Genomic DNA, 62,688 nt, shown 5'->3' on the forward strand with positions numbered 1-62,688 from the left:
TCGATCACTGTAAAAGAAAGTATTATGAACTAAAATTATGTTTTTTTAACCCTTAACTGCTGACGTGCGGTCTCACAGGCCACGCGGCGCTAATGAAACGTAATTTCACCCCCTTCCCCGTGCATCTCGAATTTCTTCGTCTAAGTAGCTTCAAGTGCAGTTGTTTAGTTATTATTTTGATTATTAGTTCTAACATGGAGAGGGAAAATAGTGGCAGTTGGAGTCAATGCGGTAAGTAGATCAATATAAAGTTTTATAGCGGACTCTCAGACCGCACGTTACCAGTTACGTTGCCGTTTTGATATTTTTACTGTATTATATCTTTTGGATTTTTAAAGTACTTTTATACAATGAAAAATTCAACGTTGACTGTTTGGACAGATAAATAAATTACTAAGTACGAGTGAACAAACACTCTCAACTATCAACCACGTTTACAAACATAGAGAGACAAATTAAGAGTGGCTGGAAACGAAGATTCTAGTGGTTCTGATGCCGAATATTTAGAAGAAAACTATATTCCAAAGCAAAGTGATCACCTCTCACAAACTGAGAAAAGCCAAAGACCAAAAACCATATCAAGAACAAAACCGGGAAAATCAAGTTTTAAGAACGAAAATGGTCCATGTTGAATTTTTATCAAAAGTTGGATATAAGCATAGAATTATAATATACCAGAAGGCGCGTAGAACTAAGTTTTTATACATCGTCCTATGTCTCAAAGTCCCCCCCCCCTACCCGACATCCCGCCTGCGCGCATGCGTGAAGTGGCCCCGTAATGTTGCCAGACCATAAACAATACAGACACGTATTATATATGTTTGTGTTACGTTATCTTATATTTTACAACAAAAAATATTTTTCTGACTGGACTGTGAAAAAAACAGGTACTTTTTTTAGGCAAACGTATAAAAAGTAACTGAAAAATCGTTTGGCAATAAAGTAAATTAATACCATTTAACATTTCACTAAGGCGTATTAATAGAAAGCCGGGTAAAAAATTTGACTACCCTGGCAATAGTTTAGTCGGATTCAGTTAATGCGCGTATGGGGTATATAGACTATTCTAATTCTATAGATATAAGCATAAAAATCATAAAAGTACGAGAGCGGTCTGTCAGGCCTCTTGTCACCAATAGCGTTACACAAAAACCACGTCACCAGTTAAAGGTTAAAAAGAAATAATCCACAGAGCATTAAAATTTTACAAATATTATGTACATATATGATATAAATAAAGAATGAAGAATGTAAATGGGATCTACAATTGCAACAGTCCATGCGCTCAGTAGCTGCAAGACTTGTTATAATCTAACTCCTATTTATAAAAATGAATGTTTTTATTTTAATGTCATTAAAAAACTTTACTTCACTGTCAAATTAAAACAAAACGTAAATAGAGGCTAGATTACTAACCATTCATGCACTCTGTCGTTGCAAGACGTGCTATAACCTAGATCGTATGTGTTCAAATTGAAATATATCATAATTGGAAAGGAGTAATTTAGAATCCCAATCGTCCGTGCGCTCTGTAGCTGCAAGACGTGAAGGAGTACTTAATTACCGTACAGCGCCCAGCTGTACGAGTGTAAAAAAAGGTCATTCACGAAAGTTTTCTATTACACCAATCATTATAGATAATTTGTCTACATTTTTTTGTTACGTGTTACCTCCAAAACTTTTAATTACTAAATATTTTTTTAGCTTTAAAAATACTTCTGAAAAATTGATTAATATTGTTTAATAAATTTCAAATTCTTTTTCAAATCTTTTGATTAAAATCATTAATACTAATTATTTTTGAACAAAATTATGAAGAATTCAGAGACACGGCGTTTATTGAATAGGGGGTGGAATAGTAAAGGACTTATGGCCACGCTAGGGATTAGAGAGAAGGGGTGTAAAAATTTTCCGAAATAAAGTAGGTACTGCGAAAGAAGAAGAATTTAAATTTATTGGACAGCCTGTCATGATTAATTGCTGGCATTACGAAGGAAAGCAATAACTGTCAATTAAAAGATTTGATTTGTAAACGGGGTAGTACCCCAGATTTTTAAAAGACTAAGAAAATATTATCTAAGCATAAAACCCTTGCGAAAATCGTGTTTGGCTGATACAAAATAGCTAGGCTAAATAGTAAATATTTTTTTATTATAAATATTTTATAATAATATTCGGCCCTTTTGGATAGCGCTTTCTTTGTGAAAATTCACGTAAACGGCGCTTTCCAATTCTATCCTCAAATTTATATACATACTAAATAAGCTAACACTACACAATGTTAAACATTCTGATTTTAAGTTTGAGGGTATGATTAAATAAAGTAGGTTTCTTGTTCCCAATCATGATAAAAATTAAAAACAGAGAAAACCAATTTATAGCACGTTCTGCAGCTACAGAGCGTATGGACGGTTGGAATTCTAGACCATATTCAATTTAAGTATGAAATAATTTTGAAATTTATGACATTAACTAGATTGTCAAACGTCTTGCAGCAACAAAGCGTGCGGACAAAAATAATTGCAGCCAATTAAAAATATTTTTTTTTTTAAAAATAAATTGAGCAGAATAGTAAGTTTGTCACGTGTTTATTTGTTTATTTTGTTTAATTTCTTAAGTTATTTTATATTACAATAACTATATAAACTAATGTTGACCTCGTAGTGTAATGGTCAGCGCGTTTGCCTACCATTCAAGGGGTCTAGAACCCGAGATCGAACCCGATTCCCGACATGGTTGATATGAAATATTTATTAAAAACGGTGTTTTCACACTAGAATATTTCATAGTCCCTGGACAGGTACCTGAAGCGTAAGACTAGTCATCATACCTTCATGTAACAAAAATGATCTAGATACGCTGAGATTGGTGTACCAATGCAGTACGCTGTGCACCAAAGGAAATAATGAATAAATGAATGATATCAATTAATATTTACACTTATTCTACTTTGGTGACATATTTCATTTAAAATTCATTTCATTTTATATTCATTCCAACTCTTTTCGTCCTTTAAACATTCAGGCATTTCTGCGCAAATGTTTTATTCTGTATTTTTAACGGCAGCCTTATTTTGTCCTTTTTTCTAGTAATATACTTACGAAAATTTTCATTTAACACTATCCTTATTAATGGAGTATTTTGGCGTTTGGTTGTTAAAAAAATTACTTATAAAAACAAGCATATTATATGTAAGTCAGTATCTTCTTTTTATTGGCATCCAATTGAGTTCTCCACGTATTTTTTCAATTTTATTATTTCTATCTATCTTTAACTCTATTCTTATGGCTCTATTTTGAAGTACTAGTAATACTGTAGAGCAATAATCTGTATGCTTTTGATAAAAGGTTAACAATAAACAATATCAATAGAGCACCGTTTTAACATATTATTGTTAACGAAATAAGGAAAATGATAACCAATATTCCAAGGGTAGCTAATTGTACAAATTATTTATTTCAAATGTACATTACTCCAATTAGTTAGAATAGTAACAGGAGAAAAACATTCCTTTACGATTAAACCCAAAGTTAAATGGCATACCAAATTACTCTTCATTTTTTATGTTCTTCTTGAATCAAAACTTTGTGGCAAATGGCCATCATTACTCCTGTTCAACCCTTCTGCTTTAAGTTACACCATGGTAGTAACGTGAACAAAATAATCATTAAGAAAGTGTCGTTTGCTCTGTGTGCAAAATATAACCAGAATCCAGGACGAGTGCTTTCGACTCGATGGTTACTCTCAGGTAAAAATCCTGAAAAAGGAAATCGAGCGAAGATGTCCACCTCGTGTACTGGTTGGCGCGTGCGCCTATTTTGAAGGCCCAGCGTTCGATTCCTGGGAATGTCATCATGAAATATTGACTCAAAAAGTGATTATTTACTGCAATATTTCATTTTCCTAGACTGGCGCCTGAAGTGTAAGTCTAATCACCGTATCTTCATGTAAGATATTTTATTTAGGTTCCGGGTTCGATTCCCGGTGAGAGCACAAAAAAGTTATTTCCATCAAGGCTGGGTGTACTGTACTGTAATTACACAACTATAATTGAGCCTCCTAGCCTGTTAATAATTAAAACTATTAAAAGTAAACGCGATCTGACTTCTTTACACAAACGTATTCTCGTGTTTTCTCCCAGAATTAAGGCACCAATGCAGTGATTTTTTTACACACTATAGATATTTACCATTGGCGTGTCTCTATTATTTTGCTTTTTTGATAAACTAATTCTTATTGGAACTAGGAGCATCCAAAACCCTATCAAAGGGCCTAGGTTCATATGCCGTCTTCGGACGCACGTCGCACGGTATACAAATATTATAAATAATTTAAAAAACGGAAAAGGTACTCACAGAAAATTTAATTTTAAACCCTATTCTTTCACAACAAAAAAAATCAGTTTAGTATTGGGGTGCGGAAAACGGGACATCGAAACCTCAACCCTCGATTTTGTCGATTTTAGCTAAACATAAACAGTCCGATGTACAGTTGTCTTTTTCGCATAGTATCGGGAGGCATTTGTGAGAGAGTGACAATGTTCAAATACGTATTCATCAAAACTGTCTTGCACCGCGTATCCTCTCAAACATTGTTACCTTTAGAAAAAGTTATAAAATATGTGTGTAAAATATAAATTATGTGTATATATTCATCAAAATATTTTAATTTCTGCCAATTACAACATGTCAAAAATAACTGTGCCGTTTAAGTGCTTTTTTTTAACACTTTACAAATTCAGGGGTATTTAACGCTTTAATCCCGGGTGTTTTTTTATTAAAATATTTCACTAAACTTTAAATGTATTTTCTCACGTACCTACTGAAATTAAACAGTGGTGAGTGTATTTTATTTTAAAATTAATTACCGGTAAACCTAAGTACGCTTTTTTATGCTTGTGTTTGTGGTCGACATTACTCATTAAAAAAAATATTATTTAACTACCAGCTTCTGGCGGGTTTGTTAATTTTTAAGGGAATTTCTGACATAAAATATTTCACTGAACTTTAATTAATTTGAGCTTCAACTAATCTGAACAAACCTAAATTGAAACTAATAAAACATGTTTCATGAGATTTGATTCTAATTTATCAGTTGGAGATCAAGTTGTCTAATAAAATTTTACAATAAATCCTGAAAACTATTTCGGGTCTGAAAGGTTTCATTCATGGCCAGTAATTTTTATATGTTAATATATTCGCAAAAATGATCGTGAAAAAAATGCTCATGTAACAGGTATTTATAAAACCAAAAAAATAATACTATGGATTTTTTTCTTAGTTATTATTTTTTCTATTGTATTTCTGAGTGTGCAGTGTAAAAATATTTGTTTGTCAAGGACTTTTCATCCCTCCTCCACTGAAATTCGTCACAAATGGTAACCCTGGAGAAATATATTTATTTGTGTCAGTGAAATAATAATATTAATTCAAGGGTCATTCTCTTCGGAGATCATTAGCCCGCAATAGGGGCTTGAAAGGGTTAAACTGATCGCTACGGCTGTCAGGGTTCTGGCTAATGTCTCTTAAACCCGACCAGAGGGCGGAGAGGGGAATTTGGAAGGCGTTTTACTAAAAAATCTATTCATTAATGTCAATTTCATTCTTCTGGGCATCATTAAAATTGCCATTTTAATTTAAATGTTTGTAATCCAGAAAGATAAAAAATAACCAAACTTGTGATTATGCATTCCTCTATTCAATACAAAAAAAAATCATTTAACAAGTCGTAATTTTGTCATTAAATAAAATATGAGTTTTGAAACACGAATGTCTTAGCCAAGGCAAAAACACAAACAAAAGCCGAAAAATGTCAGTTCAAATATTAATTAAATAAAAATATTTTCAAAAAAGGTTTTGAAAGCATTAACATTCTTTGAATAATCAAACTTCTCACCAAGCCCTCTCCTATACAATCTTCCACACAAATAAGGTAATATCACTTTTTTTACAATTATAAATTAATAAGAGTCTATAAAATAATGTAGACAAAAGAACTACATTTTCTGTACCTATTAGAAGCATAAAAAATATTTTACAATTTGTAATTTTAAATTCCCGCGGAAACGGTTCGTTGCATTGATACGCCCCTAATACGTCACGATTCGGTTAAATTTTGACCTTTATTGGTGACCGTTTAAATTTATATGGAACGCCGTCACGAATATTGACGTCACAATTGTCAAGACCTAACATGTCGCGTTTTCGTGGAGACGTATTTTAAAAAAAAATTGAATTGCGAAAAAGATATTTTTTCCACGATATCCATATTAATTTTTATCAGTATTCATAATATGTGATATTTCTTTATTCTCTCCTATATTTGGCATTATTTATTTAAACACTTTATATACATATACTGTTTTCATACATATGCATAAGGGCGGGCATATTGCCTTAAGACAATTTCTTTCTACCTACCCAAACCATTCAATTTGATAAAATCAGTGGTATATGAACATATTGTTCGTTTATAATAATTTATTAATACAACAAAATATTTAAAAACTTGACTAAATATCTACACTATACTATGAAGAGACTAAAAGCGGATTTTTTAGCTCTAGAATTGTGAACGAATCGCACCCTCAGAAGCATACTGACGTACATTTAAATTTAGTTGTTTTGATTTATAAATGCAGTTAAATCATATTTTTCGAGCGAAACATACCACAAACATTAATATTCTATGAAATCAATTGAGTAAAATATCAAGAAAAGCACTGCAGACTGCAGTAATTATGATGCAGTGGTGTTCTTCTCATAGTTTAACAGTCAAATAAGCAAAATCTTTAAAAAAAACTGGGGCATTATGTCAATTCAGTAACGCTCATTAAAAAATTTAAAAAGTTTTTGTACTCTCCCTCAAATTGACCGATTTACCAAAATGGCATACCACAGTGAAGTTCTGGGGGAGCGATATTTCTACTTGTTTTTGGGTAGTGGCTGTTAAAATCGCTAATAAAATCAAATAAATAAATAAAGATACACTCTTATCATACCGCTGTATGGCGGTACGACGGTAAAACACTTTTCACACATGTATATCGGCAAAAGCTAACAAAACCGCGGCATAAGTTACTAACCAAAAAGCTATATTTGAAAGTTTATAAGGATATGATTTCCAAAAACCTATCCAATCAAAATACAATCCCACCGAGAAAAATACCTTTTTACTGTCGATAACCTTCTTCTTATTCTTAGGTGGGGGTGACTACTGTGCAAGCTCCTGACGTCACTGCGACCTATAAAAATCTATTGTAACGGGTCTCAGTGAATAGTCCTCACCTTCCAAGCCTAGGTCTTTAAAGAGCCTGGCTACTGTGTGGAAGGCGAGAGTTTACATTTTGCTAAATCTCCCCTTCCAAGCCCAGATCCGTAAAGTATCGGGCTATTAGGTGAGCTCTTTAACATCCTCAGGTTTAACCAGTGGTCCCCCGAGGATGAGGCTCCTTTTATAATTAAAAGCATCACATTCACATATAATGTGTAGAGGTGTTTCCTCATCTGCACTGCAGAACCTACATCTAAATGTTTCGGAATGGTTCATTCTAGCGAAGTGTTTGTTTGTCGATAACCTTTATCTATAAAAAAATATACTGTTTTTTTCTACAAGCACCTATTTGTGTCATTAATTGACCACAGGTTTTATGTAATATATTATTGTCTATTGATTATTTGTGAAAAAAGGTTTGCCAATATTATCCGTTAGTGTCTGAACTAAAAGGTACTTATTATGAAATGAAAAACAATGAAGTCGTGTCGAAAAATAAACAAAGTTCAAAAGACTAAGGGAAAAATAGGAAAAGTTAGGGTGACAGATCAGGGAGGCATGAGAGTGGAGAAGATACCGTTTTAATTTGGTCGTCGGTTTTCGTCTTAATAACTTGGTTTTCTTTCCCTTTTTCATTATAAACGTTTCTTATTTTCCAAAGCGCCTCTAGCAAGTCGACATTTATTATTGCTAAGAGGGGACCACCCGACCAAATTGAAGCTCCATTGTAAAAAATGCAGCGAAACAAATTGACCGGCTATTACAAAAATATCTTAGAAATATTAATAATTTGGTGCTACTTAGTCATGTTCTCCTTGCGTGACGAATTTCATAGTTATTGTTTGTCTTCTTATTTATTTATTTTTACCTTAATTACATGATAAACTTTTTAACGATATGATTGCAATAAATATTGTAATCATATCGTCAAAAAGATTAGTTCAACAAGGTTTTTTGTTGTTTTTTTTTTTCATTTTTATAAATGTGTAATGTACATTCTCGTATGAAAATAGGACTATTTCCTCTTTACTCAATATCAATCACTTATCGCGTTTGATGATACGAGTTTTGTATAAAAATCTTACTAAATAATAATATTGAATTCGTGCTATTTATTTTTGAAAGAGTAAATATTGAAAATATTTCTAATCTGTCTAAATCGTTTATATTATAACCTTTTTTTGAGGCATTTTTGCAATAGCGAGCGTTGTGGAAAAGGTCGTCAACGATAAATTTGACATTTTTAATCGATAAATTTATCAATTTAAATAAATGTGTTTTCATCTGCAAGAAACTTTTTAATTAAATGTGAAAATTTAGCATAATACAAAGCAGAGTGATCTTATTAAGGGGGCAGATCGTATGAAAAGTTTCTGCAAGTAAATTCAGCCGGTTCTTGGATTTATGGTCAAACTTGGGCGAGAACCCGCCATTTTTATTATGATCAGACCAGTGGACCGTGAGAAAATGGGAGGGGTGTGAACACCACCTCCGCCACCCACCGCAATCCTCTACTCTCCCCCTAAAAGAAAAGACTAAAGGGTGCGCAGCTGTCAAATTTAAAATAAGTGTCGCAAGCTTATTCAACACTTCTTTTCTCCTGGTACAATCGTAGAAATTATTATTTTTCTTCTCACTATTTGGATAAAATCATGCATAAGGCGCTAGCTGCATTGAATTAAAAACTGAAGAGTGTGTTAATTTAAACATTATATTTAAAGCACAACTTTGTGGTTATTTATTTAAGTTAATTCATTATTTGTTACATGAAAGCAAAACTATCGGTCTAATGCTTTAGATCTATTTCAAGTAGTGAAAATATTTCAGCAATTTTTTCAAATAAATATTTAATCCAAACATGCCGAGAATCGAACCCGGGCTTTCAGGCGCGGTAACTTAACATGATAACCACTCAACTTTTATAAACTAGACATAAAAAATATTTTCGCCCTCTAATTTTCGTCATAGACAATGCAGTCTCAAATGTAAGCCATTCGCACATATCTACAAATAAGAATTTTCTACATAACCTATCATTTATTATTTTGATCACCGTCATAATGTGATGACGGAATAATTGCGTTGTTGGTACCTACACCGAATGAAACGTATCTCGAAAATCTGTTACATGAATCAGTCTTACGCTTTTTTCTATAATAATCATTCAAAATATTCATATAGCGTTTGTCAAAATATATTTGAAAGAAATTTTATCAATATGAATAATAAATAGACATTTGAACAAATATGAAAGTTTCACGAAGTCAATGTATTAACGTGTCCTGTCTGATTCAAATACATAGATTTAAGTTTACATTTTTGATTTAAGTTGCTTGTTGAAAATTTTTAATCTATTGCAAATTTGAAACCGGGTTCTAATAGTTATCGAACAACATTGCAGTGCAAAAAGCGTAGTAGAGTAAAAAGGACTAACTGTTTTTGCCGCTTACTCTGAATTTAACGCCGTACGTCGCGTCGTGCCCTTTCGCACTGCGTTACATTTGCTTAGCATATACAAGGAAAAAAACATTTTCTTACCAATAATAATAATTATGGATAACTTATATAGCGCCATTTTCGTAATATAATACCTCAAATACAAGATAAGCTCCGGAACCTACTTTGAATGGAACACAAGTCGGGTGTTTAGTGTTGCATTTAGTGTATACATATAAATCAATGCCTACATTGTACGAAATAAAGTATCTCGGGGTCTACTTGGATAGATATTTAAATTTTAAAAAACATACTCAATATGTAACAATAAAAAATCAAAAAAAAAAATCATTTATGGGAAGATTACGAAATCCAATAGATTTAAAAAGTTGTATTCTGTTATATAAAACAATAATATGTCTACACATAAATTACTGTTCTTCCATTTTTTTTATGTAATGAAGGAGAAATTCAAAATATACAAATTCTTCAAAATAAGGCAATGAGGATTATATTTTAAAAAAATATATATTCTAATGTAGAAAGAATGCACAAAAATTGGCTTGCTTACAGTAAAGCAACAAATTAAATATAATGTGGCAATTTTTATACATAAAATAATTAAGTGGATGAATAAAATAAAAATAATAATAAAATTTAACCAACAATGTCATACATATAAAACAAGGGGTAACCAATGAGGAAAAAACAGAATCTCAAAACTCATTGTACAAGGAATTGAAGACGTACAATGAGTTACCTGAAGAAATAAAAGAAATATAAAAAATTGAAATATTTAAAATTAATTTGAAAAAATATGTAACTGAGAAATTTTGATAAAAAATTGTAATAATATTAAAAGTTTGTATTAGTTCTTAAAGCGTTATGAACTAACTTAATAAAGCATAAATAAATAAATAAAATAAATAAATAATTGTGTAAAATATTCCTTAATATTCCTTAAACAAAATATTTTCCGTTATTGTGTATTTGTATTTTTTTCTGCTTGAATGGTGCAATAGTTTATTTGTAAACATGCTTTCTTAAACACATTAAGGGTTTTTATCATTCAAATTGGTAAAAGAACCCCCCCTTAAAAATACATAGCGATAAAAATATTTAAATATTCACAAAGCGTCCAAATTACGACTACGTCTGAGGAGTCATTGTTTATTCTAATGACTGAAGAAAAAATGAAAGTGTATTTAAGCTGAATTCTTATTTTAAAATCGTACCCATTGTTTACACAGTCTCGCTAATAATGTACCAACTCCATAAAGTTCTGTGAGGGTGACCATAAATATATTCTTATCAAAAACGAACAATACTTACTTTTTTTTTTTTTTATTACTACAAGTTGAACCGCATGGAAGATGTTACGAGTATCATGCTTGGAATACGGTTTGTGGTCCCGCTGTTGTGTCGTGAACTCTGGATCAACAGATCCGAGGTTCAAACTCTGCTATAATACAACTTATTTTCCATTTTCTAATACGATTATATACGGCAAAAAATTATACAATTTCATTAACAAAAAATAACTAAATGACATTTTATTGGATTCGCGGTGACGTTGTGGAAACGATTGGTCGGTTGAAGTAGAAATCTGTAGGCCACATCGCTCGATTTTCTGGCGATATATAGAGAAAGCGTATATCAGAGTAGGCTCCAAAGAGTACAAAGGGCCCAAGGACGTTCACTCATGAGATTAGAAGAGTATCAGAAGTATGCCGGAAAATAGTGGGTGAGGACGGCGTAGAACCGAGAAGAGTGGAGGAGACAGGTTTACGTCTTGCAGTGGACATTGCCTGATTATGATTACGTTGAATATTCAGGAATATTTTTAGTATGTCCAGCGACATGTAGCAACATTACAGAAGAGCCAATTTAAGTACTTTTTTATTTTAATAAATTAATAATGAATCTCGTATTAACAATTTTTATTTATTTATTTATTCAAATTAGACAGGAGCCGTGGCGCAGTTGGTTAGAAGGCCAACTGTGTAACTGGCGTCACGGGTTCGATTCCCGCCAGTTGCAAGAAAAAAATTCAAGAAAGATTTTTTCTCAATTGGTCTGGGTGTTATGGTATATTTTTTGTAACCTCCTTCCATATTTCCTCTTTCCCACCTGCTGACAAGCCTCTAAATAGAGGCTTAGCAAGTTAATCCTTAAAGAAAAAAATATGTAGGATATAAGATTCTTTTATTTATTAAAAAGAAACTTTAATTAGCTCTTCTGTAAAGTTGCTACATGTCCTTTCCAGCCTCACTATGCCTATGATTTAATAACTTAGTTTTTTTTTTTTTAAATAAATATTAGCGTTCTTATGATTTAGCCAAATATTTCATTTTTGCAGTGGGAATTAAGTTGGGGTAAAGTGGGATTCGAACTTTGGACCTCGGACCTCCATTGTTAGTATGTCGGGATTGGTCTGTTCTGGTTTTGGCTCTTTGTATGTGGTATTGTTGTGATTGCGTAGGTATTTCAGTTACTCTTGTCAGCGAGATGTCATCGTCGTTGATGTGTCCTTGTGTTATTTATGGATTCATTTAAATGTATTTAGTTTTCTCAATCCGTCTATGTCTTTTTATGTTTTTATTTGATTCTACTGTCGGGGTAAGGTAGTCTAGACTAAATATGTTTTAGAGTATTTTGTTTCGTTGTCCTTCATATTCTTTATTCTTTGTTTCAACATTTCAATTTAAAAAAGTATTATTACTTTGATTTTTTCCCAATTTTTATGATTCCCATGCACCCACCCTATAAATGAAAAAAAATATCGCGGTGCGTCGCTAAGAAAAATTCTCGTGGAAGTTTGGTACTTGTAGTAGGTAGGTATGTTGGTTGAAGAGAGAAATAATTTTCCGCGTGACCAAACTGTGCAAATGAGGTGAATAAAAGGAAGCGAAGCAAATGATTGAGTGCCGCTGGAAGTTACTTGCAGTAAGACGTCAGACTTTTGGTCCCTAATAAGCTCGCGAATATTCATATTTCAACCTTTTTTAAACTTACAGTATTGGTTCAAGTTTTTTAAAAAAATTTAATGATATAGGTACGAGTAGACCGGTTTTTACAATTTCCGTGTCCCACGCAAACCAAAATGACTTCATTTTTTGTTATTTTTTTTAATTAATTCATATACTTACATAAAATAATACATAATATAACTTTCCAAATTATATATTTTATGTTCACTTACTATTTCTTCTTCTTCTCTTCTTTCCCTATTTCCCATCTCACTTCCTTTCACCCCTAGCGAAGTGCATGTTTTGTTTTTTTATATTTTTTTAAAATATTTTTTTTCCTATATGAAACCCGTAATTGCGCTTGTTATTTGTTGTTATTCTTTATTTTTTATTTATTCATTCATATTTTTTCTCTTACAAACTATAATTAATAATAAAAATAATGTGACCTCACTGGGGGTTACCCGTGCTGAGGACATTTAACAATACACTTTTTTTTTTACTATATAAACAAAGAAGACTAACTTAATAAACAGAGATAATTAACAAAATGTACGGACAGTTTTAAACACAACGTATGTCTTGTTTATAACTATGACTGTTTTGGTTTTTAAAAAAAATAAAATAATAATAATAAAATAAAATAGAGACTAGCTCTTGTGGTTGGAAAGTGACTTACACTGTTATTGTTATTATTATTATATTAATAAAAACAAAAACAGAAAATAATAATACAGTACAGTAACATGAACATATGCAGGGGTGTGTCATTCTCGTAATCAAAACCTTATTCTTTTATTAGATTTCTTTGAAGATAAGTATCAAAAAACAACATTCTCACCAAAGAAAAAATAAGTATGGATCATCAAAAATAAAATTAGAATGAATCAAACAAGCAAAAAAATAAACTATCTCGCCGTTTCCCCGTTTCTTCTATCTTTGCATGCAGATTTCGCTTCCTCTACATTCATACAACTTCTCATGCACACGCGCCGATTATTCCGGCTTTGATTGTGCGCATTTATATTACCCTAAAATGAAAATAAATAAACAAAATGGTATTTATATCAATCTTTATTTTCCAATAACAGTTTGTCTGAAAAACTCCCTCGAGTAAAATCCAGAACATAATATTTGTTAACATACTCAAAATATTTATTCATTTAAAAAACATAATGTAAAACACATATTTTACCATTTTTTATTATGATTCTTAAATAGTTCTTGACCAAAACACATTTTGGAAACAAGAAAATCACAATTTTTTTTGATGACGCAAGATTGTTTTTGTTTTTAAACTACGTTTAAGCAAACGTGGAAAATAATTAATTTTTTTAATCAATTTTTATATTTTTTTCTGCGTAATATTTTTATAACGGAGTTCTGGACGTTGGCTGACATCTATCGAATCAAATTACATACAGAGCTGATTCGAGTCTGAGCTAAACTTTCCTTTAAAAGTACACTTCTTTTTTTGGTTTCGTTTTTTAGGATTATATTTATTAAAAAATATTTAACAGATTGCATTTTAAATAAAAAAGATCATTAGAATGCTATTAAATGAATTTGATAATATTGTTTAAGTTAATGTTTTTGGACCGTTAAAATAATAAATATTTATTTTGTATTTTATTTTTACAATAAATATTTAACATTTGGACATAATCTTAAATGAATTTAATCCAATTTAATAAATATACTTTTTTTAACGTGACCCGTAAAATGGCAACTTATATTTTCGCTCGCTCTGCGCCGCGCTGTGGTACTACATACGAGCCATGGATTTTTATTTCAACCGTTTCTAGCCTCCTCGGTAAGCTGTTCTCCTGATAAATTCTGCGAGAGTTGACTGCCACGCGCACTATTTGATGGGTAAACTGACAAAGCAATAAAGGCGTTCGAAATGACCTTTTTTATAAATTTGTATGGTTGTCGCCATTGTAGGTCCCTGGAAGAATTTTTATAATTTATTAATTGTTCAAATACTTCAAACCTAATTCAAAATGCTATGTGTTTGGTTTTCCTTTGATTTTTTTCAATTCTCAATTCCACTAGAAAATGTACGACGACAGTGGTGCTGAAAAATATTTTTTTTAATTATTTGACGAGTGTGTTAATTAGAATCGATGCTACCTAACCAAGGATTTAACCGAAGCTTTCCTAGGACAGCATAAATGTACGAGAGATTATTTTGTGAACGACACGGAAAAGAACGTTTCAAAGCTATATCGCCATCTCGCTCTTATCGCATTGCGCAGTACGAGATGCATGCTTTTGTCCTTTTTTAGCTTCATCGTAATACTGTAAAAGAGGAAGATAGACGATTATGTCTTGGTGTGAGACATGTTTGTTGATTTCGCATATTCACACTCACACTGCACAATGCACAGCAGCGCCACAGCGAACTAACGACCAGAGTTTGTACTTCAATATTTTGCATTGATTCTACATTGTTTACTGATTGTTTGTTGTTTGCACGATTCTACAATAATAATCATTATTATTATCTTGTTTTGCGACTAGGGACTAACGAACTAATGTTGTAGTATTTTTAAAAGTAAGTAAATTATAATGCCTTTTTGAAATTTCGACAAAATTATTTAAGTATTACTTTTATGTATTGTGTTTGTTCGGTGGTTTTTTTTAATGAAAACTTCGGACATTGTTTCTATAAAAATGTTTGTGAAATTAAAAACGACATCCAATGGACAAGAGAAAGTCGTGGTCTGGTTCAGTATGCTAACCAAATAAAATAAAAATATGTTGAAATAACGTACAATAGATTATTATCACACGGAAACAAAACATGTAGTCATAGAATTAAGAGACTATTCTTAATTCTATGCATGTACTACACTTTTTTTATCAAGATAATAATATAATACGATGTAATAGAGGTGAACACGGCGCGATCTTTGTGCATACAATATTCGAAACGACGAACAAGAACGTTGAACATTCCTGAGCCATAAAAGACCTCTTCACAGCGTGTTCTCCTAATACTCTCGCGGGGCAGAAATAGCGCCAGTACAAAAATACACAAACTGCCTGACCGAACATAGCCGTTGGCCTCCGTTCCGACATATGCTCCTGGTAGAAAAAGAGACGCTCCACAGAACGCGCGTGAGGAATCTCCCGCACGGTAAGCCGTTCCGTCCGAATTTATCTCTTCAATTGTTATAAACTCCTGGTAGAAAAAGATCCGTAGTTTCTTCCCGGAACCGGTGAGGAAACGCGTGCGAAAAATAAAAATAATTGGAAATAAATATAAAAAGGGAAAACTGATTTATTTAGAGCAACAAAAAAGTTTTTTTACTTGAAAAATATTTTAGAGAATTTAATTCTGGTCATTAAATAATTGTTTTAATGTAGAATTTATTTGTATTCATAACAAACACTATCCAAACACAACCATCACACACACTTTACACATTCGCTTCATCGCCATCGAGGGTTGGCGGACGGACGAGCGGACGTTAACAGAAAACGGGGACATGTGTGAACGGTATCAGGGTAACATAACACAACAGGGTAACATCACATATGAATACGTCACGTGTATGCTACTGATATTATAAGAGTGGATGACATACTTCATGCTGAAAAAATAAATCGAAAATTTAGCTGGAGAACTTGTCAGACTGGTTCCATTGCAACACTCAGTCCTTGTTGAGGGTAGCTGCCAACAAAGTCAGAATTGCTGCGATAATATTTAACCTCCATCAGGGAGAGGAACGATAAGAATATGGTTTTTATTATTTGTTTTGAATTATTGTAAAACCAATGAAAATCTTGATTTCTTCTCCATTTCCACATTCGCTCCTGAGTGGAGCATTTGGACATCAGCAGACGCCTTCCGGAGACCCTATCGCCAGCCAGCACTTTCGGTTCCTCCCATGTCAACCCAGCAATATCTTATAGCCGTTTTTAGTGACAAGGAAGGTTCCTCAAGGATCCACTTAGGACCGATTTTGTTTAGTATTTTTGTAAATGACGTTATAAATTTTTTCGTAGATGTAAATATTCTACCGTTTGCTGATGACTTAAAAATATATAAGATTATAAAAAATGAAACTGATTGTTTACCCTTCAGGACAATATAAATAGATTGTACAATAATTGGTGTAGTTTAAATAAACTTCAGTTAAATATAAGTAAATGTCAAAGTATAACCTTTTGTAGGTGTAAAAACCAGATTAAATTTACTTATTTGTTAAATCGTAAAGATTTGATAAGAGTGTCTCAAATAAAAGATCTGGGTATTTTGCTTGATGAGAATCTACAGTTTACCTTTCAAATCAACTAGATCGCTAATTATGGAATGAAGATGCTTGGATTTGTTTTGAGAGTAGCATCAAATTTTAAAAATGTATTTACTGTTAAACAATTGTACTGCACTTTAGTAAGGAGGAGACTTGAATACAATTCTTCGGTTTGGTCACCCTATTATGAAATTCATTCTCATGCCATTGAAAGGGTACAAAATAAATTCTTAAGATTTATAAACAAAAATTAAAAATACCTGTAGAAGCCTTAAATTATGATTTTCTTAGAATTGAAGTGAGATTACTTGAATTGTCAGACCTAAGAGTTATAGTTGATTTGTTATTATTATTTAAAATAATGAAATCAATAATTGACAGCCGTGCTTTAGTTGAAGTAATTAAAATTCGAATGCCTGGTAGGTGCACTAAAAGTAAAGAATGATTTTAATGTAACAATTCTTGTACCAACTTCGAAATACATTCACCTTTATCCAGGATACGTAGGTATGGAAATAAGTTCGAACAAATATTTGATATTTTCAATACAAACTCTGTTAATGCATTAAAATGTAATCTCACTGGTTATTTTTTAGAAAAGGAATGAATTTATTTAAAAATATATTATTAAATTTAATTTTGTTTTCTAGAATACATATTTTTGTTAATTTCTTAATAAATAAATAATACATTTGTAAATTTATTGCCAAATTCCAACTTCTTCCAACCAACTGATAAAATAAAGGTGTTATTAAGATTATTTAAGTTTTCATATTGCTCCAAAAAACGTACTATTTTAAAAATATTATTGTAGCATTCTTTTTCTTTTTCATTATTACCCTAGCTAAATACTAGCCATTTTATGTTTATGTTAAATTAATCTCAATTTTACTTTGTTATATGTATATTTAGAACATAAGATTTTCTCTCGTTAATTGTTATCATTTACTTGTCATCTTAGATGTGTTAGATTTTTTTTTTACCTTTTTGCTGTTTTTTTTTTTTAATATTTTGCTTTCACTAAGTTGTTTAGTTTTAATTATTCAACTATATTTCATATTATAATATTACATAATCAATTGTTCGCTGCTCTGATTATTTCTGTCAAACTTTTTATTGTAAAAGGTTCTTTGAACCGTTGATATATATAAATAAATGAATATATTTAATCTAGATTTAGTTGTGTTTAACTTTTTAACATCATAAATATAAATGTGTTTTTGCCAATGTTAATTGTGTTGACACTAGCAGACCATGCATATAGTTTTATGCAGCAAACCTGGATCATGGGGTGATAAGATAATCAATTAAAAACACTCGGAGAAAGAAAATATATTTCGCAAAATATAATAATATGATATTTGAATTTATAAAAAGAATGCTTTTAATGCCACCTATGAAAGTTTTGCTATAGTTTTATAATCTCAACTATAGAATGTCTCTAGCGAAAATAATCGGATTCTGCTATTTTTACTTTGCTCTATTCATTTTAATACCTTGTTATTTTAAATACCTGTCTATTTTAAAATAAAGGTGCTGATTTTTATCATAATAATCCTTAAGCAGGTTGTTCAATGTAGATAGTATCAACCACCTACATTTAAAAATTATGATACTAATGCCATCTATAAATAAATATTATAACCTCTAAATTGACATTTCTTTTTCGATATTTTTTTTAAGTTATGTGAAGCAAGATGACCAATTAATTATGTGAGTCCTATTCTTTAGGGTCAGGCTAAGGACTATGAAATATTTCAGTGTCAACACACATTTGAAAATAAATATTTGATGTTCTGAAATCGAATACAAGAGCTCTTGCATATAAGACAAATGCCCTTACAACTGACCGTTAGACAATGAGAAATTCTTTTCTAAGAGTATTGTTATTTTGATGTAAGTTTATAATTCAATATGCTTAAAAAATAATAATAATTGCCATGAATGGTATGTGGTAGTAGTTCTTTTTTTTTTCATATTACTTGTGGCTATATTTTCTAACTTAATTTTTAAAATTTGTACCCAGTTTATAATAAATCTCAAATTAAAACATTTTAATAAAATAATTAAAAACAACTTTTAAATTTGTTGCAACAGAGAGGGAACCATTTTTGAGAAGGGAATATGGAAGTCTAGGCATTTACAGGGCTTATGACCTGTCATTGGCTGGTTTAAGTAGCTACTTTACATGCTGTGTAACATTTACCATTCTGCCGATGTTTGAACATCCACGTTTCCTTAACTCTTCCATCTGTTGACATTTGAGAAGTAAAAGAGCTGAAACCTTTATCATGTGGGTGAGATTCATCCGGCTGAACCAATTCACCTACTAGGCAACGCCTAAAAACAATTTTTCAATTTTTATACTCCTTCTTTTACCAGGTAGTTAATTCAACAATGTTTTGAGTATGTCCAAATGCTTGCAGACCGGCTGGATTTCCTCCCTAGGCAGTCATTAATATTTTAATTTTAATATCAATGACTTCCAAGGGAGGAAATCCAGCCGGTCTGCAAGCATTTGGACATACTCAAAACATTGTTGAAAAACAACTCAGTTTTTAAACACTTATTTTCATTTTTTTACCCACTAGTTTCAAAGCTATACAAACTTTTTTATCAAGGTATACTTCACTAATGAATTCTATCTTATTTTATTTTATCAATATTATGCTTCATATTGAACTAATAAACAAAGTATTTTTGTCTCGTAAGGATCGTAACGTGAGATGGATACGTTAAAAACTAGACAGGAATAGATTTAAGGAATTATTGTTTATAAGGTCATTTATTATTTTTTTCTTACCATGAATCGCTTTTTTAATTGTTAAGATTTCCAAGTTGTTAAATTTTAATATTTTATTTTCAACATGGAAAACTTTTATTCCAGTGACTTAATTGTAATTATGATTATTTTCTATCACATGATTTGCCAATTCAGAAAAAATATTATTGTTTAGTCACTTTAAATGTTATTTTACTCTAATATGTTTCTTTTAGTTTTTACAGTGTAGATTGAGACTCAATAATTACAGTTTAATTGGTATATGCCAGATTTATTATATTTGGGGACTTTGTCTTTGTGATTTTTTAACAATGTCCCTTTATTATTAGCTATGCAGATTGCAGGTTTAATGTTTGATGGTAGGGAATTAGATAATTGTTGAGAAAAATTGACATTTATAAAAAGAAACCGTCTCCATTATTTAGGTGGGTTAGCTTTATTTATTATGGGAATAGAATATAAATATTAATGTACTTTTACTTTATTTTATTGCAACCATAAAGTTAGTGCTTCAAATATAAAATGTATAAAGCATTCTAGTTTGTTACAAAATTTCTTGGATAGTTCCAGTAATCTAGACAGAGGTACATAAATAAATAATTTTTATTCAGTAGAAAATGTTTTCTTTATTTACATTTCATTTGTTAGTAATAATTTTATTGTACACATTATATTTAATGAATAATTACGAATTGTAAATTTTTATTATAATTCAAGAATTTCATTAAAATTCTATAATCACATTTTGAGGACGGAATATTTTATTTGTGGCTATACTTCAGTGAATATATACTATTTATCTACACATCAATATATTCAATATATTCAATAAATAATCAGTATTAGTGTTCAACAAAAACAAACAATTAATTATTTTTAATGTTTTATAATATGTTACAAACAAATGTAACGGTAATCTTTTAGTAAAATTTATTAGATATGTATATTTACTTAATTTAGACTATGTTTAGTATGTATAATATACATAATATCACTTGATTTGTTCATGTTTTTTATTTACAATCATTATCATACAAAGTGGAATGAAGTCTAAAGATAAAATAAGTTTATTTTTACATAAAAATATACACAAGTATATTATATATTCACAAAACGTCTGATAATATACCATTGTATAAAAAATATGTGTAAAGCTTAAACCATTAAACAAATATATAACAATAATGCTGTACATTGAGATTATAATCAAAAGGATGGAGTGCTACTATCGGGCCTTAATTGTTTAGTATGTACATCATTGTAAGCTATTGTAAAGACACTTTGTTTTTCAGTTATCGGTAATCTTTTAACATTTTGTAAGTTGGTCTGCCCCGCAAGTAGGGATGTCATGGCTATTCCCGAGTCATCGTCTTCTATGCCTTTAAAATGTTTCACAGAAACATTACTTTCCTTATTACTAATTTCAGCAGATGAATTATTATTATTTGGAGATTCAACATTTGTACTTTTCAACTTGTTTTCTGGATCTGGTTGTAATTGAAGATCTTCGGTAGAATTTAAGTAAACTGTGGTAGCCTGTCCGGTGGGCGTCACAGTTTGAACAGGGGTGTTTACAGGTATTTGATTGATGTATAATGGCTGATTGCTAGCCACCAATTGTCCAGGTATTGGACTCTGTATTCCTAAAAACTGAGGAAGGTGTGTCGGTTGGATGAAGCACATTGGATTCTGATTATGATAGTCATGTTCGTATCTATGCTCCGAATGCTGTAATCGAGGATGTGTATCAGGAAGTGGTCCCTCTGGAATTGGTTTTACCTTTTCTTCCTTCATAATGCGAGGGTTTTTAGAAGTTATTTCTTTCCCATCTGATTTAGATTTTTTTGATTCAATTTTGGCTTTATCTGAATACTTCTTTTTTAAACTATCATCGCTGGTACCTTTTTTTTCTGTTTGATCATGATGATGGTGTTCTTTCAGATTTTTTATTTTATTTATAGAACGTTTTGGTTTAGGAGGAATTACTTTATTTTCTGTGTGGGCTTGAGAATGACTGCTTTTAGAATTACCATTGTTGTACCACTGCATGTACCTTGGAACGCTTTTGCTAACATCAATACTTTTATCACTTGGTTTTTTAAATTCACCATCAGTAGTTTTTGCTTTAGTAAAGTTTTTTCTAACTATTTCAGCCTCCTTATCTTTTAATTCTGTAATAGACAAATTTTTCAGATTCTTAACGTCCACATCTGATTTTTCTGTTGAAAGTCTATCCTTATCAGATAACTTAATACTGTCTGATGAATGTTTACTACTAAATACTTCGTCTTTGATAGATATACCATCCTTTGCATCAGTAGAAGAGCCTTGGCGGGAAAATACCAGATTTCTTTTGTCCCTACCGGTGCTTTTTCTACTTGACGGATTTTTTTCATAAATATTTTTCTTTTCTAAGCTATCATCAGTAAAGTCATCTGAATTTCTTCTAGAATTTTTCAATTGTTCATTGTTATCATCTGACACAGAATCACTATCATCAAACATGGTACTAGCAGTTTGACGCAACAACTTAGGGCGTTGTTTTAAGGAATCGTCCAATGAATTAGATATTTCGATCAAAACATCTTTTTTAAGAGCTGATCGCACAGGACGCTCATTTTCTATTGAACTGAGTTCTTTATGAACGGGAACCTCATTCATCATTTTCCTTAAAATGCTGGCTTTTGTTTCACCATATGCTTTATGATATTCATCTTTACTTTTCGTTTTTCTTGAGTGCCTTTCATTCTCATTTTCAAAAGACAGCTCCCCTTCTTCCATTATGGGAGTTCTAATTTTTCTTTTCACTTCTTCCACTTTAATACTTCTCTTTGGATGTTCTTCTTTGTATTTTGATTTTCTTCTCTTGGGTTTTTTTCTTTTTACCCATTTAATTTTTCTGGGACTTTGATCAATATACATTTCATATTCCTCCTCACTAAAAGATTCATCAATGTCACTTCTTGCCTTTCTTCTAGCAGGTCTCATATTCAATGGTTCAGTTTGAGTGCTTGAATGACATTCTGTTTGGGTAGCCATTACAGAATGTCCAGGTAAACTTTGTGTTTCTAAATTTGTTTCGAATTGTGATGCTGCATCTTGATAATGATTTGATTTGTCTTTTTGAAGAAGGATTTGACGAAGTAATTCATTTTGCTGTCTGAGTGATGTCTCCAAAATTTCTTGTCGTAAATGTAATGAATTTGGATAATTATCTACTAAATTGTTTCTTCTTTGACTGTATCCAGCTAAATCTGCTGGTAAAACTGTACCTGGGATTGGTAATTCTAAACTTTGATAATTATGTTCAATTTGATTTGAATGGCTGTTATTAATTGGTATTTGTTCATTTACAGTTTGCAAAAGGCGTGAATCTTCTAAATAAACCTTTTCATTAGACAAAAATCTTGCATTTTGCTGCCCCATTTTTGCTCGTATGTTTTTTACTTCGTCACCTTGATCTTCAATATATCTTTGCATCAAAATATCTTTTCCATTGTCTACAACAACATATTGGTTAGGTATTGCTGTTTGTCGCATTTGTTGGTGACGTGGAATATTCACATATCGTTCTTCTTCTACATCACCTCTTGTTACCAGTCTAAGAATTTCTGTATTTCCTTCCTTTATAAATAACTGATCTCGACCTTCGACAACTGAAGAGGGATCCTTCAGATGGTGTGTATTTTCATCTCTTCTTAAATTTTGGTGACTAGTATTTCTAGCTACTGGTATCTTATCCGCATCTTGCTTCAAATAATCCACTTCGGAACCTCTCTCCATTTCATGTCGGCGTAATGAATCAGCCTCAGCATCGTCTTCGGTTTGTTTATGTAAATCTTTATTTGACCCTCGGTATCCAGCTATTCGAGCATATTCACGATCCATGTCTTCCATATAGATATTTCTCTCTATGATGTAGTCATTTCCATTTTGCATCTCCTTTGTGTAAATGATATTTGGGCCTTCCCTGTAACAAAAAACCTGATCAATAAAAGTTTTTGCATAAACAACCCTTAGATCATTTTTTTTTCAAACGCAGTGATTTTTTACTTTAACCAAGTACTTGTTACAAAGATTGCCCCTTTGAAAAAAAATTGCGACACTAAATTCTTGCACAATATGGGTGTGAAAAAAATAGGTGCATATTTTTTTGCATTTTTAATAAAATATTGTCTTGGTGTAGATAAAAAAGGGAATCATTTATATATATTTTTAAAATTTATCATAACTAAGTAAACAACCACAATTTCTTAATAAATTGGTGACTCAAAACATCTAAGAACAAGAACATAGCAATAACTAACCTTAATTTGACAGTGTGTCGGTCTTCCAGCTTAATTTCATTGTTGGCAGCTGTTGGGGTGAAGAGGTCTCCTTTTCCTTTTGCTCCTGCGGAGCGGATGGCGATATCTCCAGACTCCTTGGACTTGTTATTCCTCCTGTTGAATCTCCATTGTGTTGGTTTGGTCCTCGCATCTGACTCCTGAGCACTCCATGCCTCCTTCCTCCCGTACCACTCGGCTGCCTGGACGGACTTATTTTCCTTGCCTCTCCCCTTTTCCCGAACAACTAAATGCACGTCGTCGTCTGTGGAGTTGACACGGATCACTCTTTTCCTAAAATTTTGTATTATTTTACGGGATATTTCATTCCAACTATCTACTTTTAGTAATTTTAGTAGCAGCGCTAATTACCTTGGAGGCATGTAAAGTGGACAACCATCGCATATACAACAGCATATGAGGGATATCAGGGCGAGGGTGATGCAGATGGCAAGGAAGATTAGCAACCAGAATAGAACCTGGTTCTCTGCCTTGTAAACAACCTGAAAACAATTCGATTCAATATGTAAAATCTTCACTTAGATGTAATATAATATTTGATACGTCCGTTTTTTTTTTTTAGAGTAATCTCTAAAAATTATAGTCTTTTGACTTACCACAGAAGCATCATCAGAGCTTACGGCAGCTGTAGCGGCAGTAGTTTTGTTGTTATTCAACTGCTGTTGGATATGACTGACATCAACTAGAGAATTACCAGTAGATAAAATGGTGGCCACAACAACACTCCTGAAAATAAATTTCAAAAGTTAATATTTATGATGCTAATTTTTATCCACCACTTAATTAAATCATCCCTATTAAACAATATACTGCACCTTTCTTTTCCATTGCTTCCTGCAGTGACATCAGTAACTCCAACCTCTGTTCCTTTGTAAGGCCTTATTTCTGTTATCGTTACTTTTCCTCCAGTAATTGTACTCAAAATTTGTTCAGTCTTTTCTCTATCCGGCTTAAGTCCAGGAACAACAAATAGCATAGTCCTTGTTTTACTTTCTGGAGGATATACTCTAATTGTTGTCATTGAATATCGATGTGGTACTCCTAGATCATACGCTCTTGCTGTTAAAACATAGAACTCTGATTCTTGCTCAGTACCAAATTGGCGTTTTATTCTTCTTCGTGTTTGTGGACTGGTTTTTTTCAAAGGTTCTAGTAAATATAGTTCCCCTGAAACGAAATATGTGTTTTAATCAAAGAAAATTCAGATGGACTCATATTTTTATTATAATCACAATATGTGTATTTTAACTTACCAGTCACTTCGTTCAATGCAAACTTATTTTCAAAGTTTCCTAAGATGATTTCGTATCTTACAATGTTGTTAGGCGGCTCTGCATCTTTATCTATCGCTTTTATTATTGCTGGAGATGTGAAGTTCCTCAAATTAGCAGCGAGGATAAACTCATATATTGGCCTCTCGAATTCTGGTGTTTCATCGTTAACATCCAAAAGTTTAATGACTAGTGGAACTGTTGCTCTGTTTCCAATTCCATCATTATCTCTTGCTTCTACTAAAAACCTTATATCTGGCATAGCTTCTCTATCAAAACCATGGTTATTAGTTGCTATAGTAATTAGACCCGTTTTTGGATCTAAATTCAATGATGTGTTTAAATAACCTAATATGGCAGTGTATTGAATTTTTCCAAAAACGCCTGTGTCAACATCTTCGGCTTTGACTTGAATAACTCTTGTTCCAGCTGTAGCATTTTCTGCCAGTTCCACATGGTAACTTTCTTCTAAGAAACTTGGCGGATTGTCATTTACATCATTTAAATAAACGGTAACATTAACTGATGTGGATAAATTAGTTGCAGGTCCCAATTCCTGAGCTACAATCTGAAAAAAAAAAAAACAATAGTATTGAGAATTTTCCTCTACATATTTATTATGTAGAGATGGAGATATCTTTTTATAATGGAATAGACAAAACAACATATTTTTTTTTTAATATAAAAAAATACTATCCATGTATTATATTTAAAAGAAAATTACTCCTCCACTTACTTGAAATATTACCGATTGCCTTTCTTCATAATCAAGCATACTGTTATCTCTTACTTTTACTAGAAAATTAGCTCTTCTTTCTCCAACACTAGGAGATATTTCAAATGTTCCATTATTCCCAGAAAGAGATAAAGAGAAAACTCCATTCTTTCCAGAGTCATCATCATTTACTTGTGGAATATATGGATCAGCGAAAAATAAAGCTGTTCCTTGTGGACTATTTTCGTCGATTCGCGCTATATAACTGAAAGGGTTGGGTTTTTAATGATTTAACTATTTTACGATGAATGATTTATTTTATTTAATAATCATTTTATTCACAAAACTCACTTGTCGTTTTCGAAATATGGCGGGGAGTTCCCTCTTTCTGGCATAATGAACGCCAACTGTACTGTGGCTGACATCGCTTCCGGTTCTTCTCGGTGAATTTTTACTTCTTCAGCTATTACGGTCAGGAGAACAGGAGAGCCGACGTGTGAAATCGCGGCAATATCGTCCAACGGGCGTTCAAGAGTCACATCACCTGTAAAATTATGTTACCCTGGTAAATGAATAATGCAAACAAAGAGTTTCTGCCGTACCAAAAAAAAGGTGCTTTTTATCATCGCATTGTTAAAAATAACTATTAGGTACAATAAATAAACCATAAAATAGATATATTTTCAACATTTTACATTAATTTTTTTTTTTTCAACAAGAGAAATATTTGCGTTTTTATGATTCTGGGGGTTTTTGGGGATTTTGGGGGTCATTTTCATATAAATAACTCATTATTTTGGGAACTAAGTTGTGGTAGAGCGGTGTGCGAACCTTGGACCTCTGATTTATGAGCTGCGACACTACTAGCCACGGGACTACAACCTGGTTCTTTCATAAGCTCTTTCTTTAATACGTTTCCCGTTTAATTCATTATTTACAATGATCCAAACAAATTTTATAATATTTTATATTTATACTTTACGAGTACCAATACATATTTAATCTAAATTTCAAGAGGCATAATCTGCCGGTAGAAAAGAAATTATTTGAAGTATTTTAGCTATCCAAAACTTATGAATTTTTTTGTATGAAATATCTTTAAAAATTATTGTTTTTATCTTGTCTATTAAGGGTTTTAATACAACGTTTATTTACAATACTTTTTTTAATTGCGCGATTTTGAAAGAACGCCGTTTTAAAATGACAAAATCGTATGATCTCTTTATTTTTTATCTGACGAAGGTCATTTCGACGTTATAGTCTCATTGAGTTCATAGAGTTTTTTCATCATGGATCGAAAGAATCTTTATCTTTACCCCTGGAATATGACATTTACAAATCGTACTGTCTTTCAATATAACGTTTGACATAAGTTTTCCTAGGTACAAAAAGTTGATTCACTTCAAAAGGAGCAGGTTTAAAAGGTTGGGATATTGTCGCAGCCTGCTAAAAACAATACGTCCGCCGACAGGCCCTGTTCGCGGCTCACGGCTCACGGCTCACGTTGACGAAGCCGTGGGTTCGAAACCAGTTATGAAAGTAAAAATGCGCTTGTTGAATAGTTGAATTCCTCCATATATCTACATGCATACTTTATGTATACATTGTTTTGTCTGAATGTCTGGAGTCTGGGCACATAAATATGTACCCCTAAACTAGAATTTGTTTTTAACGCGAATATCCATGTAGTAGGTGTACCTAATTTTTTGTTGTTAAAGTGGTAATTTACTGTACTTTTATGTAGCTTTCTTAACCTTTATATATAACATTACCTACCTTATTGAAAATTATCGTAATTATGTTTTGTCCTCGACTGAGATGGTAGGTGGCGATCTTAAATTTGTTTTTAAAATTATCATTAGATACTCATTACAAAATATTGTAATTTACACATTACGACGTTTGAATTATTTTACATACATTGGTAAACTACATTAAATACTAAGCTAAACAGATAATTAAGTGATAGTGACCAATAAATAATAACAAATCTCTTTAAAAATAAATTCGATTGTTTGACTCACATTCTTTTGTTTCTCAATATAAATATTTAAAAAAAATATATTAATTACTCCTTAAGGATTTTAAAAAAATCAGCCGATAAAATGTAGTTAGTTGTTTGTTACGATGATTTTACTTGGGTATGAGAATATTATTTTAGTATTTTGTACGTTTTAAAAACTACTGCTTTAAAATATCTTCACTTTGTTCATACATTATTAGATTCACAACGGGACGTGCTATACAGTTCACAATAATAATTATTGACCTGTAAAATATAAGCATTTTATATTATTTTACTTTCTCACGCAAATTATGGTAAATATGTAGCCACGTAGGTCGTGCCGTTTTTTGATAAAGAAAACCTTGGAATTCTTATAAAATTTTAATAATATACTCTGTAGGTAATAAATATGTACATATTTCTTAATTTCGTGCGTGGAATAAGCGGTCAGTACTTACGTACGAATAGGCCTGTTGAATGATTTTATTTAGGTTATGCCCCAATTTTTTCAGTTCCCAAACGGCGGACATTTGGTTTTACTTTGTTTTCGTCAAATTCTGATAAAATCAATTTTGCGCAGAGGATTATTATAATGTATTTAAAATAAAAAATGCACGCGTTTGATCGACATTAATACCTTCGGAATGTGAATGTGTTTGATAGGCAATTTATGTGAATATCAAATAAATTGCTTATCGAGTTCGCAAAAAACTGGTCGACCTTGCGTGGGTCGGACAACTAACATATTCTAATTTTTTCTCTCTCATCTCTGTATGTAGGCATATTTTTTTCTTCCGCCATTTTTTTTATTACATTGTCAACTTACTCCGAATTCAGTTTCAAACCATTTTAAATTATACTTACATATTTCGTAAATGGCAAATACAATAAAACTTTTCTTTCCACAATGACCCTAATTATACCTATAAATAGTGAACAGCTTAGCATATTACGTCCATCGGCCATAGACTTGGTTGACTATTTTATACGGACATATTATTATAATCTCGACCTCTTATCTGTAAAGTATGACTGTAAAGCACCCGTTGTTCCCACCTCCTCGTTATTATACCTCCCCTTCAACCGGTCGTACGTCGTACCTGAAGGGACGTATTACGTCCGATTTCATTATGCAAGGAGGTCAAAACTTTAATTTATTCTTGGGAGGTAAAGAACGGGTGCTTTTGTGCTTTGTATGCCCTAGAGCGGTAAAACAAAAACGAAAATCTACGTCCTATTTAAATGAACACCGCTTATGAGACAATAGAAATTTGCTAATTTGTATTGGCGGCCTCCGTGGTGTAGTGGTCAAGACGCTTGACTCACGCACGGAAGGCTCCGGGTTCGATTCCCGGTGAGAACACAAAAAAAATTAATGTGATTTTTCTCAAGCCTGGTTGTTCTGTAATGTAATTCACCACAGTAATTGGGCCTCCTGGCCTGTTGTGGTGCAAAAAAAAATGAAAAAAATGAAAAAAAAAATGAAAAAAAATTGAGGTGCGGTTGAGGTGACCAAGTTTGGATAGTTTGTTATTTTTTCAATCACAAGCCGGAATTTAATTTACTTGAAGAAAAACAACTGAAAAATAACAAGTAGAAAGTATGAGTGAATATAATGACAGTCAGAGAAGCTACATTAAATCATTAAAAAAAGGTTTTAAAAAATATGTACCCAGTAGTGCACGAATAATAAAAGAGGCAATTGAAATACACAGAAACCCAAGTATCATGAGCATAGCTCCCAGCACTACATACTTACTTCAAAAACGAATAAAAATATGCCTACTGCCGACTGCGACACGATACAAATTACTAGTACATAAACACCGGTAGCCGAAACGTCGGAACAAATCCAACACACACGGTATTACCAAAAAAAAAAAACATATTTATAGGTATTATTGTTCGTAAATTAATACCGAACCAATGACGCAAAATTAAATAGACGCTTTACAAGCGCATAAAAGATGGCACTTAACTTTGTAGGTAGTTAGTTGCCTTTCTTACACCTCTTTTTGAAATATTTGCAATCTCTTCTTTTTGTTATTGTTGAATGCAACGCATTATTTGCGATATCTTAGATGAAGTTATACCCGTATGCAGAGACAAAACTTAAGGTGAGGAAAGTACATTCTAATTTCGAATGCAAAGAATAACCCGAAGGTGAAGACAATAGAATGTACTTTCCTCACCTTAAGGTTTGTCTCTGCATACGGGTATTAGTATAGGGATGAAGTATATATTAGTATATTTATTACACCTACGTCAGTGTATCGAACCGAATGAAAGAACTTGGTAAAAAATATTTTACAAACCTGAAGTCTCGTTTATATTGAAGAACGTTGTGAATGGATTTCCCTCCGACACGAGGCCATAACGTATTTGCCTCGGAGCTCCTTTATCGCCGTCTTCGGCGTGCACCCTCACGACGATATCGCCCGGAACTAAGTTCGGCTGAAGGTGAGTTACCGGGGGAGCAGAAGTAAATACGGGTGGCATATCTTGAACGTCTTGGACTACAATTACAACCTCTATTCCTGCTATGTTTCTGGTATCCTGGCTCGGCTCGGCGTACGCGTCCTGCAAAAACAACCGAGAAATGTATATTTTGTATGCCCGTGGAAAAACCATATATCTCATCAAAACATGACAAATATTCTTACGTTTGCAAGGACTGTGAGATGATACATGGATTGGGTCTCGAAATCCAGTGGTCCTATTAAAAAAATTGTACCCTCGGTAGTTTCCGGAGAGACGATTTTTTGACGAATCGCAAATAACGGAGAACCCTTTAATATAAACACGAAATGATTAGTTTTATTAATTGCTTTCGTTATACATAAATTCATTTTTCATGACATGCACACAATTGAATCAAATTTGAAAGTAATTATCGGAGCTTTAAATAATAATCAATCCACTTCAAATAATCACGTTTTACACTCTCGAATACAAAACGTTTTAGGCAAGTAGATAATACCCGATCGAGAAAAAAAACCCATTTCAGGGGAGATTGAATACAAATCACGGTTTGAATGATGAATTCTTTTTTTAGTCTTACCCACAGTTCCAGGTAAACGGGTTTTGATTGTAATGGATTTTTTCTCGCGACAATGTAGTCCAATTCCGTGCCGCGTTTGGCGTCCTGTAAAAGAAAAAAATATTGAAAATCTAGATACGTACGTATTACGTGTACCTACAATAAACATGAAAATAATAAAGACGCGGTCTTCTGATTTATTTATAATATTAGATATTCATATTTAATTGGAGCCTGTATTTTTATTCATTATTAATTATTAATTATAGCTTTGTGATAATTTTCCATTCTAAAAATAAGCATTCTTACTCATCGATAGTTTTGAGAATATTTACTTAGTTTACCTTGCGCCTCGACAAAGATATAGTACTGTTCCGAAACTAGTCTAGTTACATTATAAATCGTGATTTAAAACAAAGCTTTACCAATATCTCAATTGTTCTATAGTATTTGAACCAGACTTTTTATTTTTGTAATTTTATAATATACACTATTTTAACAGTTGTATTTATTTTCTTTCCGTTTGGATATAGTACACCATGGCTGTATTTTTTGTGTTTTGTTTTAAAAGTTAATTTTAAAAAAATAAAATGTATGTACTCGTAAGTACCTATTTATATTATATATTGTATTATTTTTGTGTTAGGTATAACACTTTAGGCATGCATAATTCATTAGCCCCACAAAATCTAAATATGTACCTTCTGATGTTGTTTGTTTTCTCACTATATTCGAATAAAATAACGAAAGGTTTGTTACACCTATAAAAAAGCAATAAAAAGCCAAGCTTTATTACCGACCAGTTTCCTGTTTAGATGCCCCCTTTTCGAGCATTTATTTAAATTCTAAGCTTGGAGCTGTCTTATATATAGATTCAGGAATACTTTGTACCATTGAGCCAAATCAAAGTTAGATACCATTATTTTTTTATGCCGGGAACCATAAACTACTGTTTATTGTGGTTAAACAGACGTACAACGTACATAACTGTAAAGTATCGACCAAAAAATTGATTTCAGATGCAAGACACCTTTATTTCTTTTCGCCCAATGTAAAAAAACTTCATTGTCATAATAAAAATTATTCACGGATGCGAATACGTGCTCCGTCACAAGTTGTGTTTGAAATAATATGTAACAAGAATGTTACGAACAATCAATTGATTTCAATTTTAAACGGACAGGCGTGGGCATCTAAGAATTCGAACCGTGAAAGAAATGCATTGTTGCCTTCAAAACAATGTCAAAAGGGACTTCGGAATGTGATATGCTTTTAACCTCCTCTCACGAAGTCCTCACTCCTGAGAAATGAATTTAATGCTCTCGAGCACGGTGCACTGTGCAGGGTCTCGGGAAAAGCATTCTGCAATTTAAATTATATGGATGGCGTATGTGCTTCAGGCGTGTCTGCCTATCACGACCGACGGTGCTACCGTGTAGTTCAGTCCCTTCCTAGGAATAATTATTTAGCGGATGATGGTTGATGGTTGCCAATCTAAGTGGAAAATTAGAGGAATTCATGGCTGCGGGCTATTTGATCGTGCGGGCGATTTGAAAACATCTGGATCAAATTACCGCGAAGGTCGTGTCCGTTGAAATGGTCCACAAATAAATTCACTTTAGTTTATATGGCGTTACTATCTTACTTCAATCTCGACAAACTCGGTCGTTTTAGTTTGGTTTTATTATAATATTATGGTTACGAAATTTAAAATACACAACGATGTATCCAGTATGTTATTACAAATGTAAGTTATATACTAGTTGCATGATCGGCATACAGTTTTGTAATGTTAAAAATGGAAATTCAGGTAATTCAAATTGACATTTTGGCAGAAATAAACACACTCATTGGTATTTTACTAATGTGGTAATTAAATTAATAATGAGTGCTGTATGAATGTAATTTTTACATGTCAAACAATTACTTTTTAATTTCAGTATGTATTTTTTTTTCTTTTGCCAATAAATGCCGTATTTCGGCACTGAAATTACATTTTGTTAAACATTATTTTGCAAGTCTTAATTATTTTACAATTGCAAACGAGAGGAAGCTTAAAAAATAGATCGAATTAAAGTATTGTTGGATAAAATGGCAATTTCATTTTATTTGTGTGATTTCTTATTTCGCCACTTAAATTTAAAGGGGCCACATATCGAAAACCCCGAAATTTTGTTTTACTGTAAAAATGAGATTTAAATCAGTCACATTTTTCCATAAAAAAAAGACTCATGGACTTTGCATTATAAATTACCCAAATCGCACAACAGCCGTTTTGGCAATTTGCGTTTTGGTAACTAACTTCTCAGGTGATAGCACAAAACTCCATAAGTAGATAGATACAACTTTAAAAAACGCATCTAATTATATTTTTTAAATGTATATAAAAAGGAAGATTACTAAAAAAATTTAGTGCTTGGGTTAAAAACTTTGATTGGCTTTACTAAAAAACGTCAAATTTCGATTTGTGGCCCTTTTGAATGTAAGTAGCGATTTGCTCTATTTTGTGCACGTGTTTAAAATATAACATTGTACGAAATCACATGCAAAATTATCGATATTCATTACCTACGTTTATTATACAATTAATATTTTGATCGTAAATTCGGTTTCTCTTACCTCCGGTACCATTATGAGAGCCGGGATATGCGGGAAGATAGTGTCTCGTGGAGTGGTGGCGTTTGTGGCCGTAATGGAGCAAGATATTCTATTGGTCCGTCCCTTGGTGTTCCTGACAGACACCCTGAAGTCCACATACCTCCCTGGTTCCAGCCTCCGCTGAAGAATGACGTTCGCCTGACAGACGGAGTTGTAGCGGGTACATGGGAGTGTCTCTACAGAAACGTCAGAGCGACCGGTCTCTCCTGGGAGAACAGAAATGCAAAGAGGTCATTGACGCGTCAGTCCTTTAGTTGTATGATGCAAAATCCCTGTGGATATTTTATTTTAGTACACAATAAAATAAACATGTACCTATTGTCGTGACCGTTTTTTTTTCAAATTTAAAAATGAGCACTAAAAGTAAAACAAAACTGGTAAAGGTACGTCATTCGAAACAAAAATTTCTGCTCTAATAGGTATTGTGTTTGCTTTTACGTTACATTTATTTTTTTTATTTTATTTCAAGCCTTCAAAATAGAATGTTAGGCAGATGAAAGTGAGCAGATACATGATAATTGGAAAGTGAAAAAATACGTCATGACTACACTTACCAGATAAGACACAACATGACTAGGCCTCATAATATTTCTTATGGTACCCTAACGGGTTTTAAAAAAATCATAAATATTTTTTTTTTAAAAACAAATTAGTCAATAACTCATAGCATCTTCACCGTGTACTGTGCAAATACCGCGAGCAGCTTTGGCAGCTTCAGTCCTTCGATTTAACGCGATTAGAAAGAGGTGTCGAAAATGCTCACTTTCGTCCACTTGACTTTCCATTTTGAAGGCTTGTAATCGAAAAAATAAATTAAGTAACGTAAAAGCAAACACAATGTCTTGTAGAACATAAATTTTATTTCGAATGACGTACCTTCACCATTTTGTTTTACTTTTCATTGCGTCTATCACTGCCCAATAGATTTCATAATATCATCAAAGATTTTCTAATTTGATTGAGTTTTTCGAATTCTTAACTATACAGAAATCCATTATAATACTCATAGAAATTAATGAGAAAGAAATGAGAAAAATCCAGAAAGGTTTCACCAATTTATTTTGCCAAGAAGAATATGGTAAATATTTTATATCAAACTCGTTATATATTCAAATAAGCCATTAGCATAAATATATTTAAAGCTAATATGTGTATCTTTAGTTAAGTTACTATCATCTACTAACATAAATATTACATAATATATACAAAACGATTTAATTAATTATCTATCTCAAGAGCCAAATTGAAATTCAGTTTGACAAGTCATCTATGATTGCTAAGAACTTTGAACACAGTCATTGAGATTGTAAATCGAACTCTGTCTATGATGTGAATTAGAATTAAAGTTGATCGGACATGCTAATACCGTAACTAAAGTGGGACTTGAATAACCCATGAACAAACAGCACTAGACCACACTCAGGTATAAGATCATAAAATATAACAACATCAATATTTTGAGTTTGTCCAAATGTTTGTATACAAGGACTGAATTTCACCCTCTATCATGATTATCATGTTACAACATATTATGTAGGTGGACAACATTTTAGATAAGGGAATTTGGTAGTCCAGGCATTTATGACCAGTGATTGGCTACTAATGCCAGGTCATAAACCCTGTAAATGTCTAGAATTCCATACTTCCTTTTCAAAAATAATCTCGATTTCTGTTGTTACATATTATGTTAATATGGCAACATCATAAAATATAAAATTTCACACAAAAAAATATTGTTTTAAAATATAAAGGTTAGACAACCATTAGATATGTACAATCATCCGCAGGCGGTCTCCGTGGTGTAGTGGTTAAGACATTTAACTCAGGCACGGAAGGTTCCAGGTTCGATTCCCGGTGAGAACACAAAAATTTAAAATGTGATTTTTCTTAAGCCTGGGTGTTAGTTGCTGTAATTCGCCACTGTCATTGGGCCTCTTGGCCTGTTATAGTACAAAAAATGCATTTAGGGTTGGGTGGGAAGTAAAAATGATTATATGTTAAAAAAACAAACTATTCTTGGTTTATGAACAACATTTTCGAGTTTGAACATTATCATCAACATCATTCCCCTTTCAATTCCAGTGGTGCATAGGGCTTTGAAACCAAATCTGCGTATTTTTATGACCTTTTACATGAAGGTAAGGTGATCAGTCTTACGCTAAAGGTGCCAGTCCAGAGATGGGCTTATCTCCACTCGATTTCTTCATTCAGGATTTTTAGCTGAGAACAGCCATTGAGTCGAAAGCACTCGCCCAGGGTAAATACAGTTCTGGGTGTGAAATAGAACCAGAACCCTGGGGTGCTATTATGAATCTTCTCGCGGGCGTAGAGAAGATTTCTACTTGAAAATTTTTATTTTTTACATGCGACTACTCTTTACTTCAGATACAGCCACACTGATAATTAAACGCCTAATATGTTTTTTAAAAGGGTAAACAACGAACAAGATTTGGTCAATTCAACCAATTACTCTTAATGTTTTGTGTAATGCTTGGTCGCGATGATGTTTTAAATGAAAATCATCATGTTTGGTTTCACGTGTTCGTATTTATTTTACATATGACGTTTCATCATTAGTATGAAGCAAAGTGTAATCGCATGCTAAAAATAAAAATCATCAAGTAGAAGTCTTCCCTTCCCCGTGAGAAGATTCATAATAGCACCCCAAGGTTCTGGTTCTATTTCACATCCAGAACTGTATTTGACTGATTGACTTTAGACATAAGCAATTCATTGGAAAATACAAAATGAGTATGAATTTGCATATTAATTTCTTGGTTATTATTATTTATGTGCCTATTTAATTTTTGACTTACCAATCATGTCAAAATGGAGCGGATAGTCAAAATCTTGATCATGAGCGCGTATCCTGTAGATAACCGACCCGACCGCCGCGTCTGCAGGCACCAACACCAACCTCATCAAGGTAGCAGCATCGAACACGGGATCGCCAGTTTGTACGGGACCCGCACACATCGCTACCAAGAGCACCGCGCGCCATAATGTTCTGTGAATGGAAAAAAATCATGTTATGTTACAAATCGTTATATCAGGGTAACAGGGACCGAAATAAAATCACAAGGCAAAAGACACTTCTGCCCTAGAATTATTGTATGCAGATTGTGTAAAAATAATCAGGTGAACGAACACCACGCTTCAAAATGTACTGCATATGTGTACTGCGCAAAAATAATTGTAAAATATTATGTAATCCGCACTGGGATAAACTCACAACAGACATCTCGCAATAATAAAATTGTATGCAGAGTAATATGTAAAAATAATCAGGGTAGCAGATAAGCGAGGAGAATGAAGAAAATGTAGAAATAATGAATGAGAACCACCACTATGCTCTGCAGATTTGTTCTGCAGTTATTGTTTTATTAGGGTAGCAGAGGAGATCTGGATAAAATCACAAGGCAAACAAAATTGTCCTCTCGCCATAAAAGTGAAACGTAGAAAAAATGAACCACCAACCACGCCCAAAAATGTTCGGCAGATTTTGTGCTTCGCAAATTCTTTCATCAGGGTAGCAGAGGAACGGGATAAAATCACAAAGCAAACAACAGAAGTGGAGGAACTTTCCTGCCAGCAGATTTTAGCAGATAAGTGTGGAAAATAAATTAACATAAAAAAATTGTACTCCTAAAAATCAATCCAACATTAGTAATTTTACAATGCCGTCTGAAATGAGCCATACCATTAAAATACCAGTAAATGTTTTATTATATAAATAAAAGACGACTGATACTTCAATCCACAAATTTGGAATATCCAGTGACCGGTTTCATCGCTTTCGCGACATCTTCGAGACTGGTATCTTTATTAAGGAGTTCAATGTAATTTATACAAAATCACTGAACAGAAAAAGTCTCCAAAACAACTCTGGCGAAGCCTTCAATCTGTTCGTGGTGACTGTATAGCAGAGACATCTAACACAAGCGCTACTGCCACTGATTTTGCCGACTTTTTTACAAATAAAGTCGAAAAAATCAGACTGGCGTGTAGTTCAGCGAAAAAACCTGTAATTTTAGATAATGCCCTTCAAAAATTCAGTAAATTTGAACCAACGTCTATAAATGAGGTTAAAAAAATTGTTGCGGCATTACCCAACAAACAATGTATATTAGATCCGATGCCAACATGGCTTTTGAAAAAATGCATCAACGTATTAGCTCCATTTTTAACAGATTTATTTAATACATCCATGGAGCGCAGCATTGTTCCGAGAGCCATAAAAAAAGCAAATGTAACTCCACTTTTAAAAAATTCCCAACTAGATGTGGAAGATCTTTCCAGTTTTCGCCCTATTTCAAATCTTCCCATCATATCAAAAATACTAGAAAAAATAGTTTCTCACAGGCTCGTTAACTATATCGAGCGGAATTCTTTATTTTCGGTAAGGCAATCGGCATACCGACGTTTTCATTCCACGGAGACGGGAGTGATAAGAGTACTGTCTGACATTATAACGTCGGTGGACTCTGGTAATCTGGTGTTGATGGCTCTTCTGGACATGAGTGCTGCATTTGATACTGTAGACCATAATATTTTGCTTGAACGTCTGGAGAAAACTTATGGTATCCGTGATCAGGCACATATGTGGTTCAGTTCATATCTTAATAAAAGAGAATATGCAGTCGTGTTCCAGGGTAAAAGCTCAACCAACTTTCGGGTGTCTACAGGAGTGCCTCAAGGGTCAGTACTCGGACCACTTCTCTATCTCCTTTACACTAAAGATATAGAGAACATTATCAAAGAATGTGGATTGTGGTCGCACTGCTATGCAGATGATACGCAGATTTATTATTATTGCAAACCAGGCGAGAGAAGTGTGCTTGTCAATTTAATTGATGGATGCATCAAGAAAATAGGAAACTGGATGGCTGAAAACAGACTAACATTAAACCCATCAAAAACTGAACAACTGTGGGTGGCTTCAGCCAGACGACAGAATTTGATCCAGGATACGGCTCTACCCAATGTAGGGAGTGCCGTTTTACCCACCGTTAAACTACTGGGAGTTTTACTCAATTCTGACCTATCTCTTGACGCTCAAATTAGTAGAACGATAAGTTCATGCTTCTACCAGCTGAAACAAATTAAATGCATACGCAAAAATTTGCCGGTTGATGCCGCCCGTCAATTAATAAATGCGTTTGTAGTGTCTAGAGTCGATTATTGTAATGGTATCTATGCAGGTCTACCAATGAACAAAATGACTCGCCTACAATCTGTATTGAATGCCGCAGCGAGACTTATTTTCGGAATCTCTAAGTTCAGTCATATCACTCCACTACTTCGGGAACTACACTGGCTACGTTTTCCACAGAGGGTCGAATACAAACTCTGTTGGCTTATGTATAAGTCACTGCACAACTCGGCTCCGGAATATCTAAGGGAACTATGCATTCCAGATGAACTAGCTGACAGGCGTCTCACGCTTAGATCAGCTACGTCTACGGCGAGAGGAAAAGTTATTATACCTCTACGCAAACAGCGCACTAAATTTGGTGAGCGCGCATTTGCGGTCGCAGGCCCTATGGCATGGAATGCTCTCCCAGCAGAGGTGCGAGGCTGTGAAAGTGAAGTGATGTTTCGGAAAAAACTTAAAACCCACTTGTTCTCTAAATCATTTGAATAAATCCGTAGCACGTGACAACAAAATAAATTATTTTAATTAAATTACAAATTTAAAGCTTCAATTAAATTAACTTAACAATAGAATCACCATGTAAAGCGCCCTTGAGGTATTTTATTACAAAAATGGCGCTATATAAGTTATCCACAATAAATAAATAAATAAAAATAGAGGAAAGGATAGAGAATTCAAAATTATATGACAGTAAATTAAATAAAATTATTTTTGTCTTAAGGATCATTAACAAAATTTTTCGGGTTGACTAATACACGTGGCTAAGTTTTTATATAAATTATTGAACTATGAAAAAAATATATTTAAACTATCGCAATTACGTTATTAGTTGGTGAACTTGAGTAAATTACAATAATATTTCTGTAGAAAAACTGTTAGATTTATTATATGAATTCTGTGGATTGCCTTCGAATAATACATTTGAGGAGGTATAAAACATCAATATAATCCTTTACATTGTTTATAGGAAAGTTTTTAGCGGACATGTTCCATTTTCTTTCATTCACGTGCAGCACACCCGCAACAGAAAACGTGATAAATGTTGCCATACACGAGAGCTCGCGATTAGTCGCAACCTATTATTATTTGCATAAAAGAGGTTCCTTATGGCCGATTAATTAAGTAAACTAAAACATTTCCATTTTATGACCCAGTTTTTATTTATTGACTTTTCAAATGACACGCGTGAGAAATAAAACATTTTTCATTCAAATATTATATTACCAGGCTAGCAGAGCGGTTAAAGAGATGAAGTACCGTTCATTTTTACCGGTCAAACTGAAATTATGTAGGTACCCACCCAGTATTGTGTGGAGACTTTGATTATTCACGCGTTTATTGCACGAAAGTGTTTTATAGACACCGTTTTATATATCTGACTGGTAACGAATGAAATTGTGTGCCCATCTATACAAATTGTTCATAATAAAACATAAATTATATGCCTACGCATTGTAGGTAGATACAATAATGTTTACGAGTATCCTTCTGTCAGAGAAGGCGCTGGTTCTTATCAAAATATGTCTAACAATACGTAAACAAAAACTTAAGACTTATGGTACAATACAGATGGAAAAACCATGGTATTTCCACCCCTATTCTACCACTGTGCCTAGAAATAACTTTAAACCCGTATTCTAATGGGAAGTTAAAATTTATTTTCAATTTTATCTGCAAAGTAAAATTAAGTTTTCTGTTTGAAAAGCGGAATATGCATACAAGTTTTTTTTCTAAACATGTTCAATTATAGGTTAAATTGAAGATGGATAACAACTTCCCTTTATAATCGGGGCCCAGGTTTATAAGTAAAGCTCTAGATGTAGTAGCTAGCATAGGAGTACCAGGTCTATTTATTACCCATTATAATATTCGGTGTAAAAAATAGTAATATTCTACAACATATTGGGAGTCATAAGTCTCTATTTTTCACAATAGCTATCTACCGCACATGCCCTATTTGTAGGATAAAAAAACTAGTGCATCCACATGCACAACATGTATTGTGTTCACATCACATCACGTACATTATTGACCGTATTTCATTATAAAACATTTTCAACACCAGCGTTTTCAGTGTCCGAGGGTTATTCATTATTGATGTTTTAATGGAAAACTGACCCTATTACGTTACAAGTAAATCGATAAAACCTATACCTGCATACCTACATTGTATGTTAAGGTACAATTTATTACTGAGTTTTCGTGAGTAGCAATATATTGTATATTAAATTATTTACAGAGGTGAAGTAGATACGAGATACGAGTAAAATCAGAAAAAAACATACTGATATAATTAAAATAATATAGTATTAAAAAATATATTGGAAGGCGTGTATTTGATAACAAAAAAATAGTTTTAGGACGGTAGCCAACAATATCCAAGTACTTTTTTTTATTTATTAACAATTCTTGATCAAAAATAATAAAAATCGAAAAAAGTGTGCTAGTACAGCAAAATTTTCAATAACTATTTATATTTATTTTTATATACATACAAAGGTTTTTAACTTTTTTATATACATTATTTTTAATAAAAAATATTAAAACAAATATTTTTTTAACTAAATAATTTAATTGGGGGACTATTTTATTTAAGTCGTAAATAGCCACAATACTACACATGGTATCACAACCCGTCATTTTGAGTTATTAAATTTTATTTAAAATATAAAAAAAAAATCTTTTTAGCATGTCATATCAGTAGGCTAATTTCAGTTTCAGTGCTGCAGAGCAGCGTTTATTTAATAGTTTAAAATACATATAACAATTTGTTACCCACTAAGTCTAAAGACTTTCGGTAGGGAACATTTTTTTTATGACAGGTTTATTTTACATTATTTTATTTATAGTATACAAATGTATTTATTAACAGGCACTATAAAGTATTTAAAATATATTTTTTCAATATTATGTATCTTTTTTGGGTAATACCGTGTAAATTGGATTTGATCCGACGTTTCGGCTACCATTGCAGGAGCCATCTTCAGTTTTCCCTGAAGATGGCTCCTGCAATGGTAGCCGAAACGTCGGATCAAATCCAATATACACGGTATTACCCAAAAAAGATACATAATATTGATAACAGTGACCGTGAAAACCTTCGCACCTATTTATATTTTTTCAGTTATTTTTTTTTCATTTGAATATTTTTCTTGTTGATGATAGTTTGTGGGAGATCATTGAACAACCTTGTAATAACGCAATTTAATGTTCGCTCTCCGAAGTAATTTGTAATTCGGGGAGCCCTTAGTTTTTAATCTAGTGTTGTGAGTGTAGGAAACTCTTTTTTTTATAATCCGGATCAACAAAGCGATCTACAATTCAATTTCAAAACAAACGTTTTATTTTTACACCTTACTTTACCTAAATAATTCTAGTAATGTGACCACTCGGTTAATCAAAAAAAAAAACAAACTAATTTACGATCAAAGCCTTAAAGTTATGCAATGATAAATTTTATTAGAATTTGAATTAATCTTCGTAATTAATTCTTGATGAATACTTTGTTAAACAGTAATTAATTAAAAATATCTTATTTTGTCGTATGATAAATAATAACATTTTTAGTAAACGTGTTTATTATTTTAGTTTATAAAATAATGTGCTTTTGTTTTAATCGAGAAGATTCAGCGGAACGGGATTTATCATAATACCAAAAGTCGACAATGCAAAGTAAGATTTCAGACTTGTACGTTTACGACCCGTTGGTCACTTGAATATGAACAAGTCCTTAAGTATATAGTGAAAGAACAGCTTATTAAATACCTTAAAAAAATAGTTAGTGAATAATCTAGATTTAGAAACAGATATTCGTGTGAAACTGCAGTAAATTATATTATAAATCAATGGAAACATTGTATTGATAGTAAAGAGTGTATATTAAGTAGCCATTTTCTTAGATTTCAAAAGAGCATTCGAGACAATCAAAAGAAGTAGACTATTGTGTAAATTAAACAGAATTGTGATTGACAATAATGAGCTAAAATGGTTTACTGATAATTTAAATGATATAACACAAAAAACAACATTTGGAAATGCACTATCTTTCGAAAAAACTTCTAATCTAGGAGTTCCACGGGGATTCATTTTGGGGCCGATACTTTTTATTATTTATATAAATGATATTTTTTAACGCTTCAAATAATCTTCTGTTAAACTTTTTGCCGTTGATACTACTCTATGCAGCTGAAAACATTGTTAATGGTGCTTGCAATGAGATGCAAATATATATAAATCAAATATCTTATTGGTTGGGTATAAATAAATTAAAATTAAATGTTTCAAAAAGTGAATACAAAACAATGCAATAAACTAAAAATCAAGGGGAAAATATAGATGAAGTAAAAGAAATAAAATATTTAGGGTTATAATAGATAATCAGCTAAAATTTGCATCACATTTTAAGTAGAGATTTTTAAATAGATTTAAAAAAATATCAATTTAAATTAAAGTTATCTAATATCCAAGAAAATCGTTTTACCGGATTTCAATTATTGTTCTAGTGTTCTCTTTCTGAGCACTGAAAATCAATTAAATGTAATGCAGAAAGCTCAGAATAGGGGTGGAATGAGGACAATATTGAGATGTGGCAAATATACAAAAAATCGACATAATGTGTTGACGGTACTGAAAATGCTTTCGGTGAAGCAAACAGTCACTTTAAATACTTTAGTGTTAATATTTAAATTAAAGAATAAATTTTTGTCCGATTACATGTTTTGTGATGTTTAGCGTAATAACGAAATTCATCAAAATCCTACAAGGGGAGGTGAAGGTTTCAGACTTCCTAAAACAAAAATCCAGGCAACTCAAAATAATATGTATCATAAAGGACTAAAGATGTTTAATGAGTCGCCAAAAGAAATTAGGGATGCTGGGTCTATCGATGGCGATGATTTTTATTCAAAAACAAACATCCATATACGTAAATACTCGTAGAATGTGATCGAAAAGTGTCTGAATTTTATAAAAATGTTTTTTTCTTGAAATTATTTTGGTATGTACTCGTATATTGTTTATTAGTTAAGGTTTAACTAGGTGTTTAAATTTTATTTGTACGACTATGTGAAATATATTACATTTAAAAAATAAACCTGACGTAGAATTACTTAATGAACAGATAACACAAGTGCATTCTCCATTACTTTACCCATTGTAATCAATTTTTACTAATGACTTTTTACCCTTTGTTTTTTAGATGTCATAATTGACAAAAATCACACTCACGAAGGATGGGGCACTAAAAATAAAATACTTAAACTCATTAAAACAATTAACAGATTATAACAGAGATGAAGAACATTTTTAAGAAGGCAATATAGAAGTCTAGGCATCTACAGGGCTTATGACCTGTCATTGGCCACTTTACACACTGTGTAACATTCACCATTCTGCCCATATTTGAACATCTATATTCCTTCAATTCTTTCATTTGCTGATGTTTGTGAAGTTAAAGAGCTTAAGAAAAGAAATAAAAGATTAATGTTAACAGCTCCCCAGGGAGTTAAATCCAGTCCTTGTCTACAAAAATTTGGACAAACTCAAAATATTGTTCATTAAAATAACATTATATCGACTCATTAGTTAACCCGAAACAATTTTGATAATGATCCTTAAGATAAAAATAACTTCATTTAATTCACTTTCATATAACTTTGAATTCTCTATCCTTTCCTCTGTTTTGTAAAAATACATTGAACTCTTTAATAAAGATACCAGTCTCGAAGATGTCGCGAAAGCGATGAAACCGGTCACTGGATATTTCAAATTTGTGGATTAAAGTATCACTCGTCTTTTATTTATATAATACATTACATTACTTATCACCTTTCGTTACTCACCCATAATCAGTTTCAAAACAAAAGATGAATTAAAATATATAATAAATTAAACTTCTGGGTACAAGTTATTTTTATAATTTGTGTTATTTATGTTTAGTTTTCCCCATTTAAATTGAAAGGTCTCACGAATTCATCGGTCGAGAGTCACGCTTGTACCCTCAAGGCAGTCCGTGTCCCGGGATGACAGAAACGTGAAGAGAAGTCAACAAGTCAAAGAAAAGCTGCCTCAGTAATGCATAAATAAAGCACAATGCTAAAATAGTATTCATTTGTAAGAAGCTTATCGACAATGCATCACCCAGTCTGTCGTTATTCCCCTGAAACTCGTGTCGGTAATCCAATTCCACATGTTATTTGTAATTGGGGAACAATTTAGATTTTAGAATGCCAAATTTAAAACCACTAAATGTCAAATATATTAACAACAAATTGTACTCTGAATACTTTCGTATTATTAATTATAAAATACTTAGGTGTGTAGTCATTAGCAAATAAACTAACAATAAGCAGGAAAATAACACATTAAAGAAAAGATGGTAGTAACAGGCAGCCGTCACAAACACAAGTCAAATGATAACGATAAAAAGAAAAATTGGATTATGATAGATTATCAAACGAAGAGAAAAGAATAGTGAAATAAGATTTTTACACCTATTAGATAAATGGCTGAAGATGACGACGGTGTGAAAGAGTTAAGTTTATTACAAAATCATTTTGAAATCTTCAAAATAACATGTATGGACTCATCTTAAATTATTATCGTCACTTAGACTCGCATTAGTATAATGCGATTGGTTTTCTAACTCCGACCACCGAGGATTAGTGGTTTAAAATGTCAAAATATTGTAACAATCAAATCTTCGACCGGTTTTTAATTACAAAATTAACATTTCGATTTTAGTAAATTCTGAGTTTGACGATCGGAGAGACAACCGTGCCTAATAGCTCCCTGATATCGACGACCAATAAATAATTACTAAACTAATTGAATAAACGTTCGCCTTCACAACGTAGATCCTTGAATTTTTAAACAGCCGCGTATGTTTGAGGCTGAGAATAAATTATTGGAGCAACATTCTTGCATCTGAATATTTAGTGGCGCCAACCGGGCTTTACTTAATGCAAAATACTAATTATAAAAGCACGTTTTTATCTCAAGTATACTGAATACTGATAGTGGAAAATATTTGATTTTATGTGCGCTCGAATAATCAATTAAATCAAGTACGTGAGTTTGATTGACATGCAATAATATATTACTTAAATACATGTGATAAAAAAGTTTTAGTTTACTTATACAAGGAAGTACCTACATACGAGAAAATATCGCAAACGAATCAATTATTAATGGATTAGGCTCAAACGGATTGAAATTCATCGCTCAAAACTTTTAAGCAGCCCTTCAACCATGATAAGGGATTATTTCAATACCTCGTAGGTCTTAGGTGTAGGGTAAATTTAGTATAAAATTATATTGCGCAATCGAAGAGACTAGGCAAAACATTTTTCTTAATAGTACCTACTTGCTAATGAACAAAGGTAAGATAGGTAAAATGAGAAATAAATAAAATAACGCTTAAAAAATCAATTAAAAACAAAAATTTAAATAAATCGCTAAGCAGGCAGAAACAACGAAAGAAATAAAGTTTTTTACTTGGAATATCAAGTTATTTATTTATTATTCCGCACAACTACCTTTTATAATACAATATATAAAAGTAAAAGTATTAAATCATATTTTTTTAAATGGCACGAATATAGGGTAGAGATGGCACAATTTTGACAGGTGACCTGTGACATATTACAATTCCACATTAAAATGTTTTCAGATTCAGCATAAAATAGCAAAAGGCCCCAGCAGTTAATACTAACCTAAGCTGAAAGTTGACAGTACGGCGCCAACGCGCAACGTACTGTCCATAAAGATATATGGGATATTATGTTGTGCTTATTTTCGCAATAATTTTTCAAAAAGTTCATGTAAGAGAAAATAGGTTTCCTTTATGTACTCGTATGTCCATATTCATACAATGCAGTGTTTTAAATGGGGCATTATTTATAAGACACATAATATATGGATGATTGTTTAATGTTAATTCACATGTAAAAATAAACATCTATAATTCATGGGTTACCTTCGACACATGCATTTAGGGTACGTCTGATATAGTGTCGGAGGAATCCTACACATAAAATTAAATACGATATTTTACAAAACCACTGTTTTTAAATCATCTTCTCCGAATAAGGTCACGAAAAGCTTGAAACGCAAAACGGGGCAAAGAGAAAATTTTTAACGACAGTGGTAAACCTTCAAATTAAGATTATCATTTTAGAATAAGTAATAGTGAAGAATCGTTGGGTTTATATCGGCAGATCCCCACAGTGTTTTTGATGAAAATTATAATAAAATATATCTTTTAAGTAGCGTTCTGTTGAAAAGAATTTTAATCTGGATGATTTGTTTGAGTATCCATACATAAATTCCATATTACAGGAAAAAAATTTAAAGTAAAAAATTCAAATCGTCATGATCGTAGAACAACGACACATGTGATTTCATTCAACTTTACATAAAAACGTTTTTTTTTTTTACAATTTATGTCACAACTTGAAAAATACAAAAGTGTATCATTTGACACTTGGTCAAGTTATTTATATATTTTTTTCAAACCCGGAAAAAAGCCTTTATATAATTTTTCAAGATTAAATATAAAAGAAAGTCAGTGTCGCATTTTTCGCACATCCGTCGTTCTACGATCCTGACGAAATATCCATAAAAAATACATCTACAGTGAAATTTTTAAAAAGCCTTTGTTATATTAAAGTATGATATTTACAAATAAAATAAAAGACCGACCAGTTCGCGACGTTTGAGTGCTGTTCACGTTAACATTGGTGAGGGCATTTATAAAAATAGAATGCCTTAAAAAATAATTTAAGGTTCCTCAAGGAGAGACGTTCGTGCCTTTTTATAATTAAAAAGACGCCTTTTAAGATTTTTTATGGATACCCTAGCAATTATATTTTAGAGAATTTGAATGTGAGTGACGTTGTTAACGCCTTTGCTAAAGCGGTTATCAAGCGTTGACCATTATTTTTAGGTAGATATACGATTAATGTAATGTATTATTTGCAAAAGTTTTAATGAAAATGCAATGTATTTTTTTAAAAATAATAAGGGTTGAATAAATTATTTGACTTGATTCACTCCAGGAATATCTTACTTAAATTTATCTCCAAAATGTTTATCCTAATTTATATCCAAGTTTACTAGTTACAATTTCCTGAGGAACTTTTCTGAAATTTTGACTGTTATTGATTGGTTAGAAAATTAGCAAGAAAATTTTTGGATTGAGAAAATCAATAAAATCCTTTTAACACTCGTAAGTATACAGACTTTGCAGTCTCTTTATTGCATCGTGTGTCTCTTTTCAGTTGAAATTCCAATTCAATATGTAATTATTTTTTATCGGCCCGCTTTCCATAATTGCATGAACTTAATGATAGTAAAATGTTTAGATGTCAAAAAAGGAATATCCGATTTTTATATGTATACTTACGAGACAGCCATACGTTCAATTTTCTTACGTTTGATAGTAATACATTATTATGTAAATTATCATAATCAATTGAATACAATAATTTACATAATTTGTTTTAAATTCAATAAATTCGATTTGATTTGATTAATAATTTAGTGCTTGGTAGTTTATTTTGTTTATGTAAAGGAGCTGATCAAAGTTCTTACTGCGGATAGCGAGGGATGTGGCGGCCTCCGTGGTGTAGTGGTCAAGACGCTTGACTCACGCACGGAAGGTTCCGGGTTCGATTCCCGGTGAGAACACAAAAAATAAAATGTGATTATTCTCAAGCCTGGGTGCTCTGTGATGTAATTCACCACTGTAATTAGGCCTCCTGGCCTGTTGTGGTGCAAAAAAAAAATTCAAAAAAAAGCAAAATGCAAATGTTACAGTGCAAATTATGGAGACAAATTCGTACATTACTATTTCCTAATATTTGAACAATCTAAATAGTAAATAAAATAAGTGGTCAAAAACTCTGCGGAAGGATTACATGTTTGTAGTTCCAGTGTAGTGAAAGAAAATCACGTCGAACATTTATTGCTATGTATTTTTTAACCTAATTTAGAAATTATCAAATGCAATTAAATCACATTGCTTATTTGCAACTAGTTTAAATTATACAGTTATAAAATTGAGTCCATTTTGAATTACCCTGTATTTTGAAATGCAGTTGTGATTCTGTGTTTCACATTTAAAGTTTATATCAGTTAGGGAATATGTTTCTACACGCGACCCTTACCCGCCTTAGAGAACTACACTGATAGTTCGTCAAGGGTAGGTTACTAGGCTTTGTGCATTGTTATAATGGGGATGCATCGCTGCATAAATAATTTCCTTATCTGAGTAATTATAAAGCAAACTTATGCAATTGTGTAATTGAATGCGTCATTGCAAATCCACCTCGTTCATAAAAGCTAAGAAGAAAGAATATGTTCGACAAAAATAACCATACTTGGATTATGAGACAACTAAAAAAATATTTTTAAAATAATAATGTACAAAACTCTGATTAAATTAATCCTGAAGTGTGCCTCCGAAACCTGGGTTATGACAAATAATATTGAGGGAACCATTGCAGCTTTCTAAAAAAGAATCCTCTTTCTAAAGAGTTATCTATAGCCATGTGAGAGAAAGCAACCATTGGCGTCGTCGCTACAATAGAGAGCTATACGATATCTACCAAGCGCCCGATGTAATCAACTCCATCAAGGTGAGACGCTTGAGGGGTGCTGGCTATATAATTAGAATGCACGACGAGGACCTCATAAAACGCCTAACTCTCTCTGTGCCACAAGGATGACGAAGTCCAGGAAGGCCCTAAATGCGATGGATAGACTGCATCAGCGCAGATATGACAATGTTGGAAATGAGGAACTGGAGAGAAAGGGCAGCAGACCGACAAAAGTGGAGAAGGCTTCTAAATTCAAGGCCCAACCAGGGCTGTCTAGCTTATGATGATGATAAAAAAAATAATTAATAGAAGTAACGGTGGTATGTTGAGTATCAGACTATTGAAATAATCGTACACTTCATAGTTTCTAAAAAATATTATTTTACAAAAAGGAGTTAAATCTTTTTATAATACTTAAATATCTCGTCATTTTTCTAGGTAGGTTTGGTATTCTCAATGAACGTTTGTTTGCTATTTTTTGTGTGTAACAAAAATGCCATGATATCAATCGTAACCTTCGAATTGCGCATGGTGCGGTGCTACCTGTTGTCTGTGCTCCTGTATGGGACGTAGGCTTGGAAAAATTTGAAGCCTATGAAATGTGATGGATAGATAGAGATCCTTAAAATTTGATGGATAGATAGAGTCCGAAATAAAGACGTGATGAGTAGGATGGAGGTATGAAAAATAAATTATAAAAAATATTAAAATCCGAAAGACACCCAAAGAAATGTGAGTTCCAACGTCACATTACACAAGGCAAAATTGCGAGCAAAATTGGGCCTGGGAGGAGAAGAACTTCCTGGCTGAAGAACTTGCAGCGGCGGTATGCCAAGTCTTGAGTAGAACATTTCCGGGCAGCCGTTAATAAAATAATGTTAGCAGGGGATAGGCGGTGTCTGGGAATTTTGACGAATAGGCATTTGAACATTGTTTATCTGTCACACTCTTGCCAATGCCTTCTCGGTACTGCGAGAAAAATACAAATTTTCCGCAACCCAAAACTGAACAGATTTGGTTGCTTTTTGAAAGAAAGAGTATCAGAATGAAAACTTATGTGTTAGTTTTTCCGTTTATCAAAATGATTTATCATGGTTATGTGGAGGTGATTACATAAGTGTGGAGACATATTTATGGTGGGGGGATTTGGTATTTCTTTTGAGAACGTTTCAGTTACCTACTTGTATTGTTTTTAATCGGAAGATGTCAGCTGGAAAAGGTGTGAGGTTTTTTATTTATAAATAATTTCTGGTGTCTTCAGGAATTTACTTTTTTTTGTTATTTACTCATCTTCTTTTTATTTTCAATTGTTTTTTTAAATACATCTCGTTTTCGGTTTTTGAATTTGGATTGTTATCTGTACAAATAGATTTAGTTGTGCACTTTTATTTTGTTTATACAGTTTTTCATTTACTTGTGTTTCGTTTTTTTAAATTTTATCGTAATAATAATATGTATATTGAAAAAAAATATATATTTTTATAATTTATAACATATATTTTTTTTATTATTGTGTATTTATGTAATAAATATGTAGTTTTATTACACGTATTTTTGTACCTAGTGAAGCTGCTATCAATATTTCCTTGCAATTTTACTAGTAGCCGGCCTAATTTTATTATCGGATCGGATACCGAATAGTAGCTCAATATCCGGTGGATACCTAATATTCATTAAGCTGCAAAAATTTCATGAAATCAAGGCCACTGAATTTATTAATTGATATCGACCGTGTGCGGGTAAAACGAAGTAGTCCTTATTAAAAACGTATTTAAAAAATTGACGTTTTTGCAAAAAAGCGTTCGTTGGTGTTCAGTATGCATTAAAATAAAAATTAAAGCCGCAAATTAAAAATTGTTTTCAAAAATTATTTTTAATTAATTGAAAAAAAGAGACTATGTTCCGGATATCTGGCTTAAGGGCTCGTTGAATATTCGGTATCCTGCCAAACCATTATTTGTTTCATTACTACTACCTGGCTCTACACGATAAAATACATATTTATGGTTCCTATATTTTTGCTAAAAAAACGCCATATTTTGGCACTGAAACTGAAACTGGAGCATTTATTTTTAAAAGGGACTTTTAAAAAAAAAAATGAATATAGTTTATAGGTAAGTAGGTAATCTATATTCACGATTTGTTTATCTAAATTTTATCAAGCCGTTCCATTTTTACGTAATATTTATTTAATTTATTTTTATTGCGGTTTTTATTTTCTCGTTTCTTGTGCGCTAGGTCATGGAATGATGCAGAAATAAGTATTAGGCAATCATAAACTTATACGGATATCTTGCGAACGCAATCTCCCAGATGGTTATTTGTTCAAACCCTACGTCATTATACTGACAAGAGAAAGAAAGAGAAACCAGCTACGGATTGGCGCCAGCGAATACTCGTTAACTAAAAATATCTGGGCGCACTATGAACTCCTGGTAGTGAAACACAGTAGATATTTTAATCCAAAAGATGTCGTTCAGATTGCTCGATTACGTTCATGTCATACTTATAAGGCACATACTTATTTTGTTTAAAATATAATCCTGAAATACAAAAAAAAACATTTACCAGGCAATTTTTATAACACGGAATACATCTATGTTTGTGTTTGTTTGAATACATATATGATTACATAAAATGGAATTAATATAGATACGTATGAGAAATAAAACGTAATTAACGAAACAATTAAATAAATTGGTATCCTATATAAAATTTATGAGACTAAGATTTTTATTAAAGCAAAACGCTCCAATTTTGGGTACGGCTGATTAATAGACGTGTGGTCTTCTAGAAATGGAAATGGCGACAGTTGTTAGGTAAGCTAAATAAATATGGCATTCTCATGAAACCTTTCTCTTAAATTCTTACGATTCACTACATAAGGTATACTACAATATTATTACACAATCATTGCCGGCCATTTTTTAAATATATATAAATGTGTTTCAAATAAGGACAATTGACTTTATTGGGAAGTAAATTATTGATCAAATAATTTTATGTAGGTCTTTATTTTTTTTATCATCTAGACTCTAGACAAAATAAATTATTAACTAACCGGAGCGCGGTGGCATTGAGGTTTCCCGCGCGATACTCGATCAACGAGCAAACGATGAGAAGCATTGTGTCGCGATGATCTTTGTATCGTTATGTTTTCCTGGCAAAGAGGAGCGTTAAAAATACTGTTACTTTCGTTCTCTTTTCCCACATTGCTCGTGCAACAAATTCTTCGGCTGTTGAGTTGTGAACGATCTTGTCGAGTTAATGCGCTCCTGGTGGAAAGTAGCAGTAAACGGACGCCGCGTTGCCGACCGCCGCGTTGCCGACCGCCGACCTATGACGATTTCTAGCTACATGATACGAGTGTTGCCGTCGAGCGCCCACTGGCGCTTCTGATGCGCCGCCGCGCCGCGCGTCTGTAGGAACGTAGCTAGGCGACACAAGATACAGAAGTAAAGAGATGATAGTGGGGATTATGAAGTATAGATGTGTTCTCGCACATTATTATGTATGTACAACGTATTGAGACTAAGCCTTACCTCCTGTTGATTTTTATGCTCCTGTTATTCATCGTATTAGACATAAGATGACGTCACTCCTCTTCATCCCTTGCAACTGCTTGCATAGACGTCCCTTTTTCGCATGTGATTGCTGTGTGATCTTTGTATTAGGAGTGCAGGATAGCGTTATTTTTGTATCTGTAAATTAAAAAGATAATTTTATGAGCAATAAAAAAATGCAGGGCGTCGTTGATTTGGTGAATAAGAAAAATAAACATGTACTCAGGTTATTAAAATATTTAATCACCTCTGCTTTGCGTGTGCGTAACAATAAATTTTCGTAAATTATTCTAGTGTGCCTCCTAACACCAACGAAATTAATATATTTTCTTGGTTCTCCGACAGGCACTAATACTAACGACTACCAAATTAACAGAGTTATTAAGAGTCGGACTAGACATACTGTGTTACTAAACAACAAAAATGCAACACCAGAGCAGCTCAGAATAGGGAAATATAACTTTTTTAAAACATTTTCAAAGGTCTATGAAATACTGTCCAGTAAAAATATGTTTTTTTTATTATTAGTAGCATAAAAAGTATTTTTGAATTTGTAATTTTGAATTTCCGTAAAAACGGTCATTCCATTGGTCACGCCCCTAATGCGTTACGATTCATGTTTATTTGTTCCTCCCATTCAAATTTGTTTCGAACATTGTCACGAATCTTGACGTCACGACTGCCAAGGCCAAACATGTTGCGTTTTTCTAGGAACGTATTTTCATTAAATTTTTTTTGTACATTTATGTATGAAAACATTTCTCGACAATGTCCATATTGATTTCGAAAATACAATTGATTATTCTAAATTCATTTCGTATATTTTTATCGGTATTCGTAGTATGTGATATTTCCCTATTCTCAATTAGAAAGAGTAATTATTTTTTTTTAAATTTGAGAATATGTACGATCTTGACTTATTTAACGGCGTAACGTTTGTAGCGGAGGGCTGAATCTCATTGACAATAAAAATATTAAGCTTTTCATATTTAGCATTTATTTAATATTTAGCTTCTTTTTGAAAAAAATTATGAAGATAAAAAATAATAAATCCCCTAACAACATAAAATAAACCCCACATTTTATTTTTATTATTAATTTATTAACGGACTTAGTCCATGGCAATCACATTTTTTTATAATACATACAGGCACAATTGAAATAAAATACAAATAAAGAAAATTAAAGCTAGGACGAAAAAACAAAAATAATTACTACTTCAAGACAAAATCTGTGCCTCGATTATGAACGCTTTCTTTATCTGTATATATCGAGACGGTATACTTAACTTCTGTACTATCTGTATCTTACCTCGGTAAGTTCTACCTACTTGTCATATCGACATCATATGATCGAAACAAGCCAATGGAATGACCGCAAACAATTAGTCCACGTTCCTTACATCATTAACGCTTATAATAGTTCTCATTTTTATTTTAAATAGGATTCCGTAATAAAAAGTGCTCACTTCAAAGCGATTATAAACTCCGATAAATCCCAATTCAAGCAAAAAATGCTCGCTTGAATATAATTTTTTCATGACTTTTGGAAATCACCTAGACGTCTGTATGTATCTACCGATCTGTACCGATCGACTACAAAGCCGGCTCCTATAACGTCTCGATACATACACTCGGAAAGATAGTAAAACAGATGGAAAAAATCTCATGACTAAATTATTTTTTTAGAGTGGTAACTTACTGACGCATATAATCTGTGTCTGACGCCTAGATACTCTTATTTGTTAATAGGAGAGAACCTAGCGACATTATTTTCACATGTAGGCGTTCGTTATATTAAAGTGACAGTTATGTCGGATTTAATTCGACTTCAAAACTTACTTATTTCTCTCTTATATTTTTAATAGGCTTTTAAGAAAAAAATGGCAACCTCAAAACGATTAAAATTTTTAATAAATCATAATTAAAGGAAAAATTGCTCGGAGGAACAAAATTTTTGACACTTTTAATGCGTAGATAAACGTATCGAGGGGTTCTAGACTCGTCGGTATAAAATTATGTACTTACATCAAAACTTGATGGTGGTATCGGTACTATACCTTTGTAGTCGGTCGGAAAACTTTTATCTTTAACTATGACGTCATACTGAAGTTATGTCATTTTAGAGCGTAGATATGTGTACCGTGACGTACGCTTTCCCTTGATTCATATCGATGTACCTACTCAAAACTTGAAGGTTGGGGGCTGGTAGTATATCTTTATAATCGCTAGAGGGAATTATCTCCAACTATATCGTCAAGACAAAGGTATGAAGTCTTTATCTTCCCATCATAATTGAGGCCCTGGTCTATCTTAGAGATTCTTTAAATCTAGAAAGACTTATTCGTAGGAGGTGGACAATGTACTTGAAAATTTTAAATTAATAAAAAAATGAATAAAGTATTGCTTCTGAACCCAAAACGTACAAATTAGTTGACCGTGAATATTATCACCGCAATCTGCAAACTTTTCTCAATATTTTGTAATCAAACAACGAGCATGATGTTCACCAGCCAGTAATCATTGCAAAATCATGGAACCCTATTGTTGAAAGTAGTTTTAAAATACCAGATTACCGGATACGTGCTCCAAAACATAATATTATCCGCAAGGTAAGCCTTATCGGCTACGGATACCGTAACATAATTTATTAAAGCGAGGTCAGAATTAATACAATAAAAAAGTACTTTGTATTCACAAAATAAAGTTGTAAATTTCTGCATTTTAAGCAATCCTTTTTTTAAAGTAATTGCTACAAATAACTCCTTTGAATTTCGGGAGGGCATTTTATATCAGGAGCATAATCGTGATCATTGAACAATATAACATTTTACGAACACGATCATTATTGATCGGAATATCGACTGGTCGCACTTTCTCCATTATAATTCGACAATGGCATTAATTAACGGTCCTTACGCAATGAAAACGTATTTAGATATAAAGCTGATCTAAACAATGGCCAACACACCCAAGATAGTTGCGGATAAGTACAGAATGTCTGCCCACTAAATATTTGGACGTAACATTTCATCACTGTTATTTCATATTTTTTCATTACACTTCGCTCTGGAATTCAACATGAATTTTACTACCTTACTTTCGTTTTGTCAAGTAGTTATTATTTTTAGCCCAATAATATTAATTTATTATGTGAGTTTTGACTTAAAGCACCTTTAAACCGAATCCAGTCGATGAAAATAAATTATTATTATGTAACGGATATTATATTTGAAAATACTAGCAGGCAACAGTCGGTTATCGCCGACAGATACATGCTAGAGAATTTGGTCGTTCGGACCTGATGTAATCAGCCCTCCGGGCTTCGTTTTATCGGTTCTACGGGCCTCAGTTTTCGGCTCTTCGCGCAGTGGTTGATTAGGATCTCGGTCGCTTAGAATTATCGTCTCTTTGGGCCTCCCTTTATTTTGTTGTTGAAATATAAATATAATAATGAATAATCCCTTTGTCAAAACAATGCTACAACAATCACACAAAATTTACAGAAATGTTTAATATCTACCAAAAAATATTTGTTAGTAAGCGATTAAATTAAAAAGAAAAAAAATATTTTTAAAAGTTAACAGTAAAGTTACATACAACGCATTGTCATACAAGCTCCTCAGAGCTTCAGCCCTACGGGAAATTGGATACAAAAAATGTTTTCTTTCCCGCGGTAAAAAATAGAGCATTAAATTGTACGGACGAAAAAAATATTTTAAATAAAAACGAACTGCTTAAAACGATGTCACTGTTTCATATGAATCAACCAATAATAAGAGAGCTGTGAAAGATATCCAGTTTGCTTACCGTAAACGGACCAATCAGCAGAAATGACATGGAATAAGCGGAAGAGAACCCCTGACGTCACACGCGGAGTTATTTCAGAAATATAAAACTTTAAAAATCATAGTAAAAAATTGAAAAAAAGTTTTTTGGCTTAGTTTAATAGTCTGTTAACAAATATGAGAATAAAATAAAAATACTCTGAACTTTCTCTTTTTGACAGACGAAAATGACCTTGATTTTGCCTTGATACCACTATAATAAGGCTTATATTCCTGTGCACAAGTATAAGTGACAGACACAATCAATCAACTCTAGAGTATTGATAATATAGATTTCGCAATCGTCTCTTATAAATCAATTTATTTAAACAAAAATCGAATGAAAACAAATAAAACAATCAATAATTTACAAGCCTTGCTGTATTGAAAAAAATGTAATACAGCTATAATACACAATAATAACGGAATACTATATAAAGGATTTATTATTTTATGATTCTTGGACCTGACATTTTTTTTTTTTTTTAAATGAAAACTCCTAATGTGACAACCTAAATCTTTCACTTACGCGTTAATAATATTATGCGAAGTGTGTTTTCGAACAATAAAATAAGTTTAAACATTCATGTATGGATTGCTTGTAATTCCGCATATTTGTCGGAAACACATTTACTCAGACGCTTTAAATATCTAAACAAGAAACAATAATCCGGTTGCGCCGTGAAACCGGTTTCGCCACAACAGGCATCGTCCGAGAGACAGCTCTCTGCAGCAGGCCAAGTCGCCAAGTCGGCACTGGCGTAGCATTGTTCTGGCAGCTAATGAACAGCTTCAGTCATACGGTTAACAAAATACCTACATAAGTACTTCATTACTCCACAACACATTCCCTACGTAGAATGCAATAGGGTATACACGTATACAGCTTCCTGCTACACGCGTTGAATGTAAAAATAATACGATTTTTACTAATAGCATAAATAATATCAACGCTTTGGAATATCCCAATAAGAATTATAATACTTTAAAAAGACATAATTTAAAATGAAAGAAAAATTATGACGTGTTTTATTTGACTGACAGTTCGCAAATTAAAAGACGTTGGTACGCTTATGAGCTAATCCTTTCTAGGAGTACGCTTTTTTTGTCTGAAATTTCTTCATAGTAAAAAATATTTTTTACTAATTTAACGCAATACATATTGAAATCGAGTTGGAACTATTTACTTACTGATTCGTAAAATATGTATGTAAATAGTTGCTATTGCTCTTGCTCTTGCAGAACTACCCCGTTAAGGACAAACAGCTTTTATCGTGAGTAACAATGTAAATGTAAGCAAATTTGATTTCATCACAATAAGAATTTGAAAGGAATTTTTATGAAGACAATTCGGACTCAATTAACCGCGTAGGAAGACATTACGCAAATACATAGAAAGAATAATGGAAAATAGTATAAATAACTGTGTAGGTAGTCGATAAAAGTGTGTGCGAACATTTTATAAATCAGATCAGATATTTTGTAATAAATGAGTAAATAAAACATAAATATACACTTAATAAAACAAGATGAAACCTCTGTGGTCACTGAATAATAATCGTGGGAAGGAAAAAATAGACATCAGAGATAACAAATAATCTCTTAAAAATTACGAAACATCAATAGGAAAATACGTAACAATCAATCATGTTTTAGAGTAAGGACTACTTTACAAAATTAAACATGATTAAATACAATATTTTCAAATCCATGGAAATAATGTTTGCAGAAAATTGAAATGCAACCGTTTTGGTTCGGTTCACATAATTACGTTTTTACATAGATGTTTATAAAGAAACTTTGGAAATCGAGAGACTAAATGGATCTTAAACGATTTATATTAAAAAATAATCATATGGTTTGGCTATATTGAGTTCAGACATGATCAAATTGCACAATGCGGTATGTTTTAAGCATCAACCGAATCTCACAGATGTTCCAAAAGCAAGGTATTGTTAATCACTGATCAGAACAACGTAAATTTTGAATTTAAAACAATAAATAAAAAAATACAGTTTTACTAACGAGCTGTAGAAATTCGGTATTAAGTTTAAAAACACATGTTTATTTGTTGTAAATTTGTTGTTGCTGTTAAAAAATAATGTACATATTAGTTCTTAAAAAGTTCTTCACAAATATGTAAAACAAACTGACTTAAGGACTTTCAGTTGTGTACACTTTATCACTACGTAGGTATATTCAGTGTTTTGTAGCACGATTAGGACTTCTTGAAAATAGATTAATATTAAAATAAATAATAAATAAATCATAAAAACAAAAAAAAAATCGTAAAAAATAAGCTTTACTTTTACAGCTGAGTGGGATCGTCAATAGATTTTATATGAATATTTAATTTTGGTTTGGCAATATTAAGAGTTCATCCTTATACCTGCGACTGTGTGAAAATTTATGCAGAATCAGATAAAAACCGTATTATTCCAATTTTATCACATAGTAAAAAATGCGTTACACTACGAATAATGATTTGATTATTTTATGTACACGAGTTTTCTAATTCGGTGGGTGTTGCCATCTTGTCCACCTATGCTTGTTTTATTGGAATTAGGAAATCAATTTATTGATTTATTTATTTGACATGAAATACCGATTGCCACGTGAACGCTGTGAAGGTCTGGTGACGAAATTTCCCCATATATATAACTAATGATGGCCCAATAACAACACAATAAGATGATTTTATTGGTGAATTGAACAATAAAAAATGACACAATTTTACGATTATTTTATTGTTTTTTAGCAGTCACAATATTAAGCTATATAAATTTATTTTACATTTTAAACCTTTACTTAATTTAATTTTTAAACCAGATTTGTATTCATGTTTTGTTCTAATTTACCGAATGTAATAATTTTACTAAAAATATTGCAGTATAAGGATAGTAATATTTTATAAATTATGTAAATCTGTAATATGTACAACGGTTTAAGTAGGTATATTGTTATTGACTTGTGACTTGTGACAAAATTTCACCATTCATTTCATTTCATGGAATGGCTGGAGATGAAGACAATGATCACGACCCTCAGATCTGAGGAACGATAGAGAAGAAGAACTAGAAATTTATTTAGGTCAATTATTGTATCTGATTTTAACAGTTTTTGTAAGGTTTTTAAAACGATTTCATAGCATCAACATTTTGCGTATTGTGTCACTTAATCTATATTTCATACGCACGATAATGATAAAATAAATATCACCATAAGCGCGTCTATAAATTTAATTCTATCAAAAAATAATCATGGGCTGCAAGCATAGGTGGTTTTAAAATGGCGTCACTTTCATTTGAATACCATGTTCCAAGTGTTAGCAGTTTGTAGTTTGCACGACTGAAATGGCATGCATGATATCTAGCGTTATCAGATCACGTTCCGACTTATCTTATAAATTATGATCTAGCCTAGCAATCTGGCAACACCCGTTTGTCGACATAAACATGTCATTAAAGAATGAATAATATGCCATTTCTTCATTTTTGTATTGAGCAACTCGTTTGGAAAACATTATTCTTAACGGGCATTATTTTTTACAGAAGAAACTGTCTATGTTAGAAACTGACATAGCTTATTTTAAAGTAAATATTTTATAGGAACTGCACAAATTCCAAGTGAGAAATTAAATATGTATTTTATTACAATTTTCAGTACACTTGAATATTGCTCCTTTTCAAGCTCCTTTACTGTGAATCACCTCCCATCTACTTTCAAGGGTGTCTCCACAGTAGCCTTATTAAATCCCTTCTGAAGAAACATTTTCTTTCCTTAATCTCTCCTCTTTTTCTTTTCACTAATCCCCATTTTCCGTTGATTTATCATCAGAATAATAAATAATACAAATAAATAAAAATATTATCAGTTTATGTGCCATTCAAAGTTTTCTTCGTAAAAAATTACAGACCTTTCCACATAAAAAACATGCAAAATGACATATCACGCATCGGATATATTTAGTGTAGGGTATTTTTCTTATAGAACGACCCTTTTGGACTTTTTTTTCAAAAACAATTATCTTGTACATAATGGGGAGTGACGTTTTACAATAATCAGAATATTTTATTTTTAGTTATTTATATTTTTAGGATAACATACATTGCAAAAAAAGTGTTTTTAATCAGTGCTACATAAAAAAGAATTATAAATATAACATCTCACTTCTTTCTTAAATATGTTGCATTCCTAACTGTTAAGGCTGTAGTCGGTAAATTGAATCGTACGGTTTGCCGCCGAATGCGTAAAATATACCGCTTCAAGACAAAGCAATCAAAAAAAATATCCTGTTACATTGTATGTTCGTCAATTTTTACGTACTCTTCATACTTTGTTTGACAAAATGAGAAAGACAGAGATAGATAGAGTTTTTGCGTGATTATTTAATAGGTAAAATCTATAAATAGCACTCCTGACTAGCGTACTGCAGAGATAATGTAGAATTGTACAACTATCGGATAATCTGTGACATATGTTGATTTCTGGCTTCTGGGTAATTATGGATATTTGTATTTTCGAAGTTGACAGATAACACTGTTATGTTTTAATGAAAATGCACCATGTCACTAAAGTGAATGCCAAAAAAATAATGCACTTCATAATATTGTTTTCAAGAGAAAAATTATTTGATCTCATCAAATTACGTAAGTAAAAACATTTTTTGACAGTATGACATTTTATAATATTTTTCCTTTAAACTGATAAGTTTTTTGAATTTGCACTTGATCATGTATTTCGTAATAAAATTGGAAAAATATGGTAGATAAATTCTAAAAAATTAACAACATATAATGATAAAAGACTCGGCCAAATACCTAAAAATATTTTTATAGGTTAAGAATGTATTGTGTATATTATTTTAATTGATTTTATTTTCTTAGTTACTATTTAAGTTCAAAACCATGATAACTATCAATTAAGGTAAGCATTGCATTTAATCTACGTAAAATTTATAAATACATTTCATTCCAGGTGCAACAGACAAAAGAATAATGCAAAAGAATAAAGTCAAAAGGGTGCCTACCAACTTTTACACTAAAAACCTATAAAAGCACATTTAATCACCTATCTAAGAGTTGTGTATCAAGTTCTATATAGTAAAGCATGTATTCCACTCAGAAAATACTAAAAGGATGTCTACATAATCTTACATGAAAAAAACTAAAACGGTAATTCAAGCATTTTAAGAGTTTTGTGCATAGAGTGGAAACCTTGTATTGACAAAATACTGTAAGCGATTATTTTAATATGCATTGAGAAAATATAAATATGCTAAATTACTTACATAATAGTTTTATTTCTATTTTTACACCTATGTGAGAGTGACGTAAAATATTTTAAAAATATATACAAGTGTTTTAAACCTTTTCGAAGTAAATAGAATTTTGGATAGATCATCATCCCTATCACCTATTGGTGCATAAGGCATTGCATTTGAAAACAAAATACAGCGTATTTAATAATATATAACATGAAGGTAAGATGATCAATCCTGCAGTCCCGTGCCAGTCCAAGGAGAATTAAATATTGCAACGTAAAAACACATAAAAAAATATTTCACTTAACCCTGCCAGAAATTGATCGTGGGACCGCTTGTAAGTAAAAATAAACAAATTGTGGAGGAAAATTTCATTTTTATTGAAAAAATACTAAGGTGCAAATGGTTCAAAAATATATATTATTGGGAAGAACCAGTAAAGAATCCCAATATTTTTGATAACAATAGATCGCTAGTTATTTATGAAAAATACATTGTGAAAAAGAACTAAGAATATATTTCATGTT

At 32.1% G+C, this 62,688-nt stretch overlaps 1 protein-coding gene and 2 long non-coding RNA genes across 6 annotated transcripts; 2 read left to right on the forward strand and 1 right to left on the reverse strand.

Annotated features, from left to right (window-relative positions):
* Window positions 1–15,094: 15,094 nt before the first annotated feature.
* Window positions 15,095–17,173, forward strand: LOC148274967 (uncharacterized). 2 transcript variants are annotated; one of them, XR_015824147.1, is made up of 2 exons: window positions 15,095–15,234; window positions 16,505–17,173. It is a non-coding gene; the product is annotated as an uncharacterized LOC148274967 (long non-coding RNA). The 2 variants fall into 2 exon arrangements; XR_015824148.1 differs by having other exon boundaries at window positions 15,130–15,234; window positions 16,510–17,173.
* A 2,550-nt stretch (window positions 17,174–19,723) lies between these two features.
* LOC148274968 (cadherin-86C-like) lies at window positions 19,724–53,212 on the reverse strand. 3 transcript variants are annotated; one of them, XM_088236359.1, is made up of 14 exons: window positions 53,052–53,212; window positions 36,573–36,763; window positions 33,718–33,962; window positions 31,120–31,203; window positions 30,722–30,847; window positions 30,374–30,638; window positions 26,405–26,597; window positions 26,075–26,318; window positions 25,321–25,906; window positions 24,883–25,234; window positions 24,664–24,793; window positions 24,419–24,549; window positions 24,029–24,340; window positions 19,724–23,691 (listed from the first exon to the last, which is right to left on the reverse strand). In XM_088236359.1, exons 1-14 carry the CDS (start codon window positions 53,093–53,095, stop codon window positions 20,928–20,930), a joined length of 5,667 nt encoding a protein of 1,888 aa, XP_088092485.1. In that variant the 5' UTR covers window positions 53,096–53,212; the 3' UTR covers window positions 19,724–20,927. The 3 variants fall into 3 exon arrangements, 2 of the variants coding, with proteins under 2 accessions (XP_088092485.1, XP_088092486.1); XR_015824146.1 differs by having other exon boundaries at window positions 21,575–23,691; window positions 24,029–24,311; XM_088236360.1 differs by lacking the exons at window positions 26,075–26,318; window positions 26,405–26,597; window positions 30,374–30,638; ... (3 more) ...; window positions 36,573–36,763; window positions 53,052–53,212 and having other exon boundaries at window positions 24,029–24,311; window positions 25,321–25,889.
* An 8,076-nt stretch (window positions 53,213–61,288) lies between these two features.
* LOC148274969 (uncharacterized) lies at window positions 61,289–62,187 on the forward strand. Its single transcript, XR_015824149.1, has 2 exons — window positions 61,289–61,547; window positions 61,876–62,187. It is a non-coding gene; the product is annotated as an uncharacterized LOC148274969 (long non-coding RNA).
* Window positions 62,188–62,688: the final 501 nt, after the last annotated feature.

Source organism: Micrasema longulum, unplaced genomic scaffold (genome assembly GCF_059751315.1).
Source record: "Micrasema longulum isolate JH-2025_06_02 unplaced genomic scaffold, ASM5975131v1 h1tg001542l, whole genome shotgun sequence".
NCBI classification, from domain to species: domain Eukaryota; kingdom Metazoa; phylum Arthropoda; class Insecta; order Trichoptera; family Brachycentridae; genus Micrasema; species Micrasema longulum.

Bases quoted from the DNA above. Each gene is read 5' to 3' on its own strand.
- LOC148274968 (XM_088236359.1), bottom strand. From the start codon at position 53,095: ATGTCTAATACGATGAATAACAGGAGCATAAAAATCAACAGGAG. The intron at 36,764-53,051 runs GTAAGGCTTAGT...TTCCATTCACAG, and splicing joins AGCATAAAAATCAACAGGAG to AACATTATGGCGCGCGGTGC. The intron at 25,907-26,074 runs GTAAGTGGAGGA...TTTTTTTTTCAG, and splicing joins GGCAATCGGTAATATTTCAA to ATTGTAGCTCAGGAATTGGG.